This window comes from Cricetulus griseus (assembly GCF_003668045.3).
Source record: "Cricetulus griseus strain 17A/GY chromosome 1 unlocalized genomic scaffold, alternate assembly CriGri-PICRH-1.0 chr1_0, whole genome shotgun sequence".
NCBI lineage: Eukaryota > Metazoa > Chordata > Mammalia > Rodentia > Cricetidae > Cricetulus > Cricetulus griseus.
In genome coordinates, this window is record NW_023276806.1 from 92946550 (window position 1) to 93007217 (window position 60668).

At 40.1% G+C, this 60668-nt stretch overlaps 2 protein-coding genes and 1 non-coding gene across 3 annotated transcripts; 1 reads left to right on the plus strand and 2 right to left on the minus strand.

The window, feature by feature from the left end:
* Positions 1–12797: 12797 nt before the first annotated feature.
* LOC113832905 lies at positions 12798–12904 on the plus strand. The gene has a single exon (XR_003480402.1). It is a non-coding gene; the product is annotated as a U6 spliceosomal RNA (small nuclear RNA).
* A 15602-nt stretch (positions 12905–28506) lies between these two features.
* On the minus strand, positions 28507–51315 carry Selenot (selenoprotein T). Its single transcript, NM_001256851.1, is given in 7 exon segments — positions 28507–29443; positions 29496–31115; positions 31547–31700; positions 33585–33672; positions 35205–35331; positions 35743–35853; positions 51096–51315. Coding segments are annotated over 5 exon segments (588 nt in total). The 5' UTR covers positions 51233–51315; the 3' UTR covers positions 28507–29443; positions 29496–31115; positions 31547–31575.
* A 5042-nt stretch (positions 51316–56357) lies between these two features.
* LOC100772550 (ATP synthase F(0) complex subunit C2, mitochondrial-like) lies at positions 56358–57974 on the minus strand. Its single transcript, XM_035450470.1, has one exon. It carries the CDS (start codon positions 57097–57099, stop codon positions 56686–56688), a length of 414 nt encoding a protein of 137 aa, XP_035306361.1. The 5' UTR covers positions 57100–57974; the 3' UTR covers positions 56358–56685.
* Between the last annotated feature and the right edge of the window lie 2694 nt (positions 57975–60668).

Sequence of the window (60668 nt, forward strand, 5' to 3'; positions counted from 1 at the left end):
TCACGCACACCTTCTCTCATGGATGAGGATATTCAGGAAAAAAATTTAAGTCCCCCATTGATTAAGTCTCCTCCGCCATTAATTAAATCCCCCCTAAAAAAATGTTCCTGAAGTTATTCTTAATTATTGGGCTCTTCTCAAGGACATCATTCAAAGCCCTGAACTCGTTGGTGAGAGGTCTCGCCTCTTGCTGACTGTTAAAGACTTCCTTCAGAAATCACGACCATTGTCATGTACAGAAGCCAATGACTGACCTTCCCCTATTCCCTCAGCCTGTGCTCTCACCCTCCCGGGGCTCTGCATACTTGCAAGCCATGGAGGACTCACTGGTCTGCTCGTTGCTGGTAGCATTTCTTAGAGGCGGTCAAGCTTGAGGGCTGCAACTTACAGCCTTGGGAGATGCCAACACGGTTGATGGCTAATTTTGATACAGACAGAAACTGTTTTTGAGACTTATAGAAAAGAAAAGGCAACATATTTAAGATTAGAATTGTTCAAATTTTGGATGCTCATATTTCAACGATTGACTATAAGCTACTATGTTAAAAATTTCAATTAGGATTTTTCTTTTCTACAAGCTGATCATAACCTAGGCAAAAGGAGAAATGTGAGACGTATGCAAGTTATGAATGAACGGTGTGGCCACACCTGGAGGCGTGATGTGATTGTGAATTTATGAATGCGGATGAATAGAAATGCCTAAATTGCCTTGGATATGATTAGAGATATTTACATTGCTTTGGATATTGTTTAAAAAATATCAAAATCACTTTAATAGAGAAAAAACAGCATCCAGTTAATGAGTCAATGTCTTAACAGGAAAAATTATGGTTTGAGCCCTAGGAGATAGTCAATTAAAAAGTTAGCAAAAGTTTATAGCATTAGCTTAGAGATAGGAGGAATCTATGATACTATAAAAAATTTGGCAGATGAGAGGATGTAGGTCTTACTAAAATTTTATGGTTAAAAAAGGACATCTAGAAAATAAGGGTTGATGCATGATTTTGAGAAGGATTTATGAGAAGCCTCAAAAAAGAGCCAACCTATTAGATTCACAGCTTGGCAGGTCAGCTAACATGCAAGTGAGGTCTTATCAGCTTGTCAGCCTCAAAGATTAGATTAGAAAAGGCTACTCAAAAACTCTAAATAAATCTAGAGAACTGTTAAAGACATATGTTATATTCTAAAGAAATTGGGGCTTAATAGATAACAATTAGAAAAGATAATTTAAAAATCTTTTAAATGAGTTTTTTAGAAATTGTTATAAAATATTCATTGGTTAAGTATTTTTTTGGATATCTAATGATGATTTAAATCCTTTAAGTAATATTCTATAAGGAGATAATGATCGAGATATACCTAAACAACTAACTAGAAAGGTAGACAAGTTCATATCTCTCACTCCCTAATGGGGACGCTGGAGAGACAACAATTCCATGATTACTCTATGCTGCCCTAAAAGAGGAGTGCTGTTTCTATGTTAACCATTCTGGAGTTATTAGGGATTCCATGGCCAAGCTCAGAGAAAGACTCAACCATCGGTGAAAGGAACGGGAGTTCCAACAAGGCTGGTTTAAAGGAATCTCCACCCTCTTAGGACCCCTACTTATTCTTTTACTGCTGCTTACTTTTGGGCTATATATTCTTAATCACCTACTCCGATTTATTAAAGAATGCTTATCCATAACCCAAGCCCTAGTTCTTAATCAGCAATATCAGGCTCTCAGGCAATAAGCAGGACCATGGGTTTTAGGATTAAAACCTCACAAAAAAAGATGGGGGAATGAAATATTTTAGTTTACTGAGAGAAAAAGTTTTAAAAGATTTTAGTTCACAGAGAGAAAAAGTTTCCCACAGGCCTTGGCCCATTACAAGGGGGTTGGCCCCAACCCCGGACACGTCCTATGGTTTAGACGGGGGCAATCGCCAAAACAATCCTCTTTGAGTCACACCTGGCTGGCCAACAAACAATCAAGGACTTCCCAGGGTACATTCTATGGTTTTTCCTTTGTAGAAAAGCAAGTCACACCTGGGTGACCACTCTAACATGAGATCATACTTTGTAATCAATCACTTTATGCCCCTTGCCTGTATGCTGATCTGTTTTGTTTTTTTTTTTCTGTATAAGGAGCCTGTAATCCTTGCTGGGGTGTGCAGCTTCCCCGATATTGCTGACACCCAAATGCGCATTTGTTCAATGTTTTAGAAAGTATTTTAAAAGAGAACGAAGTATGATACATGTCTCCTACTCTAAGCAACAGTTTAATTGATGGTTTCAGAACAATGATTTATGGGTGATTGTCTTTGCTCAGTTTTCAGGAAGAATTAATAATCAGTTTCTAGCTCATGAACTGTTACAGTTTGCACTAATGCATTTTTGTATTTCCAAAATTGTAAAAAGCAGTCCTATAAAAATATGCTATGTTAATTTTTACCAATGGTTCTATTGGGAGAGTCACTTATATAGGTTATTAATAAAAAGAAATAGATAGAGCAGACAGCTCTGGCTTCATCTCAAATAATCAAACTGCAAGCTGTTATAATGGTCTTTTAAATCCTGGTAAATAATTCATTTAATTTATATACTGACAGTCACTATGTCTTCAAGGATCTTATGGCAATAGAGACAATTCCATACATAGGATCCAATATTAGATTAATTTGAGCAAATTCAAAATGTTATTCACCTAAGAGAATTATCATGTTTATGGGTCACATTGGGAACCTATTAAATAGGCCTTTCACTGATTACTGGCCAAATGGAATGAATTAACTGATTAACAAAATCAGTTGATTTGCCTCAAATAGAAAAAGCTTGACAGGCTTGTAACTTTCTTCATAATAGCAAAAGTCTAAGTAAGAAATTTGGCTTAACCAGAGAGACTGCTGGTCAAATCATCAAACAATGTAAAATAGGTCCACAATATGGCTATGGCTAATTTAAGGATGAATCCTCAAGGCCTGCTCCCCAACCATTTATGGCAAATGGATGTGACTCACATTACAGAGTTTGGCAAGTTAAAAATGTGCCACTCCACAAACAGGAGAAGCCATCAGGCATGTTATAAGTCACTGTTTAAGATGTTTTGCTTACATGGGAATGGCAAAAGTTATAAAAACAGATAATGGGTCTGGATATACTAACAAAGCTTTCCAGCAATTTTGTGCTTAATTCCTGAGACCGGTGCTACCAGGACAGCCCTTGTGGCCTAGTCCCGCCCAGCGTGCATGGACCTGCCTGCTGAGCCTGTAGCAGCTCGGGATGGCTGGGCCTTTGGGGACGCAGCATGCCACTGACTTGGGGGAGTGAAACGCCTGCCTCCGTGCTTCTGTAGCAGTGGCCAGATATGAGGCTAGCCTATAAGCCAGGCAGTGGTGGGGCATGCCTTAATCAGCCGAGGATAGCCTCTGGCATCCATCAATGGCTCAAAATTATACTCAAGCCTTATGGAAAGATCCCCTAACTTACGAATGGCACAGACCAGATCCAGTCCTCATTTGGGGAAAAGGACATGCATGGATTTTTGATACTCAGGCCAATAATGCTAGATGGTTGCCTAAATGCCTTTTAAAAATAAATAATCCACCCAGGGGAAGCCCCTGAAAAGCCTTTTAATTCTGCTTAATTCTAGATAAAAGATGTTGTCTTTTTGGCTACTTATGTTTCCCACCTTCAATTGCCATTGCCGCTGGAAGCCCTTATCAGATCTACAGCTACACCTGGATGATCCTCAACCAAGCCAGTGATGCTGCCAATGTTTCCACAACTATTACGACCACCCCCTCCTATTCCCCCCTGATAGTTGATTTATGTGTTTTAGCCTTTGGCGCCTCTCCAGACTAGGGAACCCCTGACCATTTTCCCCCCAGGACCTCCCTCCTCCGATGACCTTATTCTCTCCTTAATTAACCCTACTGTTCAGGCCCTTCATCAAGCCAACCACTCCCTTATAGAGGACTGTTGGGTCTGTTATTCTTCCACCCCTCCCCTTTATCAGGGAATTGCAGGCACTTACTAATTCCTACCTTGCCTGTTCTACTAGATTAACTACTTAAATTGTCACCTCTACCTTTTCAAAAACTAACCAGATTCATTAAGTCTCAGATTGACGCCATCCTCAAAAAACTGGTTTTGGTCCTCTACCATCTCCTAGAGGCATTAGATTCTGAGCTGCCTGACGACTATAAAAACCCCCCAGTCCTAAAGGACTGGAATTCTCAGGCCTTAAATCCATGGTAAATGCTTCTGCCTTAGCCTTACAGTCCCTTAATAATTCTCACCATCAGGAATGCTGGATTTGCTTTTCCCCTAGGCCACCCTTCTATGAGGACATGCTAACTTTCAAAAATCTTCTCTTCACTAATGAGACTTCCTCACTAAGATGGCATTCCGTGAATCATGAGGGCTTGACCTTAAGTCAGGTCTCAGGCAAAGGTCTCTGTATTAGAGGACCGGAACTCCATTTCCCAGAACCCTTACAGCCAATGTACAGCCAAACTATCATTATTAGTCAGTCATCTACATATGTAGCTGTACCTGATGGAACTTATTTTGCTTGCTCTCAGGGACTCACCACCTTTTTTCCATCTTTCAGTTTCTAGAGAGTAAAGATTATTGCGTTTTGGTACAGCTTTTGCCCCGCCTAACAGCACAGGCCCCGGAGGAGCTGCTCCCTAGCTGGGAGGAGAGGCCCTGTCACAAGAGAGAGTCCATTCCAGCCATCACCTTAGCTGTCATGCTGGGCTTAGGGGCAGCTGGAGCGGGAACAGGAATAGCTTCCCTAATAACTTCCAAACAGCAATATGCACATTTGACTCAATTGTCCCAAGCAGTAGATAAAGATATAAAAGAACTACAAACAGGACTCCAAAAATCTAAAGGACCCTCTGGTCTCCCTGTCAGAAGTGGTACTGCAAAACAGGAGAGGACTGGATTTAATTTTCCTCAAAGAAGGCGGACTCTGTGCAGCTCTCAAGGAAGAGTGCTGTTTTTACAAAGATAACTGGGTTAGTACAAGATAGTATAGAAAAAATAAAGAAAAATCTAGAGGAGAGAAAGAAACAAAGAGAGCAACAAGAGTCCTGGTATAAAAATTGGTTTTCAACCTCCCCCTGGCTTTCTACTTTGCTACCATCTCTCCTGGGACCTCTTATAGGACTATTGCTGCTGATTTCTTTTGGCCCGTGAGCTCTCCAAAGAATGACTCGCTTTATAAAAAGTCAGATAGATTCACTTCTCCCTAAAGATTTTGTCTCCATACAGTATCACCGGATCCAGAACCCAGGTGATGAGCAGCGTGGCGAGCAGAGCGAACCAGGCAACCCTTTGGGCCATCAAGAGAGGCTTAATTTTTCTAAACTGTTAAAGGTCTAGTCACAGGCTTTAGAGCCATACTTGCCATCCCTAGGCATGCAACACTGGTAGCCCCGGGTACAAATGGCCGCCTCAACGACGGGCAACTTCCTTCCCTCCTTGACTAAACCTAAGACACGGGACCCCTGGATGGCGGGTTTTTATCACCCAAAGACGGGTAAAGTCAGTGAGGTGGCAAGGTCGAACTAACCTAAGACAGAGACGGTCATGAACAAAGACCCCCTAAGAATGCTACCTGTGGCCTAGTCCTCACCTCCCTCCTTTGTAAAGTAAAAAATAAGGGGGAGATGTAAGGGGCCGTGGGCCCAAAACTATGCGGCTTAAAGCCCACCTTTGTAAGACTTTTAATGACCTGTAAGTTTGCGGCTTAAAGCCAGCTCTGTGAGCCTCCTGTAACCTGTAATTAGATACGGTTTGGCCAAGCAGAACTGCTAACTGCTTCTGTTCCGAGAAAGGGTCTGGAGCTTTTCTGTTCACTGTTCCAAGAAAGACCACTAGATGTTCCGGCTGACAAGAAGAATGTTCCAGTCCCAGCAAATACCTGATGTTCCTTCTATTATTCCCCCCAATTCTATTGTTGCAGGGCTATTTAAGCCCACTCTAAGCCTCAGTAAATCGAGACCTTGACATTGCACAGACGGACTCTTGTCCTTTCTTGCGCCGTTGGTCTCCCTCCTCTCTCGCCCTCATGACCCCTTTAGGTGACAACCCCCTCGAGACCCGCAAATAACCTGGCCTGCTGGACGGGTCAACTAACTGAGAAACATTCAAAGATATGAGCCTATGAGGTACATTCTCATTCAAACCACCACAGACACTAAAGACATACGAGGACCCCAGAGCCTGCTGAACACCCTAGAATTTCTCAGATCTCCAGGAGTGGGAATGAATAAGTTGCAGGTAACATTCCTCGTTACCAAATTTTCACACTATGTGGCAAAGGGAAATTAAGTCTACCTTTTCCTCTCCCCATTAATAACCACAAAATCAGGTTGTTTCTCTAATAGAACTCAATGGAATCTGTTAGGCTTGAATGTTTTATACAGTTGATCCCCAGCAAAGGGTACAGTTCTGGGGGTTTTAGAATCTTTTGAACATAGGGCCTAGCGGACAGAGCTGTAGAGGTGAGGCTTGTGGGTTCCCAGTGGCCCTCCCTAGTTCTCAGCCTCCTGGTTGATGCCAGGTAGTAAGCCCCAGCTCCAGGCTGCCACCACCATAAACTCTGCCATGACTTCCCCAACATGATGGACTGCATCTTCTCAGAGTATCAGACCTTCTTCCCATAACTCACAGGTGAGATATTTTAGGTACAGCCAGAAAGGGCTTAACTGAACTGGATACATGGTGTATCCCAATAGGCCTGTGGATGACAGCAGCCTAGTTCTTGCCCTTAATCCATTAATGATGCCCCCAACCCCAAATATCTGTCATTAGCTTGCATTCTGGGAACTTTGTTAGAATTGAAATTGTTTGCCACTTTTTATTTCTGTCGTGCTAATTCCCACTGCTTGTCTTTGTAGCAAAGTGACTTCTAGAGTTTCATCTTCTTTAACTTTCCAGTTTTGAGATTATAATTCAGACACTTCTCCCTTCCCTTTCCTTCCTCCAAACTCTCCCATACACATCTCTGCATTCTCCTTCAATTCAGTAATTGTTATTTCATGCATGCATGTATGTACATACAGATTCCTAAACATAACCTTTTCAGTCCACATAAAATTACTTGTATGTATGTTTTTCAAAGCTGACCATTTGGACTGGACAATATTTTGCATAAAACCATTTACAATATGCAAGATTTTCAAAAGCAATACAATGTCTCAGAAAAGTAAACATACATGCCAAATTTACAGGTTACTGTGAAGCTTTATCTCTACAGTATCTCCAAAGGGGCTGGAGACATGGCTCATCAGTTAAGAATGATGCTGAATAATCCTTCTGTATACTGTGAACATGTGTCATTCTGATTGGTTTAATAAAAAGCTGAACAGCCAATAGCTAGGCAGGGTTTCTGAGCAGAGAGAATGCTGGGAAAAAGAAGGTGGAGATACCGAGCAAGCAGGATAAGCAGGATGGAGATGAGGTAATAAAGCCATGAGGCAGAAAGTAAATTAATAGAAATGGGTTAATTTAAGTTAAAAGAGCCGTTAGAAACAAGCCTAAGATGAGGCCGAGCTTTCATGATTAATGTAAGTCTCCGTGTCATTTTTTGTGAGCTGGCAGCCCAAAGAAAAATCCAACTACAGAGTGCAGATTATTCTTGCAGAGGATTTGGATTCAGTTCCTAGAACCCATATCAGATGGTTCACAACCACCGATAACTCCAGTTCCAGGAGATCCAACACTCTCTGGCCTCAGTGGTACCTTCACACATTTGGCGCACACACACACACACACACACACACACACACACACACACACGCACGTAAATAAAAATAATTTAAAAATCTTTCTTAAAAATACCTTCTGGAAACCTGCAGAAACAGTTGGCCTGACTTAGTGAGAGCACATGGACCCCAGTCTTAAAGCTGGGAACCAGCATTGGACAGAACCAAACCCTCTGAATGTAGGTGCCAGCTAGGAGGCCTGGGCAGTCTACGGGACCTCTGACAGTGGAACCAGTATTTATCCCTATTGCACAAATGGACTTCGGGAGCCCATTCCCTATGGAGGGATACTATTGCAGCCCAGATACAATGATGTGACAGACTTTGATGGTGCCCCATGGAAGGCCTCGGCGTCCTTGGATAGCAGGTAGGGGTTGGGTTGGGAGAGGGTTGGTAGGGGGCATGGGAGGATGGGAGGGAGAGGGAACCGGGGGATTGATATGTAAAATAATTGTTTCTAAATAAAAAGAAAAAAATACCTTTTGGAAAAATATACATTCAACAAGTTTCACAATATGATTAGAAATACATGATATAATAAAGTATAAAGGCAATGTTTGATCAAATATTGATTCATCAGTTACATTTTAAAACTTTATTTAATAATTTGTACCCAATTTTGCATTAGATACAAGCTAGACTCAAATCTTTGCTGAAGGCCAGCTTTCAACAGGTCAGGAACTGAAGAGGAGGCGTGGAGTTGACAGCTAATCATACAATTGACTTTTCTCTTAGTGGATGGAAACTTAGTTTTCTGGGGCTGTCAAAAAAGGGGAAAACACACACACACACACACACACACACACACACACACACACACACACACACACATCTTCAGCATGTCAGGATCTCTCATCTTTATTTTTCCCCTTTTACATTTCTCCTGATGTTTTCTTTTTACATCTCTCCCTCTACATCTCTCCTGGTGTTTTCCTTCTAACTCGATTTTTTTTTCCTTTCAGCTTATAGACCCCAGAAAAATCTCTCAAGCAATATAAAAATTACAATGTGGCTGAGTGTTGGTGGCACACGCCTTTAATCCCAGTACTCCCGGAGGCAGAGGCAGGCGCAGGCGGATCTCTGTGAGTTCGAGGCCAGCCTGGTCTCCAGAGTGAGTGCCAGGATAGGCTCCAAAGCTACACAGAGAAACCCTGTCTCGAAAAACCAAAAAAAAAAAAAAAAAAAAAAAAAAAAATGTTACAATGTGGTTACATTCTATTTTTTAAGTGAGTGATTATAATAAATATAAATACAAGTAAAAAACAGCATGTTTCTCATTTCCCTTACATGATTAAACATTTTTATGATAAGTCTTTCCGCCAAAGCCCTGCCGCCTTGTGGGTGCTTTCTGCCAGGTTGTTCGAGTACCGCCAGCTACCATGTTAAGGTCCCAAGAAACAAACAGAGACTTATATTAGGTACAAATGCTGCTTGACCAATCGACTAGGATTTCTTATATGTTAGCTCAGTCTTAATTATCATAAATCTATATATTTTATAAGACTTAGACACCAGCAGAAGGGTCCTGTCTTCTCCGGCTCACATGGTGACTCTGTGCTTTCTCCTACCTTTCCCAGAATCCTCCTTGACTCCTTGTTCCCCCTAACTTGTTTTCCTATTGGCCAACAGTACTTTATTTATCAACCAATAAGAAAATCATATACACAGAAGGACCTCCCCCATCAAAACATTTCACATATTACAGGTAAAAAGCAAATTATTCCCAAAGACCTACATACATTCATGTCCAAGCAACTTGTTATAGATTAACAAAGTGTAAACAAGCAAGGTCATTTTCTTAGATAGTTCTTTTACTGGCAGGCTGTATTTTGTGGTTACAAAGAAAGCATAAATCATTTTATTATTTATCTCAAAAAGTAATTTTATAAAAGTCTTAAAAGAATAACAAATGTAAATTTTTATATATGAAAAACCATCAGTCATCTCTAACTCCTCAAGGTGCACACCCATTCATCAACAGTTTTTTATATCAGGAAGCAGAGGGGAGAAATGAGTACAAGGAATTAAACATTGTCTTTGATCACCAACCCATCTTTAGCAAGAAAGGCATGTCAGCTAGTGTTGTAGAATATTATTTTAAGGTTTAATACTTTTGTTTATGCTATGGAACACTTGTTTAACAATGTAAAGATGTGCTGCTTTTATTTATGCTTCATTTGTTTAACTCTGTGAAGTTGTGATTCTTTGCCTGTCTAAAACACCCAATGGTTTAATAAAGAGCTGAATGGCCAACAGCGAGGCAGGAGAAAGGATAGGCTGGCAGGCAGAGAGTATAAATAGGAGGAGAAATTTGGGAGGAGAGGAAAAGGAGCAAGATAGAACAAGGGGAAGAGGACACTAGAGGCCAGCCACACAGCCAGCCACAGAGTAAGAGTGAAAGTAAGTTATACAGAGGCAAGAGAAAGAAAAAGCCCAGAGGCAAAAGGTAGTCGGAATAATTTAAGTTTAGAAAAGCTGGTAAGAAATAAGCCAAGCTAGGGCTGCTCACTTATGAGTAATAGTAAGTATCCATGTGTGTGTTTACTTAGGAGCCAGATGACAGGGCCCCCAAAAGAGCAGAGTAAAAAGTAAAAAACCAGAAACAACAGCTAGTAATAACTGGCTGCCTTTGTTCTTGCTCCTTGACCTCAACAGGTCCTTTGCTAAACCATTAAAAGTGTGCCTTTCTAAGGTTTGGTTTTTTTTTTTTTTTACATCAAAGCCATTAACAAAAACATCTTCACTTAACCTTACTAACAATCTACATCTCTAAATTCTAAGGGTGGTGGTTTGATTCATTAATCTGCTCCAGCAGCAATGCTTGGAAAAGCCAATCACTACTGTTGTAAGCACCAGTGACACTGCCCAGTGAGGGGCTAGAAGCCCCCTGAGAGTTTTCACACAACTCAAAGATTATGAGAGATGTGGTGACTGTGAGAGCAATAAATAGAGCTATGCTCAATAACAGCATTCAGTCCTCAGGTCATGAGGTCCTCGGGATATGTAGTCCTAGGGGCTCTGCCTCTCACTCATTGTGTCTATGCTGATGGCCAGGCCATATTCCTCCAGTGTGACAGCTGCTTGCTGTTCCTCTTGCATGGCCCCTGACACATCTTAGTCGATGCTAAATACCTGTATCTTTGACTTAAGCATCTTGCTTTTCATCATTTATTGAACTTCTAGTTTCTATAAAGGGAAACACAAAGGGGAAACTGAGCTAGCATACCTGTGCAGTGTTGAGAACAGAGCACAACAAAGCCCTTGCCAGATACTGTGCTATATACAATTAGAAACACTTAGAAAGTGTCAAGTCCATAGCAGATACTGGATGAGGTCTCAGGCTGAAATTAGCAGAATAAAGGGACATGTTTTATCAAGTTGTGGAAGGACCAGATGTTATTTCAAAATGCCTTTAATAAACCATTTCATGTTACGGTGCTTCTTTAAAAGTTCCTTAAAAATGGTAATTTTGAGAGGAAAATCTCTACAGATGGTCCCAGCTTGTAGTGGTCCTTTTTAAGATTATTCAGCTTTATGGCATTGCAAAAGCAATACACATCAGTGAAGGGACCAGCTCCCCTTTCGGCAGCCATAACAACCGAACACGTGCTTGCCATAACCTTGCCTTGGTCACTTAGAGGTAAGATGCCTGCCTCATGGCAAGGAACCAATCAGAAGTTAGTTAGTCACTAGAAAGTCAGATGCCTGTCTCGTGACAAGGAACCAATCAGAAGTTAGCTGGTGGCGCTATGCTTTACGACCCTGGGTGTGCTTTACAGACAAGCGCACAGCAATGACACACAAAGCATAGCAACCACCCTGGGAGGGCCTATGGGCCATAACAACCAGTTGGCCAATCAACACAGGACAAGCCCTCCAAGCCTGGAGGTACACCAATAGTGAGCCTGTGAGTACCCCTAGACACTCCCCTTATGCTGCCCTATAAGATCTCTTGGGAGGCCTTAGGAGCTGTCTTTTGCAAGTCATCCGCCATAGCGGGTGGGTGAAAGATCCGAGCTAACATGGGGTTAGCTCGTTAAATTAAATTACAATAAAGCCTCATGCAGTTTGCAGCAAGCTCTCGAATCCGCCTGGTGATTGGGGTGACTGCAGTCGTGGCCTGGGACCCCGGATACCTGAGTTTTCCGGGGGTCTAACATCAGCAGACAATACACTTAGAGATTTGGATTTAATCTTCTCCTTGGCTAGCAGTGAGCTGTATGGGATTCTCTCAAGATGTTGGGTAGTGGTGGCAAGCTGGAGCTCTGAGTCAAATACCGTCACAAACTGCCTGTGCTCTGGGGTACACTGTTGGCATTTTGTTGTGTATCTTTGCATTCAGCTACATCTACAAAATGTGAATCCATGTGAGCACACAAACTGTTTGACACTTCATTATACAAATGGCTTTATGTTAGATTATTTTGACTCCCTGCAAGCTAAAGCAAATGTACTGGGCATTTTTAAGACATGCTGGGCTGAGCTCGGCATATTCAAAGCATTTTCAACTTGAGGTATTTCTTTTCTTTTCTTTCTTTTTTCTTTTTTTTTTTTTTTTTTTTTTTTTTTTTCGAGACAGGGTTTCTCTGTGTAGCTTTGGAGCCTATCCTGGCACTCGCTCTGGAGACCAGGCTGGCCTCGAACTCACAGAGATCCCCCTTCGCCTGCCTCTGCCTCCCGAGTACTGGGATTAAAGGCATGTACCACCAACTCCTGGCCAAGGTATTTCTTTTTTGAGGCAGGGTCTCACTATGTATCCCTCACTGGCCTTGAGCTCAGGATTCTCCTATTTCAGTTTCCCAGGTATGGTGTACCACCATGTCTGATTTCTGTTAATATAGTTCAACTAGTCCAGATGGTGGTGGAGCAGGCCTTTAATCCCAGCACTCAGGAGACAGAGGCAAGAGGATCTCAGTGAGTCAAGGCCAGCCTGATCTGCAGAGCGAGTGCAAGGACAACCAAGACCACACAAAGAAACCTTTTCTGGAAAAAAATACAAAACAAAACAAAACAAAAAACAAATAAAAGAATTTTAAGTGCTCGCTTCGGCAGCACATATACTAAAATTGGAACGATACAGAGAAGATTAGCATGGCCCCTGCACATGGATGACACGCAAATTCGTCAAGCATTCCATATTTTTAAACATATTCAACAAAATCATAGAAGAAAACTTTCCCAACCTAAAGAAAGACATTGCAATGAAAGTACAAGAAGCCTACAGAACGCCAAATAGAGTGGACCACAAAACTAAGTCCCCTCGTCACATAATAATCAAAACACCAAACATACAGAATAAAGAAAAAATATTTAGAGCAGCAAGGGAAAAAGGCCAAGTAACATATAAAGGCAAACCTATCAGAATTACACCAGACATCTCCATGGAAACTCTGAAAGCTAGAAGGACCTGGATAGATATTCTACCAACTCTGAGAGAACATGGATGCCAGCCCAGACTACTATACCCAGCAAAGCTTTTATCACTATAAATGGAGAAAACAAGATAAATTCCACGAAAAAATCAGATTTAAACAATATGTAACTACTAATCCAGCCTTACAGAAAGTACTGGAAAGAAAACTCCAACCTAAGGAAATTAACTACACTCGCATAAACATAGGCAATAGATAATCCCACTCTACAAAAGCACAAAATAAAAGGCAGGGTAAATCCACATACAATACCAGTACCAACAACAAACCAAAAACAAACAAGAATAAACACTCAATGGAACTTAATTTCCCTCAATATTAATGGTCTTAACTCGCCTATAAAAAGACACAGGCTAACAGATTGGATACGAAGACAGAATCCATCCTTCTGCTACATACAAGAAACACACCTCGAATTCAAAGACAGACATTACCTCAGAGTAAAGGGTTGGGATAAGATACTCCAATCAAATGGACCCAAGAAACGAGCTGAGGTAGCTATCCTAGTATCTAACAAGATAGACTTCAAACTAAAACTCAATCAAAAGAGATGAAGAAGGTCATTTCATATTCATCACAGGAAAAATCCATCAGGAAGAAGTCTCAATTCTAAACATCTATGCCCCAAATACAAAGGCACCAACATTCGTAAAAGAAACATTATTAAAACTCAAATCACAAATAAGGCCTCACACAGTTATAGTGGGAGACTTCAACACCCCACTCTCACCACTGGACAGGACCACCAGACAGAAACTTAACAAAGAGACAAAGGAACTAACAGAAGTTATGACCCAATTGGGATTAACAGACATTTATAGAACTTTCTATCCAAACACAAAAGAATATACCTTCTTTTTGGCATCACATGGAACCTTTTCAAAAATCGACCACATTCTCGGCAACATAGCAAACCTCAACAGGTACAAAATAATTGGAATAATCCCCTGTGTCTTATCAGACTACCATGCTTTAAAGTTAGAAATCAAAAACAAATCAAAGTGCAAAAACCCTATCAACTCATGGAAATTGAACAACACGCAATTGCAACATTCCTGGGTCAAGGAAGAAATAAAGAAAGAAATTAAAGACTTCCTAGAATTCAATGAAAATGTTGACACAACATACCCAAACTTATGGGACACTTAGAAAGCAGTACTAAGAGGAAAGTTCATAGCTCTAAGTGCTCACATGAAGAAACTAGAGGATAGCCACACCAGAGATTTGACATCACAGCTGAAAGCTCTAGAAAATATGGAAGCAAATTCCCCCGGAGGAGTAGACGCCAGGAAATAATCAAACTGAGGGCAGAAATCAATAAAGTTGAAACAAAGAAAACAATTCAAAGAATCAATATAACAAAGAGTTGGTTCTTCGAGAAAATCAACAAGACAGACAAACCGCTATCCAAACTAAACAAAAGGCAGAGAGAGAGATCATGCAAATTAACAAAATCAGAAATGAAAAGGGGGACATAACAACGGACACTGAGGAAATCCAGAGAATCTTCAGGTCATACTTTGAAAACATGTACTCCACAAAATTTGAAAATTTAAAGGAAATGGACAATTTTCTGGACAGTTATCACTTACCAAAATTGAATCAAGAACAGATAAGCAACTAAAACAGACCTATAACCTCTAAGGAAATAGAAGCAGTCATCAAAAAATCTCCCAACCAAAAAAAGCCAGGGGCCAGATGGATTCACTGCAGAATTCTACCAGAAATTCAAAGAAGTGCTAATACCAATACTCCTCAAATTGTTCCACAAAATATGAGCAGAAGGGACATTGCCAAACTCTTTTTATGAGGCTACAATAACCTTGATACCCAAGCCACACAACGACACAACTAAGAAAGACAACTACAGACCAATATCCTTCATGAACATTGATGCAAAAATTCTCAATAAAATCCTGGCAAATCGAATACAAGAGCATATCAGAGAAATCATCAACCATGATCAAGTAGGCTTCATCCCAGGGATGCAAGGATGGTTCAAGATATGAAATTCCATAAATGTAATCCACCATATAAACAGACTGAGGAAAAAAACCACATGATCATCTCACTAGATGCTGAAAAAGCATTTGACAAAATCCAACACCCCTTCATGATAAAGGTCTTGGAGAAATCAGGGATAACAGGAACATACTTCAACATAATAAAAGCAATATACAGCAAGCCAACAGCCAACATCAAATTAAATGGAGAGAAACTCGATCCAATTCCTCTAAAATCGGGGACAAGACAAGGCTGTCCACTCTCTCCATACCTCTTCAATATTGTCCTTGAAGTCCTAGCTAGAGCAATAAGACAACAAAAGGAGATCAAGGGAATACAAATCGGAAAGGAAGAAGTCAAACTCTCACTATTTGTAGATGATATGATAGTCTACATAAGTGACCCAAAAAACTCTAACAGGGAACTCCCACAGCTGATAAACACCTTCAGCAAAGTGGCAGGATACAAGATTAACTCAAAAAAATCCGTAGCCCTACTATATACCGATGACACATTGGTGGAGAAAGAAATCAGAGAAACATCACCCTTTACAATTGACACAAACATCATAAAATACCTTGGGGTAACACTAACCAAAAATGTGAAAGACCTGTACCATAAGAATTTTGAGTCTCTAAAAAAAGAAATTAAAGAAGATACCAGAAAATGGAAAGATCTCCCATGCTCTTGGACAGGTAGGATCAACATAGTAAAAATGGCAATCTTGACAAAAGCAATCTACAGATTCAATGCAATCCCCATCAAAATCCCAACCCAATTCTTCACAGACCTTGAAAGAACAATTCTCAGCTTTATATGGAGAAACAAAAGACCCAGGATAGCCAAAACATCCCTATACAATAAAGGAACTTCTGGAGGCATCACCATCCCTGACTTCAAGCTCTTATTACAGAGCTATAGTCCTGAAAACAGCTTGGCATTGGCACAAAAATAGACTGGTAGATCAATGGAATAGAATTAAAAACCCTGATATTAACCCACACACCTATGAACACCTGATTTTTGACAAAGAAGCTAAAGTTATACAATGGAACAAAGAGAACATCTTCAACAAATGGTGCTGGCATAACTGGTTGCAGACATGTAGAAGACTGCAGTTAGACCCAAGCCTATTGCCTTGCAAAACTTAAGTCAAAGTGGATCAAAGATCTCAACATAAATCCAGCTACACTGAACCTATTAGAAGACAAAGTGGGAAATACCCTTGAATTAATTGGTACAGGAGATCGATTCCTGAACATTACACCAGTAGCACAGACACTGAGGTCAACAATTGATAAATGGGACCTCCTGAAACTGAGAAGCTTCTGTAAAGCAAAGGAGACAGTCAGCAAGACAAAACAGCAGCCCACAGACTGGGAAAAGATATTCACCAACCCCACATCTGACAGAGGGCTGATCTCCAAAATATACAAAGAACTCAAGAAGCTAGTCCCCCAAACACCAACAATCCAATTAAAAAGTGGGGTACAGAACTAAATAGACAATTCTCAACAGAGGAATCTAAAATGGCTGAAAGACACATGAGAAAGTGTTCAACATCCTTAGCCACCAGGGAAATGCAAATCCAAACAACTCTGAGATACCATCTTACTCCTGTCAGAATGGCCAAAATCAAAAACACCAATGACAGTTCATGTTGGAGAGGATGTGGAGAAAGGGGAACACTCCTCCACTGCTGGTGGGACTGCCAACTTGTACAGCCATTTTGGAAATCAGTATGGTGACTCCTCAAAAAAATGGAAATGAGTCTACCACAAGATCCAGCAATTCCACTCCTAGGCATATACCCAAAAGAAGCACATTCATACAACAAGGACATCTGTTCAACCATGTTCATATCAGCATTATTTGTAATAGCCAGAAACTGGAAGCAGCCTAGATGCCCCTCAACCGAAGAATGGATAGAGAAAATATGGTACATTTACACAATGGAGTACTACTCAGCCGGAAAAAAAACAATGGAATCTTGAAATTTGCAGGAAAATGGATGGATCTAGAAGAAACCATTCTGAGCAAGGTAACCCAATCGCAAAAAGACAAACATGATATGTACTCACTCATATGTGGACTTTAGACATAGAGTAAGGATTACCAGCCTGCAATCCACACTGCTAAAGAAGCTAATAAACAAGGAGGACCCTAAGAGAGACATACATGGTCCCCTGGAGAAGGGGAGAGGTTCAAGATTTGCTGAGAAAATTGGGAGCACAGGAAGAGAGGGGAGGGAGCTAGGAGAATGAGAAGGGGAGAGGAAGAGGGATGCCGAGGACATGATGGAGCAGAAAGTATGAGCCAGGGGAAGAATACACGATAACAAGAATGGAGATATCATAATAGAGGGAGACATTTTTGGTTTACAGAGAAACCAGGCACTAGGGAAATGTCTGGAGATCTACAAAGATGACACCAGCTAACTATCTCAGCAACGGTGGAGAGGCTACCTTAAATGCCCTCCCCTGATTATGAGATTGATGACTGACTTATATGCCCTCATACAGCAGCTGGTGGAAGTAGAAGCAGACACCCATAACTAATCACCGATCTGAACTGGAATCCAGATATAGAGAAGGACTAGTGAAGAGCACAGAGGTCCAGACCAGGCTGGTGAAACACATAGAAACAGCTGACCCGAACATCCGGGAACTCTTGCTCCCCACTCTGATAGCTGGAATACCAGCATGGGACTGATCCCATGGAACATGGGTTTCTGTGAAGAAACCTCAGAAATCTATGGGACTTCCTGTAGAAGCCCAGTATTTATCCCTAGCATAGGTGTGGACTTTGGGAGCCCATTCCATATAGAGGAATACTCCCTGAGCCAAGACACACGGGGCTGGGCCTAGGCCCTATCCCAAAGGATACGAAAGACTCTGATGGCACCCTATGGAAGGCCTCACCATCCAGGGGAAGCAGAAAAGATATATGACAGATAAGGTTTTAGTTGGGGGGGGTAGGGGAGGACGGGTGGGAGAAGGGAACTGGGATTGTCATGTAAAACAATCCTGTTTCTAATTCAAATAAAAAAGTTGGGAAAAAAACAAACAACAACAACAAAAAAGAAGCAATTACCCTGCTATAGCAGTTGCCATTTCACTACAAAATCTTCAATTATCTTAAGATATGTTTAAATAGATGCTCCTGGAAGAAGTTCCCATGCAAGGGGTAGCTTTCTCTCACAGTCTGAATGAAATTGGAGCAAGGCCTGAATTGACACAAGCCAAGAGAGAAAGCCAAACAGCATCAGAAACCTTGATTGACAATCAGATGGCCATTACTCTGAGTGTGTGTGTATGTGAGAGAGAGAGAAGAGAGAGAGAGAGAGAGAGAGAGAGAGAGAGAGAGAGAGAGAGAGAGAAACAGACAGACAGACAGACAGACAGACAGACAGACAGAGAAAGAATATGCAGGTACCATTTAGAAGTATTATGAAAATGTCTTTATTCAAATTAAAAGTCACAGAAAGTTGTTAAGTAAACCATGGCAGGATACAGAATGGTATGGGTGTACTGGTGATATAAGTTTTGCAAAATCTGTAAGTGTGTAAGTAAACAGGAACCATCCAAGCATCAAGACTCAGCAGTGCACACGAGACTGTGGCATTGTCTTTATGGTGGGTATGCAGCACCATTGTGACTGACAATTACATGAGTAGAAGCAGAGACCCTTCAAAATGCAAAGGAAGAGCCCAGGTGAAGGGACACTAGCCCCCTCAACCATGTGGCTCTTGCAGGCCTTGCCCTTCTCCCCCCATTCCCTCTGCCTTGCTAAAAACCATTAGATTACATTCCTAAATCTAGCCCCCAAGGTCTATTCCCTCATACTTCCTCCTCCAGAGGCTGACTACAATATTCAGCTATCAAACTGTTGAAGTCCAGCAACCAAAAGCCCGCTTTGGCTCACCTAATTAACATTCCCAATTGAAATTAAACACCTCATCCTAACATGGATGGGGTTTCTCCTTGTACCTTTATAAACCACCATTTTCCTTTGGGCCTTGTCAGTCTCCTCTCTACCCAGAGGCGGTCCTTTGTCCCTCCCAGACAAATAATAATAATAATAAAAAGAATTTTAAATGACAGTATACAGAACTCCCCCCTCAAAAAAGACCAAAGAAAGAAAGGAAGAAGAGAGAGAGAGAGAGAGAGAGAGAGAGAGAGAGACAGAGAGAGAGAGAGAGAGAGAGAGAGAGAGAGAGAGAGAAAAGAAAAAGAAAGAAAGAAAGAAAGAAAGAAAGAAAGAAAGAAAGAAAGAAAGAAAGGGAATTAAAGCCTAGCATAGAAAGAGTCCAAGTAAGTGCTAGTAAACCGAACATTAACATCTTTCTATCTCCCTAGCGAATGGTGCAATGGCTTTGCACACATTAGGCAAGCACTCTACTACTGAGCTATATGTAGGCCCTTGGAGTCTCACTATGTAGCTCAGGCTGGCCTTAGGCCCACAGTCATCCTGGGGCAGTCTCCCCAGTGCTAGGATTTCAGGGACACATACCCACACCCAGCTGGAAAACAACAAACATCTTGTGAAATTGATAGGATTTTCCTTTTCACTGATGAAATTACTACCACTTAATTAAAAGTGCCATGAATAAGCTGGAGAGCAAAAGTGCTCAGGGTCTATTTTTAATAAGTATATTTAGATAAAATGGGTAAGATTTGAAATAACAATCATGTGTACCGAAGAAAATGCTAAACTTTTACATCTATTTTAAAACAGGAGTGTACTATATTTTCCCCAGTTATGTTAGAAAGTATACTAGGGCAACAGAAAGTACATTTTACTTTAAGCCAAGTAACTTCATCCTGGTCACTCATTTTGCTATAAGCTAGTGAGCATATTTTTCTTATTTTAAATTATGTGTATGTATGCCTGTTGACTATGTGCATGTGACTGCAGGTGCCTGCAGAGGCCAGAAGGCATCAGATTCCCTGAAAATGCAGTTACAGGCTATTGAGAGTTGCCAGATATGGGTGATGGGAACCGAACTCTTCAAGAGTCATATGTATGCTTCTTAACCACAAAGTCATCTCTCTAGTCCCATACATATATGCTCTGCCTTATCCCAGAAGAGACAGAAAACACCTTTTAGAGATATATTCAACACATAAAAAGTAAAATAATTTTAAAACAGGTGAATATAAAGAAGGCAATAATAAGAAAATAATGTGAGTATGAGACTTTACGCATGCATCTGATAAGGCTTAATATCTCTGATAAAGTAGGAACAAATAATATGTAATGAAAATATAACCAAGTGATTAGCCCTCCTTAAGTTATGTTTCCATAGAGCAAGCATTTCTGTCAGTATTTCCCCTATAACAGACTAAAACCCAGGAATTACAAATAGCTTGGTTGGTTTGTGAGTCATGGAGTGTAGAAATGGGGCTGCAGATGAAGCGAAGCAGGCTGAGTTCTTGCCTCGAATGCACAAAGCCCTTGGTTTGATCCTCAGCATCACATAAAACTGGGGGTGATGAGTGCACTGACACAGGCCTGTTCTCCCAGCACTTGGGGAATGGAGGCAAGAGGATCAGCAGTTCAAGGCAGGAGGCCAGCCTGGGCTTCAGTAGACCATGTCCCAGAAAAGAAAAGCAACCACAAAAGGGGGTAGAAAGTTAGTTGAATTATGGCACTTCAGGGTGGGGCTTGTAGAAGGTAATTAGGGTCAGAACCCTTGGCCTGGCAAAAATAAGGATACTGAGTTGGGCAGTGGTGATGCACACCTTTAATCCCAGCACTCAGGAAGCAGAGGGAGGCAGATTCCTGTGAGTTCAAGACCAGTCTGGTCTACAGAGGGAGTTCCAGGCCAGCCAGAGCTATACAGACAAAACACTATCTCAGAAAAATCAACAATGATGATGACACATACTCTTTATCTCCTGCCAAGGGCTAGTGTGTGCTGTCTCAGGATGCTGCTATCAAGAAGGCTCTCACCAGGTGTGACTCTTCAACTTTGGACCAGAAATTTGGGACAAAATAAAACTTTATAACTTAGCAACAGAAATAAGATCGATACAGAACCAAGTGGCAAGTGAAAGCCAGTAAGAAGATGCACGTGCACAGCAAGGTATGATGGCTTCTAAAATGTGCACATTACACCTTGAGGTTAAACCCAGCACCAGATAATACATAAAGAAGTCTAGAAGAAAGATGCTGTCTGTCTGTCTGTCTCCACTTCTCACATACTTGCTCAACAGAACTGTGACTTGAAGACAGAGCAACCTCATCCAAACTAAAGGATGACACCTCACAGTGTCATTTTAAGTGTGTTCTTAAAAGAGCAGCAAAGAGACAATACACTAAAACTAAATCACTTCCTGTTCTATTGTTCATTCAAGAACATACCCACAACTGACAAATTCTGGATAAACAAATCAAGTGAAATCTGCATAGAGATACACACAGCCATGGAGCAAAAATCAGTGTATTTGCTCCTCGGTGCTGGGAGTACCGGCTACAAATAAACCAAAATCTACCTCAAAGCCTAGGACCCACCTCAGTCTATGAGGATACACACACACACACACACACACACACACACACACACACACATATACATATCTTACCTGGTTTTAGGTTAATTATTTTCTGCCTATGTTAAAAATTTTCCATCAGAAGTATGGCAAGCATGGTGGCCATATAGCCAGAGTGTGTTAATTCCAAGTTGGAGTTCTCTCCACTCATGTATTTATCTGTTTAACAAACATTGGCTCAGTGTCTATTTTTGTGCCAACTACTAATACAGACAACTGGAAATCTTACTTCTTTGTCCTTAGGGAAAAGGAGATACAAAAGGAGATGGTGACTAAATAGTGAGGAGAGTGTAAGGGAACAAAAATGTTCAAGGATCAAAAAGCCTCTGTCTCAGCCCAGATTGAGGCAGAGGAAAGAGAACGAAAAGGAGGCCAACAAATCAACTAATTGATTTCAGAATAACATAGAATATCTTCCCTGAAATGACAGTTAATCCTTGAGTGTGTTGACTGGATTTGGGAGACAGAGGTGATTCAAATGATGACTACAAAGTCACAAATGCCCACAAGATAAGTAAATGAATACATGCTCATATCATCAAGTCCTCAAAAGGGGGCTGGAGACCAACTTTGACCAACTACTTTCTGCTCCTCAGGAAGATGTGAAGAAAGAAATAGTTCACAGGTTTCCCTGGAGTCAGAAAGGGATGGCTTGGTTCCAGCTGGATTCAACCTAAAAAGAAATGTTTGGCTTAGTGATCTTTTAGCACCCAAGTGACAAGGAGGCAGAGTCAGAAAGTGTGCCCAGGTCCTCTAACCCCCATCATTTTTTTTTTAACCCCAGGGTCCTTCTCCAGAGCACAGGCACAATGTGCTCACATTGTTGTGCAGACTGTCCTTGGGCATGTCCTGTTCTCTACAGCTAGCTGTGCTCTAGCTGTGTGGCCTCTGGCAAGTGACCCAGCCTTGGTTCTTTTAGATGTAAACTGAAAGAGATAAGATCACTTTCTCAGGCTTTTAATAACATATTCTGTTCAAACTGCTATACTGAACTACCATAGACAGTGGCACAAAACAGCAAGCATTTCTTGCCTATCTGTATTCTGAAATCTGAGATCAGAGCTCCAGCAGGGTTAGGCTCTGGTAATGGCTCTCCTCCAGAATGCAGACTGTCAGCTTGCCATATGCTTTCCTGCAGTGGACAGATAACTTGAGACCTTGATAGTTTCCAATAAAGGCAACAAATGCCTGGGTTAGTGGTGGACACCTGTGACCCAGAACCAAGGAAAATGAAGCAGAAAGATGGCTACAAGTTCAAGACTAGCCTAGGCAGCATAGTGAGTTCAAGGCCTTCTCAAATAAATAAAGACACTAGACCTGTTCATGAAGGCCTCTCATGATCTGATCACCTCCCATAGGCCCCATTCTCAAATACTCATCCTGTAACAGTGCCCCCTGCCCCATCCCAGACTTTAGCACAAATGACTACATGATGGAAGTACCATTCAGGCCATAAAACTCAGCACATAGACAGCACCCTCTGCCAAAACAAAGACCTAATTCATCAAAGTCTATAGTCCCCAAAATTTACTAACCTTGCTTTTGGCTTCTGTAGTTTTGCCTCTGGCTAACTGTTCTTGTTAACTGAAGTATGTCAATCCAGGATGTAGTTTTTATGCTTAAAAATCGACCCTGACAAAGGTCAGGGCTATGGAGGCCCCAGTTTACACTGGAACCCTGAATACCCAATGTAGACACCAGCTGGCTAATAAAGACTTTCTAATGACCTAAACCCATGCTCAAGCAGTCTTCTCTGGTGACTACCCAACAACAGCCCCAGAGTTAAGAGTTTTACTATATGAAACATAACTATAACTAAACGAGTGACTGTGAGGGACTACAGACTTGGCTGCACAGTGCTCAGTGGTGAAAGCAGACACAGTCCCCAACACATCATGGAATGGATGCACCTCTCTTTTGAGGATTAACAGAAACGCTAATGTATGTGATATCAGAATGGAATAGCTAGTTATTAGGATTAAAAGCATATGAGTGAGTATTAATAATATTAGAAGCAACTCATCCACATTCATTTTCTCTCTAGCAACAGATGCTAGCCAGTGCTACAGATAGCAATGCAATATCCATAAGCACAGTTATGCTTTTGCTGGCCTCGTCACTCTTAGATGAAATTATTAAGTGTGGATCAGTTTCATTGTCTCTTCTCATTACAATACCTTAGGAAAATAAAGACAGTTGAAAACAAACTGCATTCTAGTAAATGACTCTTTGCCGTCCAGAGAGAACAAAAGCAGTTTGTCCAAACCTGCTACCTTCGGGCTTCCCTTTCCTGTCCTTAGAAATGTGTACGAATGCTTTCAGTTGGTAGCCTTGAGTCATCCTAAATTTAAACAATCCTAAAAAAATATAATTCCTAATGTACCGTCAGTCTTTATTTTAAAATAAAGTATTGCATTCAAAAGTGAATCCATTAGACTATAAATACATTACCCACTTAAAATAGATATAAACTTTATTATTGTGTGTGCATGATTGTGTGTGTGTGTGTGTGTGTGTGTGTGTGTGTGTGTGTGTGTGTGTGTGTGTGTATGTGTGTGTGTGTGCATATATGTAGGTGCCAGGGCCATAGCACGCCTGTGGAGGTCAGAGACAACACTGTGATATCTGTTACTTTTAAGTAAGCTCCAGGGATTGGAGTTCAGGCCACCAAACCTTTGAAGGAAGCACTTTTTACCAAATCTGCTTTAAATTGGAGACATGGTGATATTTTTTTTTCTTTTTGAATATATGCTTTCATCTTTCTTCCTCCAAGTTGGACTATGATGTTTTATGCCCAAAAATCTATTACTTCACTTCCTATGACCTTAAGGTCCTATGTATAAAGAAGAAAGTAAACAACTGTTTTGAGTTAACATTATTAGTGGCACATACTTGATTAAAACAACATGATAGAGCCTGCAAGATGGCTCAGCTGGTAAGGCATTGCTGCCAAGTCTGATGACCTGAGTTCAATCCCCAGTACCCAGAAAGTAGAAGCAAAGAACTGACTCCTGTGGACTGTGCATTGTCCTGATCTACACACACACACACACACACACACACACACACACACACACGTCCTGATCTACACACACACACACACACACACACACACACACACACACAGATCAAATTTTGTTAAAAGGCAAATTTTAACAAATTAAAAGTAAAATATTAGGTACTGGTGCTAGGGCCTGTCAATCTGTAGAATGGGAGAGGGAACAGAATTGAAATGTCACTGAGGAAAATATAGGAGATGTTAACACTAGAGCATAACTACCCTAGTGTTAGGGTTAGGGCTAGTCAGGGTCACGGATTAGGATAGGATTAACTTTATTCCTAGGGTTAGGATTAGAGTTAGAGTTAGGAATAGGTCAAAGGCTACTCGATCTAGAACTCCAATTAGGGTCAGTCCTAGGATTAAGGATCTGGGATAGGGCTAATGCAAGAACCCGAGTTACCGTCTTGGTTAAGGTTAGAGCTGGGGCTAAGTGTGGGGGAAGGTCAAGAGTAGTGTTAAGTCTCAGATAATGTTTGGTGTTAGCACTGCAGTCAGGCTAGAGTTAGTGTTAAATCTTAAGTTAGGGTTACATATTATTTACATATATATATATTCCTATCTTTAAGATTTTCATTTTATGTGAATGTTTTGCCAGCATGCAGTGTACTACATTGAGTTTATGGCGTCTTTGGAGGTGAGAAAGCCTGGGATGCCCTGGGACTGGAGTTACAGATGGTTGTGAACCACCATGTTGGTGCTAGGAAATGAACTTGAGTCTTCTACATCAGTGGTTAGATGAGTCATCTGTCTCCCTAGCCTCATTTAGTATCTTAAAAACAATCTGGTACCTCTAGATTTTATGAGCTACTAAAAGATACAATCTAGCAGCACTTTCTAATACTGTTTATACATGAGAGGAAGGTAAAACTGTCAGTTTCCTACAGACTTGCTCTTAGCAATTTAAGAATGATAAACAAAGAACCTGCAATTGTTTTTTATTCTCTAAGCGTTACTAGGACACAGAGCACAGTCCAGCAGATGGCCCTAGGGAGTGTCAGTAGCAACTTGCCCAGGAGGCTCCAATCTTTTTTAACCAAGCACTTAAGTGATGACTCCAACAAGTGCTAGACAACCCTCAGCTGGATAGAGAAACAACTGAGTGTTTGATTTGAGAAGCTCATAACCAGAAGCCATAGCCACAGAAATATCTCATCTAGGAATGTGCCTAGGAAGAGGCATAGCCAAAAGAGAGGCTAGGCTAGGCATGGTGGCACATGTTTAATCCAGCACTTGGAAGGCAGAGATGTAATTTCAAGGGCCTGCCATGGGCTATGAAAAGAAGGCTGTCTCAAAAAAAAAAAAAAAAAAAAAAAAAAGATAAAGAAGTAGCAGACCAAAAACAAATAAAGGAGTGAATATCCAGTAAGAAATAAACAGGAAATGTAGGAAGTTAACCTCATTAGGTTGGGGTTGGAGTTTACTTTCTAGCATCTTCTATAGGACTGGATTTGTAGATAGACATTGCTTAAATTTAGTCTTATGCTTTTTCTCCATCTATGATGATTAGAAGTTTTCCTGGGCATACTAGTCTGGGCTGGCATTTTCGGTCTCTTTAAGAGTATGCAGGATATCTGTCCAGGACCCTCTGGGTTTTTAAGTCTCCATTGAGAAGTCACTTCCTCCTCCTCCATCCTCAACTCCCTCCAGCTCCAGGGCACCCTTCTCCTGATAACCCTCTCTTCTCACTGTTCTCTCTTTGCTGCTTCTCTCACCCATGTTTTCTCTATCCTCAATGCTTTGCTATTCTCCCTCTGGCAGACACCCCTGCATACATTCAGTCTCTTTCTTTCTCTCTCTGCTCTGGAATCTTCCAGATACCTCTGGGTGTTCTCTTATATCTACAATAAAGACTGTCCTTTTAGCTGTACCATGAAACAGTCATGTTGTCAGTTTATATGGACCCATCCAAAAAGATTTGTATTCTTTATCCAGAAAGCTCTTAAATATGAACCCACAGGAAAGGATATATAGCAGTCAAAATTTTAATTGGGAAAACTTTTCTTTAGAAACAAACTTGTCACTCTGTTTATCTAAGTTGCCGTTTTTTTACCAAATTACTTAAGTGCTTCTGAGAAAGCAGGCAATTTTCCCCGTTTTTCTTCTGGGGTAAATCATGAGCCTGGAGTACAATGTTGTTCAGTGTACAGCTCAGACTGATTATGAACATTATCTTGAAGCTTATTAAGAAATGCAGATTCGTCTAGATACACAGGGGAGAACCTAGGCCCTGCCCCAAATGACAGATTTTGATGATTCCTCATGGAAGGCCTCGCCCTTCCTGAGGAGTGGATGGGGGCATGGAAGGATGGGAGGGAGAGGGAACTGGGATTGATACATAAAATAAGATTGTTTCTAATTTAAATATATATATATATATATATATATATATATGTATGTATGTATGCATGTAAATACAAATTCCTGGGCTCATTTCTGAGCAGGGGAATCGGTATCTCCAGAGATAAGCATCCAGGCATCTGCCCTAGTCATGCTTAGGCAGAAACTGAAAGGGCAGTGTGGGGAGCACACTGCAGTTAACCCACTGTGTTTCACTTGGCTCATGCTTAGCAGAGCAGAGCAGAGCAGAGCAGAGCAGAAACCCTTCCTGCTGGCTTTGGGAGAGAACACAAAGCTTCTGGTCTTCACTAAATCTGAAACTGCTTACTTTGTGTTCTCCAAAACAGTTTTAAAGTTGGGTCTGGTTAGTCTGTAAATAAATACCTATTTCCATTTTTTGAAAACGGTGGGAAAGCCAGGTATCTTCCATTTCTAGGTAAGTTAAGTATTAAAAACAAAGTGATCTTTATTTTCTTCTAAATTGACTTGCTGGTTACAACAGAAAAGTGGGTGTTTTCCCTCCTTAGATTTGGAGATGTTAAAATGTAAATTTCTCAGGAAAACTGGAAGATAGGTAAAAGATGGACAAATGTATGCAATTTCCTTTATACTCCAGCCCAGAATAAATCACAGAGCTGTGGATGGTTCAGAACTGTACATGTAAATTATAAGGCTTAAGAAAGCAGTTTTAGGGGCTGGCGAGATGGCTCAGAGGTTAAGAGCACTGACTGCTCTTCCACAGGTCCTGAGTACAATTCCCAGCAACCACATGGTGGCTTACAACCATCTGTAATGAGATATGGTGCCCTCTTCTGGTGTGCAGATATACATGGAAGCAGAATGTTGGATACATAATAAATAAATAAAATCTTAAAAAAAAAAAAAAAAAAAAAAAAAGCAGTTTTAGCCAGGCAGTGGTGGCACATGCCTTTAATCCCAGCACTCGGGAGGCTGAGGCAGGTGGATCTCTGTGAGTTTGAGGCTAGCCTGGTCTACAAGAGCTAGGCCCAGGACAGCCTCCAAAGACAGAGAAACCCTGTCTCGAAAAACCAGAAAAAAAAAGAAAGCAGGCAAGCAGTTTTAAGGTAAGACGTAGTGCCAGTCACAGATAGGGGACAAAAACCAGCTGCCTTAAGAAGCCATTAGAGGCCAGTTGGTGGTGGAAAATGCCTTTAATCCCAGCACTTGGGAGGAAGAGGCAGATGGATCTCTGAGTTTGAGGCCAGTGTAGTCTACAGAGTGAGTTCCAGGACAACCAGGTTTACACAGAGAAACACTGCTTCGAAAAACAAAACAAAAAGCCATTAGAAATGGATGACAACTTTTAACATTAAATATATTAGTACAGAATTAATAACACAAAGCAGGGTTCCTTTCATGTTGGCTTATTTATTTTCACAATGCCACAAAGAAGTCCCAAATGCTTACAATTCTTTACTTGCTTCTTGGTTTGTTTTTTTTTTTTGTTTTTTGTTTTTTTTAAAGAAAAGCCCTCAAATATCAAATCATGTTTTAAAAAAACTTTTAACTGAATTATTTTAAGTTAGGACAATGATAGAATGTGCCAGTCAATCAAAATTCCAAACTAATAAACCTTTAAGGAAAGAATAAACCATCACGGGATCTCATCACATTTCACAGCTGTTCAGGCTGAGCAACTGTCACTAATGCTAGTGCCATAACCAATGCTACTCACATTCAGAAAGCAGGTGTTCCTGTACATCTTACACACTGAGGCCTAACGCCATGTTTACCAACTTTTTCATTAATGCAAAAACCTTCCACAATGGCAACTGTGTTGAAAACTCCAGTAAAATTAGCTAGCCTATTGACAAGTCCTCAGTTCTCTGATTTATAGAGCACAGACATTTTGTAGCTATATGGCTATACCAATTTATATGCAACTAATAAATTTTAAATTGTTAGTAATAAAGTTATAAATAGTTTACTTTCTCCTTTACCTTATAATTTTTATATCCATGCATCTCATTTATCTCTTTAGTAGAATATTATATTCTGGATTTAAATATGACAACAGACGAGTGTGGATAAAACAGCTGAATTTTACTAGATGTCTAAGACAGTTAAAGCTATTATCTAGGAGACAAAATCAATCTAAGGCAAACATGGAGAAAGTTGGATTTGACTTTAGGTTCTTCATAGTTTGACCTGCCAAGTACACATGAACATCCATGGCCCAAATTCTGAATGTCTACATGCCATAAAGCTAATTGTGTCACAAATGGAATGTCCATTACTTGAAGAAAGGCCCCTCTGATGCTAAACTTTACAAGATGTGGAGTCTGGAGTGATAAGCAATCATATTAACAAGGTTTTAAGACCTAGTCAAAATATATATATATATATATATATATATATATATATACACACATAAATAATAAGCTCTAAGGAACTCGAGTTTAAATGACAATATCTATCACCAGAAGAACCTGGACTAGCAGTGCTGCAATCCTAATCAAAAGGTAACATTGCATCACTTTTCTTCAGTTCATCACCAGACTATCTTTCTGTTATCTGAAGATCACAGTAGATTCCACTTTAAGCTGTCATACTAAGAGGCATGGCCCGAATGCACTCAAGGTATGTCCAGTAGTCAAGCTGCTCTTAACATCTAAGAGTTAGGTGGCACCAATATCCTTCCCTTAAGCTCTTTAACTTTCACTCACAAATCCAGGGTTACAGTTGGCTCTTCCACTTAATCCCTGTCTGTTACAATGGCCGCTTTGTAACTGTTATTCAACATTATGTTTCTAGTTCTGCTAAATCATTCTTATTATCTTTATCAACTCTAAGTTTCTTTTTAGAACTCTGGAACAATATGAAAACAATGAAAATATTTTTAATTTTGTCTTCCAAACACAATAAAATTCTGATATAGGATGTTAAGATAATTCAATTACTAGACGAGTGATTTCCATTTACATAATACATACTTTATAAAGAGGTTTCATTGAATTTTTCTTTAGTGAGGTGAGTTTCAACTGTTTTAAAAACAGTTACTGTTTTAAACAGTAAGTTAGCTCATTGTTTGTGTGTGAATCTAAAGTGTGTCCTTTATGAGAGTATCTGTAAGTCACAAACAAAACATGAGGCAGATAGTTATTAAAAATAATGATAACAGGTACACTGAGCAATAAACTTTCATCTGCTCAGTTTTTTATTATTTAGTATAAAGGCCCATTAATCAATTCATTAGATTGGTCAAGGCAAGACATTTGAACTACACAATAGAATTCTAAAAGCAGTTGTTTTTGTTCCTGATAATCTCTCTCTCTCTCTCTGTCTCTCTGTCTCTCTCTCTGTGTCTGTCTCCCTCTCTGTCTCTCTCTGTCTCTCTCTCTCTCTCTCTCTCTCACACACACACACACACACACACACACACACACACACACACACACACACACACAGTAGAGTACTCTGGATATTGGATTTCCCCCCATAATCCTGTATAATTTACTGTTCACAATCTGCAGTGTTCTGAAAACTATATATTAAGCAAAACCAAATTAGAGCTATCTGATAAACTTTTATAAATTATTTGGGAACTTCAGGTGTTTCCAAGAAAACTAACATTAAACTGTAAAAAAATGAAAATTCATATAAAAACACAACAAGCTTAACACACATCTTGAAAAAAACTCAAGTTGTAATTCAATTCTGAACTTTCTCAAACTTGACCAAAAAAAGAGTTACAAGTAGTAATGCCACGCCAAGAAGAAACTATTAACAGTGGGCTCGGGGAAGCTACACAGTATCATTGCATTGCACTCCATGTATGTGCAGAATTCAGCATGTGCCAACAATGGAAAAACTATCTTGCACTGAGGTTTTCCAAGAGGTACAACGAGCCTGCCAAGAAACATCTGGTCTGTACTAACAGCTTGCTGTCTTCAGTACAGGCCTTCATAATGTCAGTCACGCTGCTCTTGCAAAATCCCTTAGTGTCTGAAACAAACAGAAAAAAAGAATAGTGTATTTTAGTAGTCACTCTTATACCAACCCTTGGGAAGCTAACTCACTGATCAGAAAGGAACAGAGACTGATATTACTACTAAGCAAGTAAGAGCTAACCAAGTCTCTTCACATTTACACAATTTCTATTTCTATTGTTCTATTTCTAAATGTTCTATTTTAAGTATGTTAAAAATAATGCATATTTAGTAACTAATTATTTGAAAATAAGGAGAAGCTATGCAATTACAAACTATAATAAAATGTCAATTCTGGCTTCTAGGAGTTCAGAGTTTGAAAGACATATCCAACTGTTTCATCTTAAGTGGGAAATTGAAGTGATAATATATGTAGCATGTACTAGCATTTGTGATAAGAATCAATGGAAACCCAAGAATAGCTACTGTATTTTTTTAACTACTTACAAAATAGTTTTCAGTGCCAATAGGTAGGGCTATGATCGATGATGTGGGATTGAATCCATATGCACATTGAGTTTCATTTCATTGTCAAGAATTTGAACAAGTTGTTGCATGGATGGAAGATGACCAGATTCCAGCTTAGACCAGACCGGCACATCTACAAAAATAAACAGTCATCACCCCACCCCAAAAACACATTAAAGATGATTCCACAATAGACATTGACCCCACAAATATTTATTGAGTTTCATACACAATTAGGGATACAGAAGTGACTGCTTCTTCCTCTTAGGGAGTTTTCACTGCAGCAAAGGAACCATTGGGCACTTCAAAAGTCACCACAAAATTATATTTATTTACTAAGATTAAAACCAGAGTGCTACAGTGTTATGAGGAATGTAAACACCAGCCTCTCTTGCTGACTGGCCAGGAAAGCACATCAGTTAAACTAGATCTAAAAACATAAAGGTAAGCCATTAAACTAGAGTAAATGCTCGTGGAAGTAAAAAAACTTTTGAGGTAAAAAGAATCCCAGCACTCGGGAGGCAGAGGCAGGTGGATCTCTATGAGTTCGAGGCCAGTGTGGTCTACAAAGAAACCCTGTCTCGAAAAAGCAAAATAAATAAATAAATAAATAAATAAATAAATAAATAAATAGGCCAGAAAAGAGAGTGGGCCTGCACAAGCTATATCAGGAAGTATTGCAAGAGAGACTGAAGAGGCATAGAAACATTGGGGTAACAAACTATAACAAACCAGGAATTAAACATTTTGCCTAGGGAAGAGTACCTGTCACAGTCATTCAACTCACACAGCAACTTGAAGGCAGCAATGGGAATATAGTTTAAAATTAGGCATAACTTTGGAAATCAGTGTAGCGGTTTCTCAGAAAATTGGGAATCAATCTACCTCAAGACCCAGCAACACCACTCTTGGGCATATACCAACCACATTCATACCACAAGGACATTTGTTCAACTATGTTCATAGTAACATTATTTGTAATAGCCAGAACTTGGAAACAGCCTAGATGGATGGAAACAACAAAGAATGTAGTACATTTACACAATGGAGTATTACTTAGTGGTTAAAAAAAAAAATTGTAGGCAATGGATAGAACTAGAAAAAGAACTTAAGGAATTTTAGACACTCAAGGACACAAGGAAATCTTCATTAAGAAAGTCACTGCAAACAAAACAAAACAACAACAAAAAAACAAGCAAACAAAACAACCAAGCAAACAAAAGAATCCAAGCCAGGCAGGCAGTGGTGGTACAAGCCTTTAATTTAATCCCAGCACTCAGGAGGCAAAGGCAAGCAGATCTCTGTGAGTTCAAAGTCAGCCTCGTTTACAAAGTGAGTTCACAACCGCCAGGCCTGTTACACAGAGAAACACTGTCTTATAAAAACAAAATGGAACAAAAAAGCAAAAACCACTGTTGAAGGTATATTCGCCAATCTACTGTTCAGAAAATGGAAGCCATGTAACACAGATTAGGGTGTCAGCAGGGAATATTATAGCAGAAGTAGATTTGTAAGCAATGTAGGAGACAGAATTGAGAAGTCCTGGTAACTTTGGAGTGGAGGGTTTAATGGAAGGCTACCCAAGGTTTCTGGGCAAAGTAGGAGGACAAATAATGGAACGATTAAATGAACAATAAGATCCAAGAGGAGAATTAAAGCAGCACATAAGAACCAGAGGGAGTAGCTAAGAGCTTATTGTGAAGCAGGTTATGTTAAAGATTCCCAAGTAAAGCACTCAAAACAGGTCTCCAGTACCCTACGGTTAGGCACTCAGGAATCATCATCCAGGTTTTACTTTAAAGCTATGGAGCAGAGTATTAGACAGTAAACACATGGGAGCCAGATCATCTAGAAGTTCTAGAACCTCAAGTAGCAATTAAAATTCTTCTCCTGAACTTCCAATCTCTATAATACAAACTCTTACATGAACATTAAAGAAGTTTCTCATGAAAAATAAAAAGCCTGTTTGTTATTAAGTATGTTAACTCCTCACAAATGCACACTAGTCAGAACCTACCATTTAAGGTTATCTCAAATGCACCTGTTGACATACACTGGTTCTCAATCATGTTGCTCAAGAAGAAAACCATCATACATGCATAAACCTAGAAGTCAAACAGCACAAAACATAAGACACATTCATTTTTAATACACAGTTTCAACTTTAATTTGATAGTACTTTCTTTTAATATAATTTAAAAGTGTCCATACAAAATGTCATCTCACAAATCATCTACACACCAGGAAAAATTCACAGCTCTTTACATTTTAAAGAACCTACATACATCATTCATATTATATACAGAATTTCTAAAACACCTCAACAACTGAAGTTAAATAAAAAAGAACACCAACTTTAAAATGGTTCACTTTACCAATGTTATAATGTAAAATGTCTTCACAAGAGAATAGTGATGCAACCACCAGCAACTTTATGTATATTACATAAACCAACTTAAGTTTTTTTAAAAAATCATGTTAAAACCATCTGTAGGTTTAGACTGTCCTAGCATATAGAAACACATGCATTCACCCTTTCAAAGGTAAATCAATCATCTTCAAAAAGAGACTACAACTGCTTTAATTTAGTAAAATTACTGGACAAAAGTTGGATATGGTAAAGATATAAATTCATAACACATTGTTTCAAAAAGTAAATATCTATAAGAGAAAGAAAGAGCTTGCCTGCCTATTCTATTTGGGCCAGGTGATGTTTGATGTCACAGCTTTTTATAGGAACACAGAAGGAAATGTCACACAAACTGTATCTCTATCTCTTGGCTCTTCCATGATCAGCCAAAAATGGCACTATACCTACGTTGCTATACATAAGTGAGCCACACAGAACACATAAGACCTGAACTGCAAACTCATGTCTGATTAACAATGGGGCAGAGACGTTTGTCTCCTAGAGACACCTAAGGATGTTTATGCTAACAAATGCCTATTCTAGAAGAACCACCAAATAGGAGTCTAAAGGCACTGAGTCTAGAACTAAAGGGCAAAGCTAGAGCACTCCCCAGAGAGCTCTGCTTCATGACGAAAGCATCTAAAACACTCCCATTCAAGAGGTAAAATTAGATCCATTTCCAATGATGGTAAGTGACTCAGGAAAAAAAAAAAGATTTTAAGTAAAAAGATAAAATAAGACTAATCATTAAAAGTTTAGAGGCTGCAGCCATGCATGGAGCAATAAGCCTGTCCACCTGACTGAATAACTAAGAAAAGCCCAACACTGAGAAAGACATAACTTCTCTTTTCTCTTCTTTCTCTATCCTAAGCATATCCTAAGGAAGCTGTGCTTCCTTACTTTCTCTAAAGCGTCCATCTCTATCATATGGCTGCCCACCAACCCTGGGTCTGAATGCTATGCCAGCTTAAATGCCATGGCTTTTTCTTTCTCTCCTCCAGGCAGCTGCTGAGGCTTTACAGTTTCTTTCTCTTTTGAATGCTAATAAAGTTGTCCCTGTGTTTCCAAGTTAAAAAACAAAACAAAAAACCCACAAACCTAAAAAGTATGCCACACGCGCGCACACGGGCACACGCAGGCACACACGGGCACGCACACGCACACGCACACGCACACACAAACACACAGTCACCACAACCTAAAAGCCCAGCCACCAAAGCCACATACCTTATTTTCTTGGCCCCACTGCCAGATGCTAGGAGCTTGCATGCCAAAAAAAGCAAAAGGATCCTTGCCAACAATTATTAAACCTATTAATACTAATTTGAAGATTGACAGGAAAGATGCTATATGTCTATCAAAAGAAAAGAAAAAATTAATCAGTAACTACAGTTTGTCTATTCTGAAACTTAATAATTAACCTATATGTGAAGACATTCTCAAGATATAAAACACAAGTTATTAATTACATTAAATTTAGTATCATTGATTTTCCTAGGAAATTGGGGGGTGGGGTGAGGTTCAGTGATAAAATGCATGCTCAGAAGGTGAAACAGCCTGGGCTCAATTTTAGACTAATTTCCCAACATGGATTACATGAGGAAACACCTCTTTAAAAGTCATCATCTCATTGTTCTTTATAAAGTAGCATTCTCTGTATATTATAAGCAAATAAGAAATCACATGAATCCAGCAAAGGTGAATGAGACCATTTACAAAGCTTGTAAGTTAAAAGACTGTATTCAAGTCACTGAAATTCACTCACCTATAAATTGGTTGAGGGAGGTAATTCTCTCCTTCAATTCGGATGTCTGGATACCGCTGGCTAATAACCCGCATGTACTCCTCAAACACCCGCCTGTACCCTCAGGATACACTGCCAAAAAAGAAATATTTCCATTAAGTGTTTTGAATGTATCTAGACTTAAAGTCAAAGAAAGTCTAAAAATTATTATCAGATTAAAATTGTTTCATAATTCATCACAATTAATGACTGACCCTAGACAATGGATACAGAGAAGGGTTTTTTTTTTCCATCTTATAAATTTTGTGTATTTATGTTCCCAGCAAATAAATCAGCTAGTTAAACACCACACTTCATAGCTTTGGGTTAGGTAGACAATAGCAAACACCAACTCAAACATATCTACATATCAAACTCTCACATAAACTGACCCCTTCTAGAGAGTACAGAAAATGTTGACTGAAATGCGAACAGCAGAAATCCTTCCTAACTGCTTACTGCTTATACAGAGCCCTGGAAGTAGATTTGAAAAGTTCTCAAAGTGACTCGGGACCCAAAGATGGGCAGCAGGGCCTGTGAGAGACCAAACAGGGAATCCGAAAACCCGAGAAGTCTTCCCTCACAGTTTTTCTGACTTACATCTGTATTTCCCCAATAAAATGTGTATTTTTCTCTTTTTGGCCCTATTCAAAGATTTTGACTGTACTTCCCCCAAAGATTAGAGAATAACTTTTTAAAAACCCATGTTCATTTCTAGAGAAATTCCAAACTATCTCACAGCAGGCGTGCATTTCTAGAACATGAGCAATGGTGGTCAGGGGTTGTGTCCTGTAAGTAGGACCTAATCCTCTGGCATGTGAACTATGAAGATGGGAATGGAGGAGTAGGAGAAAAGGGTGGGGAAGTCAGATTCTCCCCACCCCAACTGTAAAGGCCTGAGATTTTAGTCATTCCCCTTCCTTTCTTCCTTTTTACCCTCTCCAGGAACTGGGGTCAATCCTTGCTTGTGAGAGGAAAGCACTCCACTAAATCATACCCTTAGCCTGCCCAAGTTTTAACCTTTAATTTGGAGGCAAGTGAGAGGTAAGAACATGTAACAGGTCTGAGTTTAGTGCAAGTAGATATTTGGTTACAATTAGCAAATATAGCAGAGAAAAGCAAAGTGAAACAGTTGGTACCCCGTTAGGCAACAGTGATAGTCTGCATGTAATTGGCCCCCATAAGCACATAGGGAGTGGCACTATTACGGTGGCTTTGTTGAGGTAGTAAGGCCTTGTTGGAGGAAGTGTGTCACTGTGGGAGTGGGCTTTGAGCGTTCCTATACCCAAGATCCTGCCTAGTGTCTGAGAACAATTCTGGTTGCCTTCTGATCAAGATGTAGTCAGCACCATGCCTGCCTGCATGACACCATGCTTCCTGCCATGATGATAATGGACTGGACTGCACCTTTGAAACATAAGCAAGCCACCCCAATTAGATGTTTTCCTTTTAAGAGTTGCCATGGTCATGGTGTTGTCATAGCAATAAAAACCCTAAGACAGTAACTAAACTGGTAGAGTTGAAAAAGCACAGGGTCTTTTTGACATAGCATGGAAAAAAGACTTGTAGATTCCCAAGTTTCTAGTTCTATTTTGTGTATGAATTCTCCCTAAATATACTGTCACTAAAGACTAGACGCATCTCTTACTGTTGTTGTTTGGAGTGCCCAGAGCCTAGTGCACACTGAAGCAACATCTTATGAGTTGTAATGAATTGTTTATTTAAGGAACCATGAAATTGAGAATCAGTTTTAACATGTTTTGTAGATACAAGTATTTAGTTTACATAAATAACGAAAATGTTAGAAAAACCTTGTTCAAGCCTGCTTATTCTCCGATGAAATCTTTCCTAATCCTAAATTCTGGTTTCCCCTAAAACGTTCTGCTATAGCCAACAAATGCTCCATTTCTCATCATATTCATCTCTTTTCAAGTAAGAAACCTTTGATTTGCTTAGCTCTGTTCCCCAAATCCCCAAACACACACAAAAACTTTTTCTCATACTAATCCATGCTAGTCCATCATCCCCAGCCCCAAGCCAGCCACTAAGTCTTCTGCTGACTCAATTTAGATCAGGCTAAGCCTCCCAACAGTTGGTTAAAATTAAGACTGACAGTCTAGCCTGAAACATCTAAGAACTGCCAGCAGGAAGGCCATTGTGCTCCTTTTCACTACTTTTCCTCCCACCCCACATAGAGTTCCTAGACAGCACACTCGCCACCTGACTCTAAAAGCCATTATGTTTGCTTTGTACTGTCAGCAGTCTTGCTTTATACTTAGTATTATAATAGTTCCCATAAGCTCACTGTTTTGTAAATACATAATGTTTTTGAATTAGATATTTCCAAAGGGTAAGTACAGGACCTGAACTGGATCAAAAACAAACAAACAAAACAAAACAAAACAAACAAACAAAAAAACTGGTTTGGTCAAGATGACTTAGCAGGCAGGTGCTTGCTGCCAAGCCTGACCCACATAGCACAGGTACCTGTGGGAAAGCAAACACGTAACATGCACATACACATAATTACAATTAAAAACGTGTTAAGCTAAAACCACACTGGGGTAAACGTAACAAAAATGGCTTTTTAACCACAGGCAAGACAAGATGGGCAAAATGCAGCCACTACTCTAAATTCTTATTTCTCTTTTGACTTGCCATGAAAACTGACTGAAGCAGGCCCTAGAACAAGGCAAACCTGTGAAGTTTTACCTCCCCTGCTTTAGACCTGAGCAGACTCAGAAAAGGTGGGTTGACTTGCTCATGGTCATAAGGCTAATTAGAGGACAGAGCCAGATGGGAAACCAAATTATGTGAGCCCATCAACCAACATATCTGATTCCAAGTCAATTTGCTCAAAGGACAATACAGGGATTTTCAGATTGGAAAGACTGACAGACACAAAAACTTCATGGACTAATGAGATGGATCAGCAGGTAAAAGTGCTTGCCACACAAGCCTGATGACCTGTGTTCAACCCCTGCACCCATGCTGAAGATAACCAACTCTCTAAGGTTGTCCTCTTGACCCCCACACATACATGTATGCATACCCCAATAATAAAATTTAAAAAGTATGTTTTAATTTTTAAACAGTACTATGGGAGGGCTGCTAAAAATGGATCAATAGATGGAGTTAGGAAATACACTCTCCAACTATCAACAGTGTAGGTCCATTAACTTTGTCATTGCATTCACTCTGGTCTAATGAAATACCTGCACTATCCAACTCCCCCTGTATTCTCAAATAACCATGTAAAAGTGACACAGGGTATGTAGAAAAATGATTATCACCATTACTCGAAAAAAACAGTACTTTAAATGATTACATTTCTTAGTTTCCTGAAGGAGTTTACAATCTAACTTGAGAGAGACAAATATATAGAAAACACTGGGGAACAATTACAAGGAAACACACAATCAAGACCACAATGCAGTGCATAAATCAAACGTGTTAAAGTGAGAATGTAGCACATATATATACTTTCTACCACTCTTTTCTCGAGTCATAACCTATCTGGACTCAACCTTTTTTAGAAAATAATCTCCATTCTCTCTTCTTTGTTAGCAAAATTGGCAATGGGCCCATGTACTAGTTCAATTGGACAATAAGGGAGGTAACTCCACAACCACCTTCCAAATAAATTAGTCAAGGTGAAAGACGGCTTGACACGCACCTAAGGGAGACCCTGCCAGCGTGTGGCACAGATGCTAAGTTTAACAAAAGAAATTCTGTGGCCTCTGAAAGCAAGCAATGTAATTTCAGGACATAAAACAATGACAAAACACTCAGGCTCCAATTTCATTCCTACAAAGAACCACTACAGGAATCTTTAACTCCATTTACTCTCTGATTCTTATTTTCTTCTACCAGTCAAAATTACCTAAAACATTAAACTATTACTATGCTGGGCAAGCACTGTGGCACAGAACATCACCCCAACTTTTTTCTCTTTGGAGACAGGGCCTCCAAAGTTGCCTAGGCTGATTTCACACTTGCCTTCACACTGGGATGGTAGGTATGTGCCATCACACCTAGGCTGAAAATGTTTACGATAAGATTTTAGTTCATAAATTCTTATAGAAATTCACATCCATGTAGCACACTAAACACTAACAATGACCATGACTAAAGATGAGATCTAGATGAAAATTGTGAGGTAAACAGAAAGGCCAAAATAAGAAAAGTTACCTAAAATTTGCCTTCTGGAAAATTCCTATTTGAAAATTCAGAGCTAAGACTTAAGAACTTGAGATTGAACAGTAATCCTTCACATCTGCAAAGCAGCAAAGAAACCACCTACTACAAAGTGCCCCATCCCTAGGTTTCTATATCCCAGCAGAGGATTTTTGTTTTTTAAAGATTTATGTATATAAACACTCTATCTGCATGTTCATCTGCACACCACAATAGGACATCAGATCCCATTATAGATGGTTATGAACCACCATGTGGTCGCTGGGAATTGAACTCAAGTGTTGTGGAATATTTACATTGTAAAGATGGTCTTTGCCTAAGTACCTCCTTATTGGTTTAATAAAGAGCTAAATGGCCAGAAGGTATAGGAGGGACTTCTAGGTAGAAGGGATAAGAGGGACTTTCAGGCAGAGAAAGAGAGAAAGAATATAGATGCATAGGAGACACTCAGAGACTCAGAACAAGTTAGAGGTACAGAATGAAAGAAAGGAAAAAAAAAAAGCCACATGATAGAACGTAGATTAAAAAAATACAGGTTAATTTAAGATATAAGAGCTAGTCAGAAACAAGCCTAAGCTATAGGCCAAACTTTCATAATTAATATAAGTCTCTGTATCATTATTGGGGAACTAGCTGGCAGACAAAGAAAGACTCTTTACATATGGCACCCAATGTAGGGCTGAAATATCCAAACACAGGGGCTGAGAAACCTAAAAAAAAGTTCTGGACAAGGAACCAGATGTGGAATCCTAGTTCTGCAGTTTTTCAGGCAGGCCAGTACACAGGTACCAGACACTGTTTGCAGGCTGACGTCAGCTGCCAGTACCATGTGCCAGTGCCATTTGCTAAGCTAAGTCACACAGCAGCTGCCATGGCAGTTTAATATTTGTCTCTCACTGTCAGAGAAAGCTGCAGTTGCTTAGTAAAGCCAGGTCCAGACACACACACACACACACACACACACACACACACACACACACACACACACACTGCTAAAACGGTACAGTATGTTTTAACAATGTGTTAAGATGCTGAAAAAAGAAAAGAATATGTGTATAGACAACCATAGAAAAGTTTAAAAATAATGAAGTCTTCAAAGAGAGAGTACAGTAACATAAGAAAATAAGTTATGTAAAGATGGAAAATATACAGGGTGTCTGGATCCTGTATGATGCTTTGTTGACTTTTAATTTTTTAAATGCTAATGCATAAAAACAGTAACTGCTAAATGAGACAATGGATTACGGAAACTGCTAAATTAAACTAACCTATACATTTTGATACTGTCTTAACTTCAAATTGGAAATCAGAAAATATGCTGCATTGGGGAGAGGTTATGCTTCTATTTCCATAGGAAACAAAAGTGCTGGTTCTCTTCATAATTAATGAAGATCAGATTTGATCATGGGAGACCTCTAAGGATCTTGACTGCAGACATGAGGGAAAAGGCCAAATAAGACTACAAGACATGTGATATATAAACCAATCTCTTGACATGGAAACAACTCTGAGACTGGATGAGACACTGTAAATATTATTGGCTACAGAGTCCTTATGACTTCTTATTATGGATAGAGGTTTGGTTATACAGTCCAAATGAACTTATAAAGTTAACAGATGCCTAATTTTACCTGCTCAAATATAAAACAAAAAATCATTTTTAACTGACTTGTGAACACTGCACATTCCATACTTGTGTTAATACAGACATATGTAACCTTTAAAAGTTTATGTATTTTCGGAAAAAAAGAAACCAGACACCAGTAAAAACAAGTAGCCCAGATGATCCAGCCTCTCAGAATGCCTCTGTTGCAGTTTCCTCAAACTTCTATATCCACAGCAACTTCAAAATTGCTAGCTAAGATGATCCAGCCTCACAGACTATCCAGCCAAGACTTCAGATAAGTTCTACACTTTCCAATCAGAGACTGAACAAAAAATACAACTTAGCTCTCCCAGGACTTGATCATATCCCATTTTTCTCAGGGGCCCCCAACAACAGAAAGCAGTCTAGTGAACAGAACATGGTGCCCACATTCCCAAGAGGTGGGGTGAGTGGTTTTTGGTCATTCCATGGGTAATGGATGTTTCCCATAATTTGGGGGGTTGGTTACAAACTGCTATTGGTAATGGTCAGGAAAAAAGCTAAACAAAGGAGATTAGATTTAAGGACCTTTTTCTGAAGGGAAAAAGGGGGTATAGTGTTGGGTCTACTTTTAAACAACTACTAGTCTCAAATATTTTACACTGGTATGGATTTTTGTGTATTAACACAAACTAATATTATTTTTGTTATACTGTGTATGTTTCTACTCTTGTTTAAGGTACTGTACCTATGTAGCTCAATTAACACATTTCGGACCATACAGAAATCTCTAAGACATGCACAAGAGACCACACATTTTTAGGCAAACTGCATGTTATTTAAATCATCATAATTATAGAATCCTAATGCACTTTAGGTGTTGTTTTTTCAATAATTATAACATTTGTTTACAAAAACAATTAAACTAATTAAACAATTAAAGTTCCTAGTACTTAACATATGGTACTGCATAAAACATTTTCCTCTATGAAGAGGGACCAAACAAAATTTTCATCTTTATTTATGAACTGCACAAACTCTGCAGGCTCTCATAGGAAATTTTTTCTTTCTACTTGCTGGAATGCACACAGGTTCACACTGCTTCATACCACCTGACAACCTTTTGGGTGTTCCTTACAAGGTGCTCTCCTTATACTTCCAGGGGAAGGCTTGACAGATCTGTCTCTGGTTCTGGAGAGCCATCAGGATTGTCATCCATTATCCAGTTTCTTGCCACCTATAGCAGAAACTTGTAGGGGACAGTAAGCCACGCCTGTTAGAGGCTGGCTACAGGTGTGCCTGACCACGCCTGTCAGGGCATGGTCAAGGTAAGGTCAGGATGATGCATGAGGGGTACTTAAAGGACACCAAAGCACATGGGAGCCCCTTCTCTCTGGCCTCCCTGACTTGCTGAGCCTGACAGTGGTGGCGCACACCTTTAATCCCAGCACTCAGGAGGCAGAGGCAGGTGGAGCTCTGTGAGATTGAGACCAGGCTGGTCTACAAGAGCTAGTTCCAGGAGAGCAAGGCAGGTAGGCCAGACAGAAAAGGCTCCCATGTGCTTTGCCATCACTTAAGAACCCATCACGCGTCATCCTGACCTCACCTTGACCACGCCTGTCAGGTTAGGCACACCTGTAGCCAGCCTCTAACAGGCATGGCTTACTGTCCCCTACAGAAACTATTTACACTTCAGTTTTGCTTGTGGATTGAGGATGTTGTACATTCTAAATGAATTGAAAACTCCACAGTTTAAGGTACAGCACTACTTTTTTTGCCCATTTCATTTTTTTTCCCCTTAGAATAGAACAACATGAAAGGTCAATGCCTTTCATGTAGGCATTATATTCCTTGATGCTGGTAGGCTATTCTCTCCCATTTTTCTATTTTTTCCCCCTGTTGTCATCAAGACAGAGACAGGAGTGTCATGAATTGTTGATATCATTCAGACAAACGACTTGTCTATCCATGCTAAGAGAAAAATATTGCCTTTTCTGGAAAATATTATATCACCTTTCTTCATTCTTGATGTTACATTTTCAAATTGGCAGTAAGCCTCCACTCTCCCTAATAGTCCTACAGCCTCTAGATTTGTTCTATAGCAGCAATTCAGCAGTAGCTGTAGCACTCTAATAATTATCCTGGTAAATATGGTACCATATGCCAAGGCAGGGTCCAATGACTGAAAGAACAGTTTCTTGCATTTTTTTTCCTTAATCAGTATATATCTCCACATTGTAGATAGTCTGTGTCATTAGTGCACACCATCCAAACAAGTAAACCATATTTTGTTATTTTCTCTAGATGTTACATGCGAAACTTTAAATGTCCTCTCCATGGAATCAATTCCTCATCCAAAGACAACTGTTGCTTTTTTGGGTTGTACATTGTTCAAAATTTATGAAGGAAGTAATCCAGCACAGGCTGGATCATAAAGAATGACTGTCCATTTTGGTATTATCATGGAAATGCCAGAATATCCATATTTGCTCAAATCTATGGTGACTGTGGAACTATAGGGATATACATCAAAGGATCTGTTGACCAACAGTCTTTCAAGCTATCTTTTCTTATTTGACCCATCAGAATAATTAGGCCAAAGAATTTCTTGATGCCTATCTCTATAACCAGGGACCACTTCAGTGTTGTAGATGGTGTTTTGCATTTCATCGAGGTTTGATCATAATTGGAAAGCTCTTTGCACATCTCAATGGTCGCAGAGACAGAAATATAGTGACCCCACCATGATCTTCAAACATTTGTAAGCATGGTGCTGTGTCAATTTCAGATCAACAATTATCAGTAGCTTTATGAGTGTCAAAATCACTTGAAAGCACAGCTACCTTGTGCTTCCTTACAGATCTAATAATTTCACTGTCAACAGAATTGGTAGAATCCTCTCAGGAATAATAAAAACAGTCATTTCCATCTTCGATCTCACTAAGAATATCTGATAAATCATTGTTAAATATTGCCAGAAGTTTATCAGTTTCATTGGTTTCCCTCCTTTTTCTGAGTGAGGGCATTTCTAAAAGAACCAGGAACTTGAAGACAACTATCTGAATGACAAAACTATAATGTAACTGCAATGCTTCATGGGTTCGTGCAATTATATAGCTTTTCATAGATTAACCTGCAGTTTCCAATAATGAGATTGCTTCATTCAGTGTGGGCAAGACAGTATGTTGACATCTAATGTCCATAACAGATGGTGCATGAAACACGAGAAAACTCTTGAACAGTAAGAAATGTATTTAAAATGTAATGTAAAGTTCTAGTCTTTAAAAGCTATTATTATAAACCATTTAGGATGATTTAAAAATGTGGGCTAGTTGGTAGTCATTTATATCAAACTTGCAGTCATGTTAGGTATGTTTTCAAGGTCATACAGAAATATATTTTAGATAGATGGCCTTCAAACACTTCAAAGACCTACAAAATACTGAATTTAAAATGTTTTCAATAGCATAAGGCTTTTTTATGACAGTAAGACATATCTGGTTCTGGCAGCACTAATTTACTTCAAAACAGGATGGTGAGCATTGAAGAACCTCCATACGAAGTTTGATTTCAATGTGACAAAGCTAGCCATTTGGGCAAGAAATTGCCCTTGCCTTGACTGCTGGCAGTATGCTGTCCAAACTGGACAAGCCGAACACAAAAGAAAGTGACTGCTGAACTTTGCCAAGACAAGGTAGGATAGTCCTTCCAAACTCCTGCTTTACAGAAAAGTCTGTTAGATATTCTAGATCTGTAGGTCGAAGATGGATGACCCAGTGTTACAGAGAAACTTAGGGTAACTGTCCAGGCAGCCGGATGTCTCTGTCATTTCTATAAGTTTTGGAAGTTATTTGCTCTACACCTTGTTTACTCAGGTAATTTATATTTTTCTTGGGTCTCTGATGGAGTTGAAGACAAGATAGTCATAGTTACAGTTTTCCTTGTTACCAAATTAAAAAAAAAACAAACTCACAAAAGAGGTATAAAGTTTATAAGGTTGAAAAATCATAAAGGTTTAAGTTGTTTATCTAAGAAAATGTTTTGAGGTCTAAAAGATAGTTTAGAATAGTAATACAAGTTATGATAGAAAGTGGATTAAGAATAAAACTTTAAATTCCGTCAAGATAAGAGTATTTTCTCAGAATATGCTAAATACAAATGGACTAGATAGATATTGTGAATGTAATTTTTAGCTGGTAATTGTTCTTATTGTATATAGTTTTTCTATGTTAAAGTTAAAACCTTTCCTTTTTAATTAGACAAAAAGGGGGAATGTTGTGGAATATTTGTTTACATTGTAAAGATGTGTCTTTGCCAAGGTACCTTCTGATTGGGTCAATAAATAGCTGAATGACCAATAGCTAGGTAGGAGGTATAGGTGGCACTTCTGGGCAGAGAGAAAGAGGAAAAGGAATCTAGGTGCACAGGAGACAACAGGAGACACAGAACAAGTCAGAGGTACAGAAAGAAAGAAAGTTAAAAAGCCATGTGACAGAATGTAGATTAAAAAATATGAGTTAATTTAAGATATAGGAGCTAGTCAGGAACAAGCCCAATTTATTTGGCTGAGCTTTTATAATTAATATATGTTTCTGTGTCATTATTTGGGGGCTGGCTGGCAGGACAGAGAAAAGACTTGTTACACTCAGGACCTCTGGAAGACCAAGCCAGAGCTCTTAGCCACTGAGCCATCTCTTCAGCCCCATATGTTTAAAAGGAGAAACACTGATGAGACTTAAGCAGAACAGGTGAATCAGGGTCTGAGGGGACCAGGAATAATGGGAGTGGTACAATAAAATCTGGAAGCTTGGTTCAGTGGCCAAGAACATAGCATACCCCACACATAACCACTCTGAGCTAAGCAGAAGCCAGCTGGGTAGCAACCTACCAAACTGAAACCATCATCTACATTCCAGCAAAGGGCTGGGTAAGACAGGTGTCACAGGACCAACTACAGCAGATTCACCAATTTTAGTTTTTTAAACACACACACAGGTATACCATTGGCAACACTTTAACAGTTCTCTAATGGGTAAGTCTTCATAGCCAAGGCTGTTTTTCTTGAAGGAAGGAAGAAAGGAAGGGAGGGAGGGGGGAGGGAGGGAGGAAGAGAGGGAGGGAGGAAGGAAGGAAGGAAGGAAGGAAGGAAGGAAGGAAGGAAGGAAGGAAAAATAAAACAAAACTGGGTCTGAGTTGTAGCTTTGATTCTAGCACTCCATAAGCACGGGCAGGTGGTTCTGTGAGTTCAAGGTCAGCCTGATCTACATAGACAATTCTAGGATAGCCAGCGATAGACAGGAGACCACTGTGTCAAAAAACAACAACAAAACAGAAAGAAAAGAACCGAAAGACTATGGGGGGTGGGGTGGGGAGTAAAAATGAAAGAGCACAAAGAGTAACCAAAAGACTCAAAATAAGAGTCTACACTAGAAGCTGATCTGCAGGGCTGGAGAGACAGCTCAGAGGACACACCACACTCATCACTCCACAGTTCAACATCTTGACAGCTCTCTCCACTCGTGGAGGTCACTTGGGAGCTCAGTGGCAGGTGCTCACCTAGATCGAATACAAAATGGCACACCATTTGCATAGACCCTGCACACATCTTCCTGTATGCATGAACAACACCTATAGATTACTTTGACACTCAACATAGTGGAATAGTTGTGTATTCTACTGTTTGGAGAATGCCAGTACATTGCAATACACCACCCCCTGATATTTTCAATCTGAGACTGGCAATTCATGGATGTGGATCTCACAGATACAGAAGGACAACTGAAATCCACCACGTCATGCTGCTAAATTACCTACTTCTTGGAGACCTCTCTAACCTCTTTGTATTTCCACTACTACCTTTTGCTTCGAGTTCTATCATCTCTCAGTTGGACAACTCTAAAAAGCCCCTTCCCTCCTAAATATATTCCTTTCCATTATTGTCCTCTAAAAACATTTTCCACCATAAAACTAGTTGGCCTTTCTGAGGCAAGCTGAAACTCAAGGGTCTATGCTACACATTTTTTAAAGTTAATCAATGGCCTCCTTCAATAAGGCCATAGTTTACTAACCCCTACAGAAACATATTTCATCATTAGATCCCTGTTCAAGGTGTGAGGAGATGACTGTTTTGAAAGTGCTTGTTAAGCAAGCATAGGGACCCGGAGTTCAATCCCTATCACTAACAATAGCAAAAGAGCCAGGAGTGATGCTGTGTGCCAAGTCCCAAGACCTTGTCTCAAAAAAAACCAAGATGGGGCTCCTGAGGTGCTGAGAAAGAATGAGAAGCCCCACTCCCACCCCCCACTACAAAGTTCATTTCTTAAGGAAACCTTCCTGATCTGGCACTCTATCAGCAAGACTTTCCCTAACAGCACTTAGCAGAATTGCAATTTTATGTACTAGTTTGTTCTTGCCTATAAAAACCACAAGAGAACAGAACTGAATTCTGTGTACAACATAAAATTTTACTTGGAAAGAGTAGGTAAAACATTAGTTTGTTAGTATGTATATATCAAGTGTCAATTAGCCAATATGATCCACATCTCCAATTCAGCATTTTACTACCTTGATCATTATCAACATATAAATCAGTTTTGGTTTTTGCTTCTGTGGAGAAGGGGGAGTGAGAGCAGGTGGCACTGGAAGTCAAGGGCATCAGACACTCTGGAGGCAGAGTTACTGGAAGTTGTAAATGCCTGATATAGGTGCTGGGAACTGGGGCTGCAAGCTCTTAACTGCTGGACATCTATCTCTCCAGCTCCCTCAGTATTTGCTCAATTTCTTTCTCCTATACTATGAAAGCAAAGACTGAGACAACACACATTTAAATAAAAATCTAGTTTCGTAATACCGTCTTCACTTATCTCATAAAAATGTAGGCAGGAGCTGTCTATCTTAGAATTATGGCAGTGGATAATTAAATTGCTAATTTGAAAAATCAGCATATTCTAATGTTCTGAAACCTTTACTTCATTTAATCTACTATTGCAGTAATTCAATTGTCTAATGCTCAAGGGAGTAGTAACTATATTAACTGTAAAGAGTTATATGTAGTCAGTAACTTCTTTAAACTGTATGTAGGAACTGTTATGTAGATCTAAGTGGATGATAAATCACATGTAAAAGAAAATAAAGACCCATCATGCCTATGGGCAGCTCCCAGAATATACTGACCCACAGAAGTCAAAGGAAAATGAGACAGAACTTTAGGCCAAGGTCTGACTGGAGAACTGCCTCTTTAACATTCAATATTTAAACAGCCAAATCCTCAGTATGAAATCATTGAGACTCTACTGCTCAGTCAACTAACATAACAAACCAATACAGAGATACAACAGAACTCAGATACAGAGAACAAAATGGTACCATTTTGGGGAAGTTTCCTGGGAGGCCCTGTCTGGTGCACTGTGAAATCTTAAGCTACTGACCCAGCAGGTACTGAATGAACTGTTGCTGGAAAGGCACAAGAGCAACTTGGTCAAAAGTTTCATCCCTTTCAATACAGTTCCTTTATGAGTTGCCGTGCTGTTTCTTCTACAAGCAACTGCAATAGTGGTAACACCAGAAGGTAGGTAATGCTGAGCTACGACTGTTTATGAAAATGTACTTACATTAAGTATAAAACACAAAAGTCAATTGAAATGAACTTTAGAACAGTTAAGTTGAAAAAAAGTTTTATGGCACTGAAATTTCAAATGAAATTTAAGGTATTTTTCATGTGTTTATGCTCTGTTGTATTACTTTCTTCTCCCTTCACAAACTTGCAAGTAAATATTTTAAAAGGGTCTGTCAAAACCAGATGCCTAATATTCATTTATTATGAATAGATTAATCGCTAGGGGAAGAGCAGAAAGCTAAATTTAAACAACTTGGTAGGGTATTATAATAAAGCTATTTCTGATGCATATATTCTAAAACACCAAAGGGCTTATAATGACTGCAAAACAAACTTGACATTTTAAACAATCCTGAACCTAAATTACAAAAAAATACTAAGCATCAAAATTTCAACTAAAGCAACTATAAGGTTTGTAAAAAGCTTTAATGCCTGCTTGACATTCCTTCCATTTTTTTGGGGGGGTGGGGGTTGTTTTTTTGACTGGGAGTGGGGTAACACAGGTTGGCTTTGACTTATGTAGCCAGGGATGATCTTGAATATTTGATCCTCCTCACTCTGTTGAGATTACAGTTGTCCATGCTATGTTTATTCTTTTGGAAATCTTAAAGGAAATGCATACAGTAAAGCTGTAACAAAAATCCAAATACTGTTATCAGAGAGATTTGGAAACTGGACCTGAGTTCAATGCCCCAGGCAAACATGGTGGAAGGAGAGAACTGACTCTTGCTTGCAAGTTGTCCTCTGATTTCTCCACAGGCACTGTGACACACACCCCCCCCCAACTATATACATATATACATTAAAGAATTTCAATGTAAGCAAAGGCACACACAAAGTTTGAAAAATAACTTTGAAAAAGCATGAGTTCAAGTAAGAAAACAGAAATATTACATTTGAGTTGAAAACTTCTGTCTTTTAATACCTAATTAAATCCCAACTACCATGCTTAATCATTAGCCATCTTGGTCAGTTGGTAAAACAGCTACCACTTTCTTAAAAAAGAAAAAAAAAAGTAAAAGGGGCTGTGGGTGAAGGTCAGTGGATCCGTGATGCGATAAATTCAGGCATATAGTAAAGTTCGCAGGGAATTTTGTTTGTAAACAGAAAAAAAAAAATCACCAAATTTGCACGTCAAACTTAACCCTCCCCCGTCCGTCTTATTTTCTGATTCTCTGGTAGAAACTGATTTAAAAAAAAAAAAAATTTGCTTTGTCTTCAGTGATTAAGCAAAAAGATGAAGAAATCTAAACTTAAAATTTACTGGTACACGTTTAGAAAAGTCGGCTTTAAATGAATTCTGGCCAATAACAATACTGCAAAGTATCCAGATTCTGAAAAGAATTACTAACCTGACGTCCCATCCTGAGAAAACACCATCGTTTGAGGTTTCGCTTTCTCCACCCTTGTGCTTTTTTTTTTTTTTTTTTTAAATCGGCGCTTTTCAAAGCTTCCCCAACCCTTGTCACCTTAAGATGGATGCCTGACCTGCTTCTGACAACAAAGTCAATTACTAAGTGGCATCGAAAACGCACGGGTTCCCTTCATTTTTCCTACGAATGCACAAACCTTTAAAAGTGAGAGATGCCCGGGAGGCGTGCGGGAGCCGCCGGGCCGAGCCGCGGTTTCTGGGAGCGGCGGGCTCCACCTCGCGTCCTCGGAGCGGAGCGCTGCCGCCCAGCCCGGTAGGCTCCCGGCGCGCAATGATGCGGAGCCCCGCCGCCTCGGGAAGGCCTGCAGCCCCAGCCCGGCCCTCCGGAGGCTGCCGGGGACCACGGGCAGTGCCCGGAGGACAGAGGCGGCCTGCGGGAGAGCCCCGACCCCGGGCCGCCCATGCGGAAGGGCGCCGGTGCCCGCTCTCCCGTCAGGCAAGGAGCAGGCGGCTAGGCCGCGAAGCCGGGGCGGGCAGGGCGGCCGGGGGTCGACGCACGTACTCACCAGATCTGGAACTTGAGCAGCGGCCCCGTGGCATACTGCATCTTTAATCTCTTGCTGGGCACGCCGCCCAGGTTGGCAGAGGCCTCGCTGCGGACCACCGCCGACGCCGCCACCAGGAGAAGCAGCAGGAACCTCATCTTAGTCGAGACAGCCGCTCCGGCCGCCTTCACACCGAGACTGCAGCCGGCCCACAAGCTAGCCACGAACTGCTCCCCACTGCGCAGGCGCGCTCCGCCAAGGTCGGCGAGGAAAGCCGGAGTGCGCCTGCGCAGCTGGCGTCCGCGCCCATTGTGGATGGAGAGCTGACCTGTGTTGCTGTCTTGATCCAGCACCATCTTGGATGTGTGCAAACACTGAACGGGTACAAGACAGAGCAAACACTGAACGGGTACAAGACAGAGGGGGAGGATTTTTGCTGGTGAGATATAAAGGGGGCCCATAATTGTTTCAATTGGCAAAAATGAACTCTACATTCCCTTTTTGGTTTGGTTTTTTTTTTCTCCTTTTTCAAGACAGGATTTCTCTGCCTGGCAATTTTGGAACTAGCTCTGTAGAGACGGCTGGCCTGAAATTTACAGAAATCCGCCTGCTTCTGCCTCCCGAGTGCTGAGATTAAAGGGGTGTGCCACCACCGCCGGGCCCATTTTTGTTTTGAAAGACATTCTCATATAGCCCAGACTAGCTTCTGTGTAACCTATAAGCCTGGAATGCCTGATTCTCCTGCCTCTGGCTCCTGAGTCTGGGGATTATAATCAGGTCTGCTCACCAATGTCATCGGCATTGTTAGGGGTTGAGCAATTATTTGTACATGATAGACACGGACTGTACTACTGAGCTACATCCCCAGCTCTTCTACATCCAAGGGAACTCCCAAATGTTTAATGGTTTTTCCTTTACTCTTATAATATTGATCTCTCCTAAAAGAATATTTAAAACAAATTTTAGGTCTCCTGTAAGATAATCACACCTGCTCCAAGGTGCAGCTTGATCATCATAGATAATTGGTTTCATTTTGGGGTGACAGTGGTGGTTTGTCCTACAAGGTTCCTGTTGCTTTTGATGTTGGGCCTTTATGGTAAAGATGCTCAATTCAGGCCAGACTGTGGTGGCACTCGCCTTTAATCCCAGCACTCATGAGGCAGAGGCAGGCGAATCTCTGAGTTCAAGGCCAGCCCGGTCTACAAAGCAAGTGCCAGGACAGCCAGGGCTACACAGGGAAACCCTGTTTTGGGAAGTGAGAGGGGGTGGGGGACACGGGACTGTGGGGAGATATTTATTGCTTAGAGCTGTTGCTCTTGGACTCCAAGGTGTCTGCAAGTTAGGACAATTTTTGGAGGCTTTCCAGTGCTGCCGTTGTTGGAAGACATTTTAGATAAAATCGTACAGTGAACAGTTCCTTTCTGCATATTTGTCATAGAAAGTAGGATTCCTAATGTGTCACCTTGCAGAATGTATAGTTATATAGGAAAGATGTTGCTGGAAGATGCTGATTAATGGTAATAAAACTGTGGGCATTATCTTAATGGGGCATGGTAGGCCACACTTTTCATCCCAGCACTCAGGAGGCAGAGGCAGGTAGAGCTCTGCATGTTCGAGGCTAGCCTGGTATATATAGTGAATTCCAGGACAGCCAGAGCTACAGAGAAAAACCTTATTTCAAAACAGCAAACTATGGACATTATCTGAAATTCATTGCTGGGCATTTTTACAGAAATAATTGTTACACAATATTTACATTGGAATATAAAATATAATTACATAAATCACAATTTCAAGGATATTTTAATAGTGGGGGAAATGCTTATTATTGCAGTGAGAAATGGAGGATATAGAATTCTGTTTAGTGTATCCCTTTATGTGTCTAAACTTCCATCAGCAAACAGGCCAGTGTTTTGAGTGTAGCTCAATCAAGTGTTTGTATCCTCCTCATTTTTTTTCTATATCTCCCTCTCTTCCCCCCAAACAATGGATATATTATTTTTGTATTATCACAAATATATTCTCAATTATTTAAAATGAGGATGAGGTGGGGAACACAAAAGCTCCTTAGGAATCTAATAAAATCCTTTCTCCTAGAGTTTTTCTTTGATTTAAATTATTTGGGTTTGGATGATGATTTGGTCTTTTTTAGATAGATTCTTAGTATAAGTTCTCCTGCATCTGCTTTCCAAGTGATGAGATGATAGGTGAGTACCACAGTATCTCTTTTTTTTTTTTTTTTTTTTTGGTTGAGACAAAGTCTGGTGTAACCTGGGCTGTTTTCAAGCTACCTATATAGCTTAGCCTTGAACGGCTGGTCTTCTTGCCTTCAGTTCCCAGTTCTGGGATTAGGTGTGCACTGCAAGGTCAATGAGAAGAAAAGATAGACAAGGGAGTATGCTCAATGGTCAGTGAGCTCCAGGGTTCATCAGCCTTTACTTCCCCATGACTGAGACTGTCTAAAATAATCACACCACTGGAATAAGTTCAAAGAGAAACAACTGGCTCTTTATATGATTCTTCAGAGTTTGGGTACATGTGTTAAGAATTGAAATGTCTGTGTACTCTGCTCCTCAACCAACAAAACCTCAGTTGTGAAAAAGTAAAATAATAATAATCACAACCAGGGCTGGAGAGATGGCTTAGTGGTTAAAAGATCTGGTTGTCTTTCCAAAAGACCTGGTTTCCATTCCCATCATCCACATGGTGGCTAACAATTGTATTTCCAGTTTCAGGGGACCCGACACCCTCTTCAGGCTCAGACATACATGCAAGCAAAACATCCACACACATAAAAAAAAAATTAAAATAATCACATCCACTTTCTTTTTTCTTTTCTTTTCTTTCTTTTTCTTTTTTGAGACTGAGTCTCTCTAAGTAGCTCTGGCTGTTTTGGAACTCATTATCTGGACCAGGCTTATGTCTAACTGACAGAGATTCACCTGTCTCTTCCTCCTGAGTACAGCATATTCCACTACTGTTGTAATTTAAGAAAAGTGGCTTCTGAGAGAAACACCATGTGACAGGGTTTAAGCAGAGGAGTTTTTTATTAGGGAAAGGGATCATAAAAATGGGAGGGGGGAGACTGGCCTCCAGGGACAGGAGAGAGGGGAGGAGGGAGAGAGAGAGAGGAAGAGGAAAAGAAAGAAAGAGGAGGGTAGGAGGTGGACAGGACCCTTTAAAAAGGGAACACAGTGAATATGTACAGGTGGTGCTCTTAGTGTCTGCAGCTGAGAGCCTATCCTGTCAGAACCCCAAGGACAGGCCAGTACAGATACCTGAAAGTATGCCTGGCTTTAATTGTTTTTTCCATTTATTTATGGTGTGTGTGTGTGTGTGTGTGTGTGTGTGTGTGTGTGTGTGTGTGTGTGTGTGTGTGTGTGTGTACTTGTGTGCACTGTGCAATGTGCAGGCCAGAGAACAACCTATGGCAGTTGGTTCTCCCCTTCGACCTTGTGACTTACGTGAATTAAACACAGATTGTCAGGCTCCACAGCAAGTGCCTGAGCCATTTCACCAGTACAAACAAGGACAGCCCCTAGGACTGAGCACTTTATCAAAAAGGTCATCTCCCTGGCCCCTATTTTCTTATTTTGGCACTGATGATTAAATATTAAAGTTTGTTTACTACAGCCATGGTGTCACAATGTTGCTGGCTGTCCTGGAACTCTCTATGAAGACCAAGCTAGCCTCAAACTAACAGAGATCTGCCTGTCTCTGCCTCCTAAGTGCTAGGATTAAATGCCCAGCCTACAAGGTAAAAAAACAAAAACAAAAAAACCCCTTCAAGTTCAACTATTGTGATAGTGATAGTTGAACCATTGTGATAATGAAGGACTATCCGTTCAGTGAATAATAGGCCTATAAAACATTTAGAATTATTTATGCTGGGCAGGGAAGTAGATAGGCTAATTGCAGATTTTCACCATTCTCTCTACTCCATCAAGTTCAATCCCCCAGTCCTATTGCCAGTTCTGTAGCAGAGTACCTGCTACAGATTCCCTTCCTCTCTGGCACCCATCTCCAGTGGATTACACAGATATTCCCCTCTAAATATCCTCCCCCCAACTCATTGTCCCAGCACTCAACTCCAGCAGGCACTCCCTGGGAACCAGTCAGCCACTCCTGGCAGTGAAGCAGGCAAATTGACTGCAGATCTTCACCTCTACCTCCATTCTTCCAAGTCTAAGCTGCCAGTCTCATCCCCAGGTCTGCAGAAGACCTTCTGCTGTGGCCTCTCCTTACTCCATGCCCCCTTTCCAGGGGACTAAACAGATGCTGATGGAACATCCTGCCTTCCTCATGAGAAATCACCAACCCCAGTACATCCATCTCCATTTCTAAGTCTGAGATCCCAATACTGAGAAACACAATTTACCTGGAACTGCCAGTGCTTACATCTATAAGGACTCCAAAAGGTTTTCCAGTAGTCACTAAACTTTCCTAAGGACAAGAGAGAACAGAGGAAACCAAGGAACAAAACACTCAACAACAAAGAAAGGACCAGATAGCAGCACCTAGAATTACAGTCTTCCCATCCCAGATGCTTAGACACAAGTATAAAAAAGAAAAAAAAAATCAACAACAGCCAGGACAGAATGTCTCCTTGAGAGCCCAGCAACCCTACCAGAACAGGCCCTGAATATTCCAACATAGCTGAAGCACAAGAAAAAGACCACAAACCAGGCTTTATGAGTATGTTAGATGTCCTTAAATAGAAAATGAATACATCCCTCAAAAGAATCCACGAAAACACAGACAGTGGAAGAAAATAAATAAAACCACAGAAGACATGAAAATGAAAATAGAATCAATAAAGAAAACCCAAACTGAGGGAAGTAGAAAATTAAAAAAAAATTAGGAACTCAACAGGAACCACAGAGGCAAGCTTGACCAATAGAATATAAGAGACGGAAGAATCATACATAGACATTGAAGACATGATAGAAGAAATGAATACATAAGTCAAAGAAAATATCAAATCTAAAAAGCTCCTGGCACAAAACATCCAGAAAACTCAAGTACACTATGAAAAGATCAAATCTAAGAAAAACAGAACTAGAGGACAGAGAAGAAGCATCAAAGGCACAGAAAATAATCACAACAAAACCATAGAAATTTCCCTAACCCGAAGAAGATGCCTATAAAGGTACGAGAAGCACACAGAACACCAAATAGGCTGGACCAGAAAAGAAAGACTCATCAGCACATAATACTCAAAACACTAAATGTACAAAGAACCAATACTAAGAGCTAAAAGAGAAAAAGACCAAGTAACATATAAAGGCAGACCTATTAGAATTATGGCTGACTTCTCAATGGAGACTCTAAAACTCAGAAGATCCTGAACAGATGTCCTGTAGACCACAGCCAGAACTACAAAGAGAAACCCTGCCTCAGAAAACCCAAAAGCAAACAAAAAACAAACAAAAACTCAACCCAGGGCCAGACAGCTTTAGCACAGAATCCTTCCTGACTTTTTAATACAGTATTTATTTGTCTTCTCTCTGTCAAACCCCGAGCCAAGCATTTTCCCCAGACTTCCTGGGGAGGTACAGGAAAAGGGACATACAGGGCAGAACTACGGGAGGTGGAAGTGGAGACAGCTGCTTCACATGGCAAAAAGGATGAGAAAAGCCACCATTAGGCAAAAGAGCTCCATGACCTCTGAGAGGGAAAAGTCCAGAATCTTGTAAAGACCTGTTGCTTCAGAGAAGCAATAACCAATGATGAGGCTCCCCAAAACAGTCCCAATCCCAGCCCTAGAGCCAGCTACCCCAACTGTAGCAGCCCCAGCCATAATGAACTTGGTTGCTGTGTCTATGTCCCTGGAAATGATGCTGGTTTGGAAGCTGCAGCTAGGGACGAGTGAGGTCTGAGGACGAGGGGCTGCCAAGCTGCTGAGGCCCTCATCTGTCCACGTCTGTGGTCGATTCAGCTCCACTGCAGACAGAGGATGACACAGCAGCTGATAGGTGCTCCTGATGAAGGAACAGGTGGAGATGAACTTGGAGCAGGCATACATTTTCAGGGGTGAGAGGTCAAGGCAGGAGAGCTGCTCCCAGGGGAGAGAAGACAGACAGGGGGCCCTTCCAGACTTTCAAAGAAGTTTTAATGCCAATACACCTCAAATTATTTCACAAAATAGAAACAGAAGGAACACTGCCCAATTCATTTTATAAGGCCACAGTTACCTTGACACCCAAGCTACACAAAGACCCAACAAATAAAGAGAAATATAGATCAATTTCCCTTATAAATATAGAAGCAAAAATAGTCAATAAAATACTGCAAACTGAATCCAAAAAGACATCAAAACGATCATCCACTATGATTAGGCCTAATCCAAGAGATGCAGGGATGTCTCAACATACATAAATCAATAAATGTAATCCACCATATAAAGAAACTTAAAGACAAAAAAATTTACAATCACCTCATTACATGCAAAATAGGCCTTTGACAAAATTCAATACTCCTTCATGATAAAAGTCCTAGAGAGATTAGATATAAAAGGGATATACCTCAACATAATAAAGGCAGTTTACAGCAATCCTGTAGCCAATATCAACTTAAATTCCACTAAAATCAGGAACAAGACAAAGCTGTCCATTCTCCATACCAATTCAATATAGAACTTGAAGTTCTAGCTGGAGCAATAAGACAACTGAAGGAGATCAAGGGGATACAAATTAGAAAGAAAGAAAAATCAAAGCATACGTATTTGCAGATGATTCGATAGTGTACATAAGTGACCCTAAAAATTCGACCAAGAAACTACTACAGCTAAGGTAAACACTTTCAGCAAGTTACCGGATACAAAATTAATGTACAAATATGGGTAGCTTTCCTATATATACAAATGACAAACACTCTGGGAAAGAAATCAGGGAAATAACACCTTTCACAATGCATCAGATAATATAAAAATATCTCAGGGATAACTCTAACCAAGCAAGTAAAAGATTTGTATGATAAAAATTTCAAGTCTTTGAAGAAAGAAATTAAGGAAGATATCAGAAGATGGCAAGATGTCCCATGTTCATGCATCAGTAGGATTAACATAGTAAGAATGGCCACTCAAACAAAAGCAATCTACAGATACAATGCAATCCCCATCAAAATACCAACACAACTTTTCACAGATCTTCAAAGGACAATTCTAGCTTCAAATGGAAGCACAAAAAGAATCCAGGATAGCTAAGACAACCCAGAACAATAAAAGAACTGCTGGAGGTAGCACCATTCCTGATTTCAGGTTGTAATACAAAGCTATAGTAATAAAAACAGCATGGTATTGGGTAAAAGCAGACACATTAGTCCAAGGAGTTAAATTGAAGACCCAGACATAAATCCACACACTAATGGATACCTGATTTTTGATAAAGAAGGCAGAAATATACACTGGAAAAAAGACAGGATCTTCAACAAATGGTGCTGGTCAAACTGGAGGTCTGCATGTAGAAGAATGCAAACAGAAACATATTTATCACCTTTCACAAAACTCAACCCCTAATGGATCAAAGACCTCAACATAAAACCAGCTACACTAAGCTAGGGAATAGTCTTAAACACATTGACACAGGAAAAGACTTTCTGAACAGAACAGGCACTAAGATCAACAATAGGCCCTTATGAAACCGATACGCTTCTTTAAGACAATGGACATAGTCATTCAGATAAAATGGTAGCCTATACAATGAAAATTTTATCCACTCCATATCTAATAGAGGACTAGTATCCTAAATACATAAAGAACTCAAGAAACTAGATATCAAACCCACTTATAGCATATAGATAGGTACACTCAATTTGTCAGTAAGCATGTGTATGCATGTGATGTGTCTGAGTTTTAGCCTAAATGTGCATCAGTGTGAATTTATTTAAATGCTACATTGCACACAATAGATTATTATAAATGATAGATGAGAGAGTACTGATAGGGAATGAGTTCCAAAATATTTTAAGAGAAAAGGGGTGCATAGGGGGATTTACTGACCTTTTCCTTTCTTTTTCATGTTTTCTGACCTCAATCTTGTGATACTCCTACCCCCACCCCACCTCCCACCCGTGAGCTCTGGGACCACAGGTATATAACATCACATTTGTACATAAGTTTTTATATCCTATCATTTCTTTAAAATATACATGATAATATATATATATATATATATATATATATATATATATGTACATACACTTTGTACCTTTAAAAAAATTGATGAATGTTGCTGTAGAATACAGGCAAGAGATGTGTTTTCATTTTATGCTATTATTGTTTTTTTTTCTCCTTGAATTGTATATGTGTGCACTTTTTGTTTTCTTATTCTTTTGCTTTTTTGCTTTTTTCAAGACAGGGTTTCTTTGTAGCTTTGGAGGCTGTTCTGGAACTTAGCTCAGTAGACCAGGCTATCCTCAAACTCAGAGATCCACCTGTCTCTGCCTCCAGAGTGCTGGGATTAAAAACGTGCTCCACCACCACTGCCCAGCTGTGTGTACTTTCTAAAGAAATAGAAAAATTAGTACTCTCATGAAGACTCAGTGGTAAAAGTACTTGTTGCCAATCCTGACAATCTGAGTTGATGCTCAGAGCCCACATGGAGGAGAGAACTGACTACTGCAGGTTGTCTTATAACCTTCACATGTGAGCCATGACACAGGACCATCCACTGAAACACACCCACCTAAACACCCAGTAAACAAATGTTAAGACAACAATAAAATATTCAGAAAATCAATTAGAGAAATATTCAGAGGAAAAATGTAGTGATATTTTGTCTGTAATCGAACAAAATAAAACTTGCCTGAAGATCAGAGTGCAGAGCTAAGCCCCTAGTTAGCTAGCCAGCCACACAACCTAAGTCACTAGTTGATCATAGAGGACTGGTGGCCACATCTTTAATCCCAGCACTAAGGAGAAAGGCAGATGTATCTCTGTGAGTTCAAGGCCACCCTGGCCTACATGAGAGTGAATCAGTCAAAGAGAATCAGAGCTCATACCTTTGATCCCAGCAGTTGAGATGACAGCCTTCAATCCCAGCACTAGAGGAATATAAGGCAGGAGCTCAGTGCAGTCTCAGTGCACTCTGAGGTTTGGAGGAGAGCATTGCAGTCACTCCGAGGACAGGATCACCCTCTTTGGTCTTGGCCCTGATAAAGGTAAGAACCCTCTACTGGCTTTGCTGCTTTGTTTTTCTGATCTTCTGCTTGAACCTCACTATCTGTCTCTGGGTTTTTATTTTTCATGCTATAGAAAAACAATCCACTAAAATAAGAACTGGCAAATTTGGTAAAACACATGAATGGATCCCTAATAAAAAGAAATAGATGTAACCAATAACAAAAAAATCATTTTCAATTTAATTTGGCAAAGATTCAAAGGCCTTGTTACAGTCAACATCAACAAGCATGAAGAACTTTACTGGTGGACTAACAAATTATCCATTATTTGGCAGTGTTTATAAAAGTAACAGTGACCACAGTTTAGGACCCAACAGCCAGTGCCTTCAGGACACCAGCAGTGCTCCACAGGAAACTAGTGCATAGGCTTTGGAGTCAGACTATTTGTGTTCAACTCCATTTCCCAACACTGTC

Excerpts from the sequence above, each read along its gene's own strand:
- LOC100772550 (XM_035450470.1), bottom strand. The coding sequence starts at position 57,099 with ATGTATGCCTGCTCCAAGTTCATCTCCACCTGTTCCTTCATCAGGAGC.